Raw genomic sequence first — 72,089 nt, forward strand, 5'->3', positions numbered from 1 at the left:
ACATTGAAAAATCTCCTGATAAAAGATACATGACGCCAACGGGACTTGAACCCGTGTCCTTTCGATTTACGGACGACAGCTCTGACCACTGAGCTATGACGGCTTATCTCTTATCCGCGAAATAATACAATATATACTAGTGTTTCATTCAACAATTACTGCTTGTTACATTTTTTCACCTGAAACAACCAACTTTATTTTATATGAGAAAGGCATTGTAAGTGCTAACTCTCTCACTAGATGGCGTCGAGACAAATTGTCTACAGTTTTTGGTGAAGATACTAGAACTTGTCAAATATCGTAACAAAATACATATAAATATATATATTTTTAACGTATTACACAATATGTAGGCAATCACGGAACTGAAAAGTTCTTTCCAACGGCATATGTAGGTGTACCAATCCTTGAATTATAACCTCAATAAATACTTGACCTCCAAATGAATTAATGTACCCTAATATCTTGCGTGTGCTAGAATGGAAATCTATTTACTAAGCTGTATGCGTCAAAGTTAAAGGTCATATTGCTTTAGGCAATATAGATCATTATATTTATATCCAGGGAAATGAATAGATATCGAAATACCATTGTCTTTATTTCTAAAGTGATTAGAATCGAAATAACCTTTGACATTTTGAATAGTTCTGCAGTGGGGTATTATGCATATATTGCAGGTAATGCGTATTATACTGCCTGTTGAATAACTTATTATTATACGCCTAGGGATTACTGTCCGGATGAAGTGATGTAGGTAATATTATAATGTACTGATTAAATTATATTTTACAAAGTGTTGTGGTAGGTCGTCTGTATTATGCACATCTAATTACTGCATTGTATATTTTAATCATAATGTTGTAAATCAAAAGTCAGGAATGGATATTGTTATACTATCTGGCGATTATACTATGTCTAGAGATCATAGTATATTATACAGTCTAGAAATTATATTATGTCTATAGATCATAGTATGGTATAGTGTATAGCCATTGTATTTTATTTTCTAGAGATTATCGTACCGTATACTTTATAGAAATTGTATTATATTGTCTAGATATTACATTATACTGTCAAAGGATATTATATTATACTATCTAGAGATTATATTATGTCCATAGATCACAGTACGGTATAGGGGGTAAAGATCATCGTACAGTATACTTTATAGATATTGTATTATATTGTTTAGAGATTATTTTATCCTCTCAAGATATTATATTATACTATCTAGAGATTATATTACTCGTATGTCTATAGATCATAGTACGGTATAGTGTATAGCCGTTATATTTTACACTCTAGAGATTATATTATTGTGTCTAGAGATCATCATTCAGTATACTTTATAGAAATTGTATTATATTGTCTAGAGATTATTTTATACTATCTAGATATTATATTATACTATCTAGAGATGATATTGTGTCTAGAGATCACATTAAATTCTACTGTATAGAGATTATACCACACGGTCCAGGATAGAAATCAGAAATAGCGAGCAACAAATTTATATTATATTTTATCTTTTTTATGTTTAGTAATATTATTATTCAATTAAGCAACAAGTTATGCTTTATACTAATTATTATTATGCGTGATGGCTTTTTCGCCTTCTGAATGCATCACTGAAATTTTTATTATTAAAAAACCTTCGGAAGGCAAAAAAAGGTGGCACTTGCTGAATTGAAAATAATATTATTGAAGAAATAAAAGAAAAACTTCAAATTAAAATGGACTTGTACAACCTAAACTGGAGTTGTACAACCTAAACTGTCACTATTTTCGATTAATCTTTATAACGAATTGGTTAAAATTTTGAATACCAAAAAATATTCTCCAGATAAATTGCTTTTCCTATCGTTTCCCTTGGGTAGAATTCCAATATTTTGTTTATTTACTCAATATAAAATACAAATATAAACTACTAAAAAATTTATTTATTCAATAGAAATACATAAACACATAAACGAAGCAACTTTAAAAAATACAATATATAGGCTAAGTTTATTTGTGACAGTTTCCCTTGATTAACTTTTTTGCTTTCTTTTAAAATTGCTTACAAAAGAAATAAAATAACACTTTCGTTTGAAATCGAGCGTTTCTTGACTCCGTTTGCCAAACGATTTTAATGCCTATTACCTTTATTGAAGATATAAGGCATACTAAGAATATACACATTTTTGGCTTGAAGCTTCCTTTTAAGTAAGTGGAAGGAGAAACCGATTATAATTAAATTCAGTTGTTCCCAGGTACGTAAGTTGGTACCTTGTTCAGTGTTGCAAGCGATTAAAAAATATGTGTTAAATGGCGAAATTTAAACAAGAAATTGATAGATAATTTTGAAAACGAATTGAGGTGGAATTGAAAAAACGGAAACACAAACCAGTTTAGGAAGAATAATTGAAATATTATACAAAATAATTTAATACATTTTTGTTCTTGCGTGTACCGCCTTATTGTTTGCAATGATTCCAATTTACAACCCAATCGTTTTTATTTTAAAATTGTGCAAATATTTAGACAGTAACCACACAAATTTTATTAGAATTTATTTCACATCACCGTAAAACTTTTTTATGTTTTATTGGCGCGTGCTAAAATTCTTACCTGAGCGATAGACACACGATTCATTCTAAATTTAAAAAAAGTTTAAAACTGCAATAAACATAGTTAGATTGCCGGCCAAATGAGAGTTAGTGACAAAAGACAAGATGGTTTTTTCATAAATTAAATCGAATTGGTTAAAAATTCTTTCCAACCTTATGCGATGGCCAATTCGTTGAAAAATGTATTTCAAGTAGAAGAAATAAATATAAACGAAATATAAAACAGAACAAGATACAGAGAAAATAAAAAGCAACTGTTTAATTTTACTTAATTTTTATCGATTATTATTATTATTAGTTATTAAATATGGAAATAAATAATATAAATAAAAAACTATAAAAAAAAAGAAAAAAAAAAAAAAATTAAAACTAATAAAAAATAAAAACTTTCTTCTACAACACATAGATACTTGTCACACCTATACATAACCATGTAAACACCTCAGCACAGGTTCTCCTAGTGAGGTGTTCACGAAACATACAATATTACTCACATACAGTTTCACCTTCTCAAACCTACCATACACACAACATATCGCACACCTAGATGAAGAGTAGTACAACTCAAAATACCTCTTTTTTCAGGAACAGCAAAAAACATTTTATGATTTAAGATTTTCACGGCCAAAAGTATTTTTGTTATTTGTTTTTGGGGTATTATGCCGTGTTGCGCTAACTCCTTCTTTAGCCAACGTTTCGGACAGCATTGCAGTGTCCATCATCAGGGCAGATGTGTTATATAATAATTATATAATAACACATCTGCCCTGATGATGGACACTGCAATGCTGTCCGAAACGTTGGCTAAAGAAGGAGTTAGCGCAACACGGCATAATACCCCAAAAACAAATAACAAAAAAAAAAAAACATTTTACTCGATTTTTATGTGACCGATTAAAAATATTTTTATTTAATGTTGTATGTTATTTTACTAGGATATTTATTTGCTCAATTACTTATCATCAAATACACGTATCACTTGTTTATTAATTAATTTCGTGTTATTTTAGTATTCGTGACTAAATCATTGTTTAATAATTTGATCAACTCAAATTAATCAACTATTATGAATTAGTAAAATTAAAATTACTTACTTTTGTAAACAAAACCGGAGTATGTGGAGTTGATATGTAAAACGCCCGAGAAACAAGACAGGTTCAATCACGAATACCAAATCAACTAAAATAATTCACGCTTTATGACTGCAGTTAATCACGAATACAAAACTAAGTCGAAATAATCCAGTCTTTGTGCGTATTGACAGCACCTTCCCCTATAGCTGGTATGTCGTAATTGGTGATGTGTTACTGTTGTTGGTGGTGGGTGTACGTGGAGCAACTCAGAAAGACTAACTTACATCGCCATCACATTATTATTGATGGAGATTTTAAAACAGGTGTCTTTGTAGTTTGTGTAGTTTTCGACGCAGATTCCGAAAATCGCAATAACTCAATTTTGAATTATTTCGAGTTGTGCTACCCTTTATCTAGGTGTGCGATATTATAGTTATAAGTGTGAAATATATCATGTACAAATATAAATAATTATGTGAACACTGTAAATATTATATATAAATAAATAAAAAAAAATGTATATAAATAAATTTATTTAAGTTATTCCAATAAAATTGAATATTCATTTAGACTTTTAGAAAAAGTCGAAATGTGCCCCATATAAATAAAAATTGGATGCGTTTATCCAAGACACTCTCTAGATAAAAAATTAATTTTTTAGAATTTTTTAATCATTTTAAAAGATAGAAGCCAAAAATATGGGAATGATTATTGAAGAAAAGTATTGTTAATTCTGAATTTGACAAAAATGACGTAAAATAATTACGTCGCAATGGCCAAATGGTTAGTGGCATTGCCTCGGTAATACAAATATCCTGGATACGATTCCCAGTTGAGACTGTTACCTTTTTATTTTTCTGTATATTGTTCTGTTTGATGTTTTGTTTAGATTTATTAGGTTTATTTACTCTGGTTTAAAATTGTTCACATTGCTTCCTGTATTTAAAAGCTTCATAAGTGCACTAGGCAATTAAATACGGAACAATCAACTTTAGTAGCGCATTCAATTTAATTGTAATAAATATAAATATATTGACTTTAAGTTGTCCGGGGCGTTTCTTGTCTATAAACATTGGCATGCCATTCATAACTTGAATAAGAAAGTCGAAAGGTTCTATTTCGAGACAATAACATGTTTGCGGTACATGGCTGTACAATCAATGATAATAAAACTGTGCAGAACGCGTTGCGCTCGCCGAGCTCTAACTGTTTTGTATGGAACGGAATACATATATTCCTTACAATATTCTTTTTGGTTCAATTTTATTCTGTTATTATTACAATTAAACGGAGATCTTACGATTATATTATATTTTGGTAGAAAGCAGTCACTTTGTGGTTTGACATATTATTATTATTGTTTATTATTATAATAAACAGACTGGCTGAAGTTTACCCGGGGTTGTTCGTGGCGTTGCTTGCATTGTTCTTATGAATGGTTTGGGGTAAAGTTTTGAGGTTGTTTCATTTGATCGTGCAATGGTTTTCAACCATTCACTTATTAAATACTGTTGAAATGAGATCCCTGAGGCGTATGTGTGGTAATACCATGTTTGATCGTGTGAGGAATGTGGAGATCCGCAAAGAGTGCAAGGCTGGTGTAAGCGTAATGAGTAAGATTATGAGTAAGGTTTGGGCATGTAGAGCGAATGAGCGAAGAAAGGAGTGTAAGAAGGATATATGATAAATAAAAAAAATAAATAACAAATGTAGATCCTAGGAAATAAATTGTACAGCGTCCTTGAGGTGATTTTTCACAAAAACGGCGCTCTACAAATTATCCTTTTTTTTTTTTTTTTTTTTTTTTTTTTTTTTTTTTTTTTTTTTTTTTTTTTTTTTTTTTTTTTTTTTTTTTTTTTTTTTTTAAACTTCCGATTTAGTTGTCCGGGTTAAGTCTTCCCCAAAGGAAAAACTTAACCCTTCCACTCACTTTTCCACAAATGATCAGCTAGTCAATCAACACTATGTAAGTGCATTATATAAGTAAAATAAATACAAAACAATACAAGAACAACAACACGTCAAATCACCAGATATCAAATGGGAAAAAAAATTCACCGTCTCCAGATATTTTCATATCAGAGGGTTCGGCTCGGTAGAACTTCTAACAGGGCCTATAAATCCTACTGATCCCTCAACATAAATATTTAAAAAATCTTTTGTTATCCTACATGTATTCAAAATGACCGACTTTTGCATCTTTATACAGGGTGTCCGGAAACTCGTAGTACAAGCGGGAAACTGGTGAATCTACATCACATTTGGAGTCGATTTTGTAGTATATTTTTTTTTTATTTGAGCTTTCGTTCTCGAGTAAATCGAGTTTGAAGTTGATTTTTTTTATTTTTATTATTATTTTTTTTTAATCAAATTCTTATAAATTATTACTGAAGATCAAAGTACCCAACTAACTAAAACTATTTGAAAGTAAAACAAATGAAGAAACTCGGATTTGAAGCATTATTTTGAAATCACCCTTCATTTAACCCGGTGTAATCATAAAATATTTTTGCTCTGCAGGGTAAAACATCTGTTATTCAACCCTAAACACCAGAAAAAACTTTAACCCTAAAATAGCCGAAAAATATTTTTTTTTGGGTTTTTTTTTTTTTTTGAAAATGCTCAAATCAAAAAATTTTATGTTTTTTTGGGTTCCCCATGTGGTGTAGATTCTCCAGTTTCCCGCTTGTACTACGAGTTTCCGGACACCGTGTATATAAATTTTTTGATAGATCTAATACGCCTAAATTTTTAATTAGAGAGCTAGGTATAATGCCAGTAGCCGAAATAACGAATGGTAATATTTTTATAGTCTGAGAATGCCAAATTCTTTTTATTTCATTTCCTAAATCTGTGTATTTTCTTATTTTTTCACTAACAGATTTTTGAATATTACAGGAATTTGGAATAGCAACATCAATGATATAAGTTATTTTTTTAATTTTGTCATGTAAAACTATATCGGGTCTATTATGACTAATCGCTCGGTCTGTTAGTATAGTTTTATCATAATATATTTTATAAAATTCGTTTTCTAAAAATGAATTTGGTTCGTATTCATAATATGGTACTACATTACGGCAGTCAATCAAGTTATGTTTAATTACCAAATTTTGGTGAATTATTTTTAAAACTTGATTGTGCCTAAATGTATACTCGGACGGTGCTAATATAGAACATCCCGATATAATATGTTCTATAGTTTCCGGAAAAGCCAAACATTTTCTACACAAATCATCAATTTGATTTGTATCTTTGATTATATGCTTTCTATAATTTTTAGTATTAATGACTCTATCCTGAATTGCAAGCATAAATCCTTCTATTTCTGCGCTCAACTCTCCAATACTCAACCATTTGTTTGACTTAATTTTGTCAACATACGTTTGGTTGAGATAATTGAAGTGTTTTGCGTGTAAAATTTTATTTGACCAGGAATCTAATAATTCCTGGTTGGGATTTATAAAAATGTTGGCATTCTCATCGTATAAATTTAAAGGTGTAATATTTCTATCTGCCTTGCAAATTATTTTGTGCATTTCTGAGCTATGAGCTTTCCTATGGAAAAAAGTTCTTAGCATTTCTACCTGATTATGTTTCAAAGAAGTTATTTTGACTATACCTCTACCTCCTAAATTTCTAGGTATTTCATACGCTGTCTAGGAATACCTGCTTTTGTTTTTTGGGGTCTTAGACTATCCATGTTCATCTGTACAGATGACATAATAATCCCCTGTTCATCTACGTTGGTTGCAAATGACATTGTTGTCATTTTGCAAAACAACTTGGAGATGATTGTATCTTTACTACTACATTCCAGTAACCAAATCAAATTATTATTATTATTATTATTATTACTATGCAAATGCGAATGGTAGCAGAAGTCGGGGACGCCCGAGGAAGACATGGCACGATCAAGTGAATCAGATTCTCGAGTCGGGCCATGTCAAGAGTCAGAATAATAGAAGAGTATGTATGAGACGATGTATGAATGTGTATGAGGCAAAAAGTGTGTGCCAAGACCGAGTTGTTTGGCGGTCCGTCCTCTCTGCCTACCCCTGCGGGAAAACGGCGTGATGGTTAGTTAGTTAGTTAGTTAGTGGTTACTAACAAAGTCATTGTTTTATTTCGATTATATTATATTCGAATCGAGATTTTTAGTGCCAAATCACGATTATTATCGTGATTAATTTTTCGGTTATTATACCGTGTTACGCTTATGTCTTCTTTAGCCAACGTTTAGCACAACATTAGAGTATCCATCATCAAGGCAGGTGTATGATTATGGTGGGGTAGCTAGAAGAAATAGGATGTAACCTATAAGCTATACCCTTAGTACTCTGTATTTTATTGAATTTTGAATTTAAATTTGAATCTAAATATGGTCCTGTATTAGTAAGTTCCTGGTAAGTTTATTCTTGTATATTACCTGCCTGGACAGAATATAATTAAATAAAAAATTATATGTATATTATAACGCAGCATTACGTTCATTGGTCAAATGTATTGAACATATAGTTTTGTGTTAGTGATGGACGAACCGGTGGATGCAATCTGTTAGACATAAGGTGATAATATTTTGTCTAGTCTGTAGTTAGTAATAAAATATGTATTATATATTTGTAAAGCGCCTTTTAGGTGATTAATCACAAAAACGGCGCTGTAAAAATCAACCCAATAAAATTATTATTTATTCTTATTTATAAGATTTTATATAATCAAATTAAAAATAACTCAAAATTTTCAGTATGTTCATTTGACGTAAGATAATGTTTTGTCTATTAAATTACATAATATGTACCTACGTCTTATCACAAAGGGCCATTATTTTTTAACAATTACAATAATCAATATTTTACACGTGCATGCTTTTGGTACTGAATTCCACGTTTATATGATCCAAGGCCTTTCAGCCAATATTTGCTTTATCTGTTTGAATATTAAGTGGCTATTTGGGTCGACATTGGCCAACGAAAGGCCTTAGCTATCGTAGAACATAGAACAGAATGCAACAATAGTTGGAGAAACTTCGTTAGAATGTGGGCTGTAGCAACTTCTACAAGACCCTTATGTAAATGGCGTAAGGAGATATATAACAACGAAAATGATTAATGACTACCTGTTATTGAAGGAATTTATGTTTCCATCACATTCCATATTATCTTTATATTATGTAATGGAAAATGGGAGATAAAGTAGAAGTAACTTTTAGCATCGCAGTTAAAACATATAAATGATCTAATTTGGGAGGCAGGTTTGAAGACAGCCGCCCTGGAAATCATTAATTAGATAACCATACCTCTGAAATAGTGGCATCACTCCAAGTGGCAAGCTATATAAGATGTGTCAGGTTCCATGGCGGTGGATGAGTCTGCTCACCAACTGCATATGAGGAAGACCCTTTCATTTCTCCAGCTGGACTTTCTCCACCAAACCTTGCACCGCAGTAGGAGGGATGGATTATAATGTCCGTCGCTCCGGGACACACATATTCCCAGATACCTAACCACCCCTCAAACCTTTTTCGTTTTAAGAAACTCCTCTCCTTTATTTATTAAAAAGACTCGCCACACAGGTGATCCAGGTGGTGACTTAGGCCATGGGAGGAAATTAGTCTTCTCAGGGTCTTCTGTGTTGGGCTAATGTAAAAGAAACCTTTTTTTGACTCGTGCCGATTCCCTACTGGGTAGGTAGAAAACTATGTCCTTGCACACACACACTCCTTGCTACATTTATAATTATATAACGTCTCATATTATAAACTATTTTTTAATCATTTTTGAGTTTACGCTTGACATGGTCCATTACAAGTATTTGATACACTAGAACGTGTCATGTCTGAGAGTGGGGTAAGGTTTTTCTAGGTTTTCTCGTGAGATATTGGTTAAGGGAGACCATGCGACCTCTCTAGAAGGACTCTATCGACCCGGCGTTTTTGCACGGCAGTAAAAGGGATGGATTCATACGTCCTTCACTCCTGGACACACTGACCCTAGATGCCTACCTTTCCCTCATACACTTTTCTTTCCCCGAATTTCCTGTCCTCCGTTTCCTCGAAAAAGTAAAAAATGTCTCCGAATTCATATTTTATGTACTTCCGCGATTTGATTAATTTGTGTTATTTTATTTATTTAGAATACATAACGTATTCAAGTTTAGAATAACATATTAAAGACCAACATTCAGCGTCAAAACTTTGCTTGAAATGGCTTTATCCGTATTCGGTGATCAAATCTGAATTGCCAGGTACTTCCCCACCTTTTGCTTGCCCATCTCCTTCATCTCCTCACTACTTTTAGACCTTAAGACTCACAAACTACGCCAATTGGCGATGCCATTGTCACACCGGCTTTAGAGGGTTGGGAGCAGTTGGAACTCTTGTTGGAACCAGGCGATTCGTTTAAGAATTGACATTCAGATCCTGCACAGAAAAGTCCCACAGTGGACAGCGCTGCAAACCCTTGCCTTACTTTAGCCAAATTTACTTTTCTGCACATGGTCTGGTTATTTCAATGTGCAATCTTCGGCGGTCAATGTACAACTAATGTCATAGTTTTTTCAAAGTATTCTCGAATTCTACTACTGCTTAAAATATTGTAACGTGGTTTGCCTCTAGTTCGCCGAAATGATACCCAAAATTCATGTTAGGGCTAGTCTATCAATTTGAGTGTATGATATTACCCTATAAAGTGTCAAACAAAATAAGATCATCTCCTAACTTAATCTCGGGCGAAGCCGGGTAGTAAGGCTGATAATACACAAAGAATTTATTATTTTTAATTTATTTTCTTAATTTTTGTATAATTGCGGCTGCAAATCGTAAAACGCGATTTATTTAATTCACGTGTTTTTTACAATTTGTGCCATTGCAGTACTGTTTTCCGGCCCATTGTGCATTAACAATGCGAAAAATACTTTGTAAATAAGACTCTTTTACAATATTATCATTTCCGAATTGGTCTAAAAAGCCAAACACAACCATTGCATTAAAGATCCGAAAAAAATGTCGGCCGAGTAGGAATAAGTTTCATTCGATCGAAAACAAACATTGGGAAATTATGAACTGTGAGGAGAAACGTTTTATTTTATATTGGGTTTTCGTACTGAAATAACTTTGAACAAAGTAAATGCTAATAGAATTTTTAAAACAATTTCCAAGTAAAATTGGTGCAGATGGCCCCTTTAGCCATATTACTACCGTTACGTTTGGTGCTCAAACAATTATTATTTCCTTTTTTAGTCTGTGAAGATTTTCAGGCAACTGGCGCGGCACTGAAAATTACTGAAAGTTTGACAATTTTTTTTAATATTCTGTCGGCTTTAATAAATTGGTAATAATGTTGTAGGTAGAGGGTGTAATTTTCTTAATACCAAATGTTGAGAATGCAGTTTTGGAGACGGGTTTGGGTACCGCAACCCCGGGAACCATTTATTAGATAACCAACACCTCCGCCATAGGTCGCCCCAGTATTTCACTAGGTTTGGAAATTTAGCAGGGGTGCCCGGGTTCGTCGAGTGAGGTGTATTCCCATCAGCTGCATAGCGTGCCGGATCAGGATTGGTTTAGGGAGACTATTTGACCTCTCCAACTAGTCTCTCTTGACCTATCGCCTTACACTGCAGCAGGAAGGATAGATTCATACGTCACACGACAGCATCCCCAAAGATGAAATAGTGACACATTGACCTCATGTATGAAGTAACTGTAAAAAAAACCTATAAACTAGCGAGAATTATTTTAATTACTGGCTGTCCCGTCGTTTTGCGGGCTTTTCACATAGTTTTAGAAATTAGATGTAAACAGTTATTTAAAACTTGTTTTGAACGTCAAGTGTACAAACTTTCTTCAAGAAAATTTTGTTTTAAGAGTTAGGAAAAAATGATGGGGTGGTTTTTCGAAATCTCATATAGACAGCGACCTTCATTTTGTTTTGAAGGTAAAAAGGGGAAATATTCGGCAAATGTAATTTTGTATAAAAATAAAGTCACAGACACACTTCTTTATATATATAATAGTTCTACGTCAATTGAATATACATTTCTTATAAGCCAATTTTGACAATATTTTTTAAACCGGTTCACTTTATGTCCATCACTTCTGGACACGTTGATTCCTAGATTCCCACCCAACCCTCACACCTTTCACCTTTTCAAAACTTCTTCTCCTTCCTTTTCTCAAAAAAATTCTCCACACAGCTTCTCAAAAAATGATATAGGCCCCGGGGGAAATTATTTTCCTCAGGGCCCCATGTGTGGGGTTAATGTGAAAAAACTAATTGGGTAATCGGTAATCTAGAAATAAACTCGACTCATCAACTTGTTGTCAAAAATAGTCTTGTAATTGTAATTACAATTGTAACTGTAATTGTAATTGACTTGTTGTCAAAAATATATTAAGATGCATTATTAAGATGTAGCTTTTTTATTCCCGAACTAAGTTGTAATGCAGTAAGACAATAATACGAGTTAATTAAATTATCTATGTAGTACCCATGTACCGGATAATTAACTATTAATCCATTTGCGAATAGATTATCGCGGCTGTGAAACAAATGGCCTTGATGGCATTAAACCAACGCTTCCACTGTAAAACATCAACTAAAGACGAATCGAGAAGTGACGTTTTTGTTTTCACGCTTTTTAAAATTGTCAACACCCAGAGATTCTCAAATGGTAATTCAGGTTTATTTTATTTTATTTAAGGCAGTATGCGGATTTTATCAAGATGATTAATTTTGTTTTAATTTATAAATAACTAGCTGACGTCTACCCAGTGTTGACCGGGGACTTGGACGTGGTTTGGGGCAGTGGCGGCTCGTGAATTTTAGGTGTACTAGAGTGGAAATATTACAAAAAATGGCATTATTGATGATGTTGTAAACGAAATTTTTTTTTTTCGAAAATTCGGTTTTTTGTATTAAGATTTTCAGGAAATCCGTGAGGCAAACTGAAATTTCCTGAAAATCTTCATAAAAAAATCGAATTCTCGAAAAATTATAAAAAAAATATTTTGTACTAAACATCACCAATAATGTCGAATTTGTCAAATTGGGTACCTGATAACTGGGTGCATTTTTATTGTATTGTAGTAAGCATTTGTTTCACTCGATCGCGCCATGTCTTCCTCGGGTGTCCTCAACATCCTCAACCATTCACTTCCAAATCATACATTCTCCTAACACCTCTTCCTTTGTTCATCACTTAGGTACGTCTCATCTTACCACAAACAATTATTTGATTCATGTCTTCTTCAAGGACCCCCGACTTTTCTAACATTCACATCACGTAGTATCATGAAATTCACATGGTTACTCTTAATAAATACAATTCAACTTTGTATCTCTTTTTTTTGCTTTGTTTGATATTATATTCGTATTTTCACGAACCCGTGTGCCAACATCATGATAATATATTCGTGATTTACTAAAGGTTCATCAGGAAGCCTGTTAATTCATTCGCGCCCTTGAGGTGATTTTTCACAAAAACGGCGCTGTACAAATTATCCAATTATTATTATTATTATTATTAGTAAGGTCTGCAATCCCGTTTTTTACCGGAAAATATAATTTTAAGATATTTTTCTCCGTGTACAAACAAATTTAGACGATATGCAAAACTGTCGACTTAAGGCGATGCACTACGTCGTGTAATATTTTAAAATGAGCCGCTATCAAAAACAACCCTTACGTAGATGGCGATAAGGTTTAAATTCCCGCTTAACACCATCCGCCTGTTTTGATTTATGCAAGAAAAAAACATGGCCAAAAAGTGCCTTTTATTTTATTTTGTGGATGTTCAGGCATAAATATTTAATTTTTTTCTAATCATTTTAAAAATAACTTAATTTGCCACACTATACAATAAAATCATAACCGAAAATGGGTTCGTAAGTAGGAGATTTTGAACTTTAAAGCAGTTTTTATAGGCCTTATACATTATTTTTTTCTGGGCTTATAAAAAGACTTTTGTAAAAAATACTCAATTATTTCAAAGGCCAAGATGTATTCTACTCGCAGTATTTAATGAAAGCATCTGAAACATTTCTGGGTGTCCAAATTTTCAAACCAAAAACGCATGATTTTGCATTACTACGTATGGCATCGCCTTAAAACAGGACTTCGCTACGCCTAGTCAATGATACGCACACTAAAAAAACGTAGTACTACTTATTGGGGTGTGTTTAGTTTCATAGCAACTAATAGTGAAGCCCCGCATACCCAATTTCTACCGATTTATAACAAGTTTCAATTTTTAAGTTTAAAAAAAATTCCATTTTGAAGATAATATCTATACATTTGTTATGCCAAAACGTTATTTATATGAAATTCCCTCGATAGAAAAAAATCGTAAAGCAAAATCCGAAAATTGCTAAAAACTTTGTTTTTTTTTCTGTTATTTAATATGTCTAAAAGACATGGAAAAATTCACAGTGTATCTTTAAATGCATCTAAAGCATCTGTAGAGAGGTTTTTGTTCTATTTCAAACGAGTCATGTTTTTTAAAATATTTTCAAAATTTTAACATTCGTATTTACATATCTCCCTTTCAAAACATCTTTGAACGCTTTCTGCGGTGTTGTAAGATCCACGTTAACGTCGATAACAACACCTGCTTTAGAAGAAAGTTTGACCATCTTTAGCTAAATGCACGGTAAGCGATCGGAACTCGATATTGGCGGTAAAAATAACGGAACCAAGTGGGGCTTTCCCCTCCAGGGCACACAGAGACAGTGGAAGTGATGCAGACTCGTGCTGCGGTGGTCAAGAAAGGTGGGGAAATTTGTATATATCACCTGTTGTACCCCAAAACGGTATAGAAGCAGTTTTCACCTGTGAATAGGCTCAGTGTATTCAACGAGTTCTGGAAAATAACCAGTAGCGTTCTCTCATTATAACGACAAGTATTTTAATACGAACTTATCAACGGAAATGATGGTGAGTTTACAATTCTATAATCTACAGAGTCCACTTCCGAACAAAACTAAATCTTAGAAATAGAACATGTACAAATAGGTAAATAATAACCTATACATGAGAAACTATACGTACCATTCATTCCTGTATCAATCCTTATTCTCAAGCACAAATTATTTTTAAACTAAAAATCTGGAAATAAACTTAATTCACTTATATTGAAAGAGATTACCTTGTTTGTATCTTACAAGTATACTCGTGGGAGATCCCATGAATTTTTTTTACTCAGAGAGCGAAGACTTCTGCCTATCAGAACTCGCCAATCAACAGAGCGACTCGATTGCTTAACGATTCTGCATTGACCATCGACATTTGACACATCAGTTAGAGACAGTTCAGTAACTATCTTTTGACGCATGTCACAAAGTAGTAAAACTGCCCCCCATGACCCTTTATACTTACATGTACCTCAAATTTGTAATATTCTCCCTAATATACAGGGTGCATAACCATTTTATGGAGAAAATTAATAAATATCTTCTGAAAGTTTTGCTTATATATGTATTTTCCGTTTTAAGTATATTGAGTTTCATTTTACTGTTAGAATTCGTAAATAGCTATAGGAATGACTGGAGCCTTTACGAAGCAATAGGAATGTTGTTAATCTGAAGGTTGACCCATCTGTTAAAGGATCTTTTTCCTTGCCCTGTTTGCATGGATTGCTTTCAGTGGTATAATTACATAATTGTAATAGTACAGTAATGCGCACATAACTTTTGCCTTAATTTCGCTGCAGTAGGTATAAATGTATATTCCCAGATGCGACTAAATCTTTTTTGTCTTTTTTTCTAACGTTTTTCGTCTGAGAATCGTTCATTATTTTTAGAAACTCTTCTACAATGATAAAAAAATATATCACTATAAATTATATAGGTGCTCTCACTTTGGATGTTGTCATAATTATGATTGCTAAGTTTATTATATATTTATCATAATTTATTCAAAGTACAATTGCAAATTATTGATAAGCGCGCCGCTCTGATAAATTAATGTATTTGGTTTTACTCACTAACAAACCATCACGCTGTCTCTCCGTAGGGGTAGGCAGAGAGGATGGACCACCAAACAACTCGTACACACTTTTGGTACACACTTCTCGCCTCATTCACATTCATACATCGTTTCATTCTGGTGTTATTTCGACTTTTGACATGGCCCGACTCAAGTATCTGGCCATAATGGTATCGTGCCATGTGTTCCTCGGGCGGGCCCAACTTCTTCCACCATTTAAATTCGTCATATATTCTTCTTAAACTCTTTTCTTCGTTCATTCGTCTACATGCCCAAATCATTCATCTAAGCGTTGCTTTCTTAATCCCTCTCATTTCTCGCATGATCATATATGGTTTTACCACTCATACACCTCAGGGATCTCATTTCTAGAGCATTCAGTCTGCTTTCGTCCTTCTTCTGCTAGATCCATTTCTCACTGCCATACATTGGGGCAGGTATCAGCACGCCATCGTGGACTGCTAGCTTCGCTCCTTTGGACATTTTTTGTTAGTGCCAACCGCCTTCAGTTACCCGTCTTTCAAAATCTCTGGTAAACGTATAATGATACTGATGACATAAATGTAAAACTCCTGAGAGAAATACAAAATGCTTGTCATTACATTTAAACGCCAATAAGAACCCGAGAAGACCACCGTAACTAATATGCCACAAAATTCAGTTGTAAGTTGCTTTCTAATCGGTTTGTTTCGGAATTCCACTTGATTCACCGCCATTGTGCCCTACGTTCTGTTTTCAGAATTTATTGTGGATTCTGAAAACTGTTAAAGTGCGCATTGTGCAGTACGCAGTGAAGCAAGTTCAAGGACGCGACGTCTGCTGGTTCCTCGGTATCCGAGAATGCTAATAAAGCTGCGACACATTGCATCAATTCTGTTTATAATGTGTAGGTAGGTACTCTTAGAACGGGTTATTTCACAGAGTTTGAAAAATTCCTCAGATTTCAAATTGAATTTTAAAATTCTGTTAAAGTTCTATTCAAGTTCTGTTATTATATAATTATGAGCCTGTTGGTTCGAATAACTGACATAATACCAGAACTTGACTAGTACTTTTACAGAACTTTTAAATTAACTTTGAAATTAAATTTGATGAATTTTTCAAATTCTGCGAAACAATCGAGGTATAGTATCCATCTTTCAGAATCGAAACGTTGTTGCCCAATATTTCTCTTCCCACACCCTTTTTCTAACATTTCTCTTCCCACACCCTTTTCCTCACATTTCTCTTCCAATATGCTCATCATCAAATTTCTTTTACAACACCATTCTCCTAACATTTCTCTTCCAACACCCTCTTCATCATATTTATCTTCCCACACCCTTCTCCTCAAATTTCTGTTTCCACACCATTCTCCCCACATTTCTCATCCCATACCCTTTTCCTCATACTTTTCTTCCAACACCCTCCTCATCACATTTTTCTTCCCACACCCTTCTCCTCAAATTTCTCTTCTCACGCCATTCTACCCACATTTCTTTTTCTACACCCTTTTCTTCACATTTCTCTGTCAACACCCTCCTAGTCATATTATTCTTCCCACACCCTGTCCCTCACATTTGTCTTCAGACACCCTTCTCCTTGAATTTTTTCGGAGATGCCCATGCAATAAATAAAAAAAAGTTAGTGTTGTCGGTAATCGAACCCACAAATTGCTAATCCAAAGTCAAATGCGTAGACCTCAACGCTGCGGAAGTCGTCAATCAGATTACTTACAGCCACGTTTTCCGGTATTATAATTTATTTTCATTTATCACGTGTTCTCACAAACAAGGTCAATAAAAATCCATCCTCATTATTTATATAAGCAAGTAAAAATATTAATTTAAGCACACAAATATCTTAACAACACAATTCAAACTCTCGTAAATAAGAAATACATTGATACTTATAATTTTGACAGAAATATATGATAATAGATAAATTTACTTCCGGCAATGAATTCTATAGTTTTCTCAACCTGGAAATCAATCCACTTTCGGCTGAAGAAAAATAAAGTTTTTTCTGTGAATACAAATTAGTTATTGAGAAAATTTCAAATAATAATTTGTTACGACGTCAAATTCAATTCAATTTGATAGTTTCTAATATTATTTGGTTTAGAATAAAACCACACAAGAAAAATAAATCAACTCGTAAAAACAAAGACTGTTACTTACAATAACAGTTTTTATTAAGGCGATGCCATACGTAGTAATGCAAAATCATGTGTTTTTGGTTTGAAAATTTGGTCGCCTAGAAATGTTTCAGATGCTTTAATTAAATACTGCGAGTAGAATACATATTGGTCTTTGAAATAATAGTATTGAGTATTTTTTAGTTAAATCTTTTTATAAGCCCAGAAAAAATATTTATAAGACCTATAAAAACTGCTTTAAAGTTCAAAATCTCCTACTTACGAATCCATTTTCGGTTATGATATTATTGTATAATGTGGCAAATTAAGTTATTTATAAAATGATCGGAAAACATTTAAATATTTATGCCTGAACATCCACAAAATAAAATAAAAGGCACTTTTTGGCCATGTTTTTTTCTTGCCATAATCAAAACAGCGGGATGGTGTTAAGCGGGAATTTAAGCCTTATCGCAATCTACGGAAGGAGTGTTATTGATGGTGGTTTGATTCAAAATATTACACGACGTATGGCATCGCCTTATGAGATTTTTTTTAAATCCGCTCTTTGAATTCAGTGTTTTCATATGCATTTCCACAGAGCAACATCCTATTCCTGAGAGCTGCGTCGTTACATCTCTAACATTTAGAATCCACAGTATACGTAGATGGCAATAAGGTTGAAATTCCCGCTTAACACTGGCCGTCTGTTTTGATTTATGCAAATAAAACATCAAAAATATTCTGATTATATTAACTAAAGAACTTAATTTGTCAAATTATTAAAGAAAAAACAAATTTGAAAAAGGGCTTGTAAGTAAGAGATTTTACTTTTCAAAGTATTTTTTATATGCCTGACACTTTATTTTTGATCCAGGTTTATAATTTTTTCTAAGAAATCGCGATTTATGCAAAGGGGTGGTCTACTTGCAGTATTTAATTAAAACATCTTTAATATTTCTAGGCGATCAAATATTTAAACTAAAAGTACGACCTCCGTGGTTGATCCTCTCGGGGTGCGCAAGTAAATTTTATTTGATTAATTTGTGATATTTCATTATTTACTCATAAAATATAATATGTAGTATATAAGCGGCACGTTCCAGAATGGATGATTTTCTCAGTATCGTCCATGTGTAAGACCACCATTTAAAGTTAAAGGTTGCTTGAGATGGCTTTGTCCGTGTTTGGTAACCATATCTGACTAGCCAGGTTCTTCCCCTCGTCTCCTTCCCTTTTCCACTACCTTTAGCTTCACAACATCTTGTGCGGTTTCACATAACCATGATTTTGCATCACTTCGCATTACATTGCGGGATGATAAAGAGGGTGAGTTACAACAGAGCAGGATGCAATGCCTTCCGTTTAGTTTTTCTTATATCGATCGGCAATCTGTTTGTTTATATTTAATATACAACTCACTGCAATACGTTCATACCTATTGGCGTACGATCATTCTATTTTAATATCATCCTATTTAAGGAAGGGTAGTCTCACAGAATTTGAACAATTCATCAAATTTTAAGTGCTGTTATTATTTCATTTATGAGAAGCAACTGGCCAATAATGATATAATAACAGAAATTGAATAGGACCTTCACAGAACTTGAAAATCAACATTGAGATTTGATGAAATGTTCAAATTCTTTGAAACAACCCGCTCTAACTGTTTTCTCTTTTCGAATAACGTGATTTCTTAACTCATTAATTACGGAAGCTTTTGTGCAAACGGTCGATCTTTGCAAATTTTTTTTTTTAAATTCTATTGTATTGCCATTCCAATATTTACAAAAAATGCATAGTAAAAAGTTGTTTTTGCTGTAGACATTTAAAATGTTTTCTTACAAACAAAATGCTTTTGTAAAAAGTTCAATGAACTTTGTTCAACAGTGTTCAAGATTAGAAATAATAAGGCAAGCAAAAAAACACACTTTCGTCGTAATTATTTTACATTCGATTTGTGACGGCTGGACAATTGCTTGATTTTCATTTCTATTCAGCATGCCGTCATGTAATAATGATTTCCAAAATAACGCACAAAACAAGAAAATCATTTAGTTTGATTATAAAAACAAAATACTTTCAAACGCTCGTAAACTATAAAGACATCATTTAGCTACTCGTCGTTTTGACAATACTTACTTGTCGGTGTTATTTTTTTTCTTCTTCTTAAATCGGTTCCTTATTGTTGGAGATCGTGACACCCACTCCGATTTCCATGATAGACAATGGTCTTCCACTCCTTGCGGTTCTGCGCTGAATGGAGAGCCAAGCCATGTACCAGACGCCAGTGATACTGGGTCATTCCTCTGCTTCTCCTGACAACAGTGACAACTGGCATTTTGCCAGTGGATTGTAAGTTACTTTAAGTTGTAGTCCTCAATTTGACGAGGAACGTAACCACATTATCTTAAAATAATTTGTAGGCAGATAGATGGAATCCTATTATGGATGCCTAGTTCTAACAGAATGGACACATTTGAGCGTCTTGCTGTCTGTGGAATTCGATGTGGTGCTCAAGTGGTTCATTTTAGATGGCTCTAAGTGTATAGTGTCTATGTTTCCGCACTGTACAGAAATGTGGGGAAAATCAGTGCCCGGACGAGTCTCATTTTGGTGGTCTTCGTTATGCCTCTGTCACTCCACGTCTTTTGCGTTTTGTTCATGGCGTCTTTTGTCACACACATTTTTGTTTTTACACTTCTGTTTTACAGTCTCCTTCATCACTTATAGAAGAGTCTAGGTATATGAAGTTGTTCATCTGTCATTTCATTGCACGTCCTTTTATGAATTGAGATGTGAGATCGACACAAATGACGGAAAATAATCAGGTTTCAATAGCGTAGTGGTTAGAGCATCGTCCAGGTAATACAGAGGCCATAGGTTCGATCCCCAGTTGCTACCTTTATCATAATTTTATTTGTGTCTTTTTTATTTCATTTCTCTTTAGATTTATTAAAATATGTTATTTTCGCAATTCCCGAAAAAAACCATTGAACTTCGCCAGGTTTCGACGTTTTCACATCTCAACCCAGAGCCATTAATCTTACCACTCCGCCACTGAGGTCATTACTATTTAATTAACATCACATTATGATAAAATCACAGGGTTCATGTTTTATTAACATCCACATTAAAATACATGACAGCGTGAGAATTTTAATGCTAAACGTTTTCCCATCGCATTTATTTGCATCAAATATAAGTACTAGAATATGCATCATGCATTCATTAAGTCACATCTACCAGATTACCATAGACAATATATCTAGTAGAATAATTAATCATCTATTTTGAATCGTTTGTTAAACAAGTAACTACTGTTTTTATTTATGATAATGTAGTTATGTTGCTTTGACCGTTATGGTATTTATTGTAATCGTGTACTGCATAACTTTATCATTACTATTCTGCGTTAATAGTAAGTGTTACGTAATCAGAGTTATTCAATAGTAATACATTGTTATTCTACATAAATCAACTTGTTATACAACTATTTAGTTTTTTGCCAATCGCGTAACCAATAGATTAAAATAAATTGAGGATTGACAACCTGCTGCTGTGAAAAATATGACTTTGTTGTCATTAATGTGGTGTTCTTTTGGTCTAACTATAAAAAACCAGAAAAGAGAGTTTTAACAGAGTTGGTTGTGTTCAAAAGAGAAAGATATTTCTGGTGCATAATTAAGCTTTGTTCTCTGTTATTCCATGTCGAAACTTCGACTTTTATATTGTGAATACGACGTCTTGTAACTGTCTGAAGTTAATGCTACTTAAGCATACGTCTCAATGTATATTGTGAATATAAAAAACGTCAAGCAGTTACTATTTCTTTTTTATATCGTTCGAGTGTAGGTACTTCTGGATACAAGAGTTATTTGGGATCTATTGTACTTTTTATTTGGATGCCAAAAAATACAAAGCAAGCCTACATTTTTGCATACATAGAACACGTTTTCAATATTGACAGATTCAAAAGTGATTACAGCAAAACAATGCTTATTTATGTCATGTCTTAAAAATATTAACAAAAGGCTTAAAGAAAACAACAAAAAGTCCTTCTCATTGTTTGATAATTCTAAAAGGATGACTTAGCTAAATAAGATATTATATTATTGTATTAAATGAATCAGCTTAAATATACCACAATAAAAATATTTTTTTAATTTACCAAAAGAATGGCACGCAAGCTGCCTTGGGTAAAATTAATGTAACAGATTGAATAAACAATGCAAGTTACATTATAAATTTTTGCCTTAAATTGAACACGAGAGCTTTGGGTTTTGTTATGAGTTAGATTGTGTATTTTGGCCTTATCGATATCAACGACATTGCAAGGTCGTGAATTATGAGGTGCAAGCGAATAACACATTTTTTTCTTCACACAAATTACATTAGTGAAATAGTAGAAAAGAAAATTAGGTTGTTGACTTTTCATTTTTGCAAGGAAAACTATTAGGAAAACAGCAGAGTTGGAGAAAGTCATGTTTGGGTGGAGCATTTTTGTTGTGAGAACCGCACAAAAGTCTCAACTGTTCTTAGCTCTCAAGAGCCAGTGAGACTATGGCATCCTCAACTGAGGTATGTTGTGAGGCTTAAAGTTATGAAGAGGAGAAAGAGTTGGGGAAGACGAAGGCAGTGTAGTACCTGGCTATTCGGATATGGTCACCGAAAACGGTTAAAGCCATTTCAAGCAACGTTTCTATTCAGAATAGTGGTCGGCTAATATATGTTGAGATGTAATCCAGTTTTATACCTAACTAAAACGTGTTCACACTCGCATATTGCCTACTAATAATAAATATATTTATTATTTATTTTGGTACAATATTTTACATTTCATAGTACAATGAAGCAATGTTGGCCTCAATGGATGGCTTATCATTTTAAAATACAAAAAATATAAATAATATATTTAAAGAATATAAATATGTATAATGTTGGTGAAGAAAAAAAATTAAAACGTAAGATAAGGATAAATTTAAACAAAAAATATAGATTTAAAATTAAATTCAAATTATGTTAAGATCGGTATATTTATATTATATGTTGTGTGTTTGTGAGTGATGTGTGTTTTATATTGGTTTTGTGTGTTACGTGTAATTTTATTATTTTATGTTACGAAATTTTGGTAATATTGTCTTTTTTGTTATTTAATCCATTTTGTTAATTTGTGTCTGAACCTATTTTTATTTTCCTCAATTTTATTTTCAAGTTTTCGACTGTTAAATGCTTTTATAGCATGGTATTTATAGTGTTTTTGTCCAAAGCTTGTATTTACTGTCGGAGTTTTTATGTTTTCTTTGTACGCTTGTCTAACTGGTCTAGTATGCCTGGATATTGGGGATCTAGAGTCATTTTTATAAAAAAAGTAGCTTCCTTATAAATACAACATTATAGTCTTGACGTGTATGGTGAAGAAAATGAAAAGGGATTATTTAACATTTGAATAAGGCATTTTTTTTATAAATCGTCAGCCCATATCATTCCCTTCTCCTACGATTGACTAAACTTAGGTTGATTAAACGTCACCACTTTCAGGCTAATAATATCCAGTCACTTTACAGTACTAAAGCAATTTAAAACAAGTTACATTTCAATCAGTGTTGTAACGCGAAAAATCCGCCCCCCTCCCCCCCCCGGGGCAAGCTTATCAACTGGCGCCTTCATATTAAATTGGTCATAAGTGCTAAATTAGTTACATATGTACGTATTTATTATAAGGTCATTTTAATAGGGTTCAATAAAACCGCAGTCCGTAATGCGACAATTTGTTAATCTAACGCGTAGTTAACGCCGATAGCTTGAATACTTTTTCCTTTCAAAACGGTTCCAACTGGCTTCACGTCGAATGTCATTATGATATAGTAAACACCAATGTCTTGTAAAACGGCTGTCAATAACATTACCCGTTGCAATGCCCTCATTATCGTAAGTTAATTTTTTGAGAATATTGTGAAAATATCATTTTGAATTTTAACTTTTAACTATAAATACAACAAAAACCCAACTCGGTACTAAAATTTTATATGCATCTCCAATTTTTACGATGCATTGTAATTTTAAAAGTATTTCCATTTCATTGATACTGCAACATGAGCCCATTGACTATTGAGAAGTTTTTGTTCACTAAAGGATATGCGTCGTATTGCAATTTAGTCCAAAACAACATAAGTCCAACTCATTTTTTTTCTTCTATTTATGAATATTTTTCAAGAATCTTTAGTATTCATGGTCAATTATTTTTATTAAAATTTGCACTTAACATTGTTACCAATTCTTCTTCAACAACAAAAAGCATTGTCACATTTTCAATCCAATAATAAGTTCGAAGTTTTTGGAGTTAGGCTTTTGTTGCACTTCAGAAACCGAGAAAATCCGAAGGCGAAATTTCATTAGCACTAACAAAAACATTTAGCAATATAATATGTGAGTACTTTTCAGTACAAGTACCGATGTCATGCAGACTATGGTGTCTCCTGGGATGATCACTCCGTTTCCCCGCAGGGATAGACAGTGAGGAAGGACCGCCAAACAACTCGGTCTTGGCACACACTTCTTGCCTCATTCACATTCATGCATCGTCTCATACATGCTCTTCTATTATTTGCGTTTCAAACTCAAAAAGATGAAACTGAAAAAATATCACACATAACCAAATCGTGTTTCTAATTGATTCTACCGCATTACCTGAAGATATTGTGCGTTCCTAAGCAACGGGTAATTATTTATTAAGTGAAGTATTTGTAATATTTTCTAAACTCAGATAAAAAATATTTTGTTTGCTTGAAGATTTTTGCTTCCGCTCAATATCACGGTGTATAAATCTGCATTAAGTGATCAAGATAATTTATTATTTTGGTTATTTTAAAGCATAGATCCGGCTCCAAAAAATTTTAAATCCAATAAAAAAGAAAAGGCAACAAATTTAAATAAACCGATCCGTTATATCCGTTTACGTGAGAATAGAGTAGATATTGTTTTCCAGAAACATTGATAAGATTTGAACCCGTGACCTTCGGATTGCTAGTCGAGAGCCTTACCCCTCGACCACAGAGGCCGTCAAAGTTGCTGTATTTGTGACGATGTCATAAGATTATCGATCATTAAATAAAATAATTAATTATTGAAGAAGTAGATAATACTAATAAATCTAAACGAAGAATGAAACAGAACAAAACAAATTGGGAATCGAACACATGATCCCTGTATTATCGGGACAACGCCTCTAACCACTCGACCATTGGGACCTTATTATCGACGATCTCGTATTTCAAATTCAGAAATAATAATGTATTTTTGAATGATTACAAAGTTTTATAGAATTTATTTGTAACTTAGATAGTGTCTCAATTTGTGTAAAAATTTAGATATATTTATCCGAGACACTATCTAAGTTACAAAGATTTTATTTGTAACTTAGATAGTGTCTCATATGAATATATCTAAATTTTATCCGTCAGTTGTTATTATGTTTCGTTTAGATGTATTAGTAACTAGCTATAACCCGCCGTGGCTCAGTTCGTCTCTGCATATAGAGAAGCAATAGCGCGTGTTGATTTTACAACCAACAGATGGCGCTGTTTTAAAATAGGCACGTTTTTAACTGTCACAGGTGACATCTATACATGTCAAATTTCAAAAATCGGTGAAAAAGTTGAGTTGACTTAATATTTTGAACAAACGAATATAAATTTTTTTATTTATATAGATATCGTCTTATTAATAATGTTAACCTTACACTTTAATATTATGTAAGTAGCATTATTACATTTAAGATGATTTTGTAGGTTGCGCTTAAGTAACTAAGTTACATAAATACTCCAATCGTATTTAACTGAAATAATTTTATAACAACCTTGCAAGGTTAAATTCCGTAATTATTTTACCATTAAACAGTCGATATCCGTTTAGATTCAATATGAAATAGTAATTAATAATGATTTGACTCAGTTTTAAAGAACTGTTGGAACTTTATTATTGTCGTTCAGTGTATTTAGTATGTAAATTAGGCCTACTTTTACTCTAAGCGATGTAAAACACCTTTTATTAATTCCGCCACGCCTAGAATACTCTGGTTACAAGAATTTTAAGTGTAAAGGGTGCTTAGTGATCGATGACTAAAAGTTTTAATTTCTTGAAAATTAAGAAAGAGCGATACCTCGAAAAAAATTAATGTTTCAAGGAAAGATGAAACTTGTGTCAGGCAAAAAAGCTTTTCAATAATTCTGACAATTTTATTTTAAGGGGATGCACTGTAAAGTAATATAAAATCATTGTTTTTGGTTTCCAAAATTTTTAATAATTTATTGCAGAGGTTTTAATTAAAAAAAGAGATTTTTTTATTAGTCTCTTTATGAGCCTGTAATATTTATAAATAAATTATGTAACGTTAGCAACGCGGAATCGAACCCAGGATCTATCTTACTGGCACAATACCACTAACCACTCGGTCATTTTGTCTATCTCATATTTCAATTTCACAATTAAAAACATTATCCTCAACTAATATTATTAGTTTTTTATCTTCATCTTCAATGATGGGTATTGCCTCCACCAGATGTTCCAATAAAATTAGAAAAATGTATGTATTCACTTTATAATACATTATAACTTCACTCGCCTAAACACAAGAACATCCCTAGCTTGGCGGGTGAAATAATAGTGAAAAATGAATTTACTGTACAAATCTTTTCTGTATGAAAAAAAAAATCATTCAACACATTTTATACTTCGCTTTGAATTCGGCTGCTCGTTCGATACTATTCGACGCTTGAGTTCTCAAACAATTATTTTAAATATGCAAAGAGTTTTTGTTCGATTACCGAACACCATGTGCCAACTATTTGAAATAATATTTTGTGTTACATTACACGAATTATAACAGACTTAACTGACTATACTTACTGGTCACTAGTCACGACCAGGTGATGAATTGCTCCAATAGTCATACAAAATCAATAATTAACGATTATCTGGCGATTGACCTTACAATTTGTACTTACTACTTAATTCAAGTACTTGTGTAGTTAGTTATGTGGATTAATCAACAATAATTATCAGTTGCACTGATTCAATAAATATTTGTATTTATTATTGTTTGTGAGTTCTAATGCTTATCACTGTCGACTAATTCGTGATAGAATTTCTGGTGACCAAATTTAATTAATTGATATGCAAATTTTAAGTCCTTATCTACCCGTTAAAGATAACAAAATAAAAGCTTTCATAAACAAAATATATTTTCAAGTTCAAAATTTTTTTTAAATAAATATAAATATTAATAAAAAGTCCCCGACTCATATTACCATTCACTTTCGCATTATATATTATTCATGACTCCATTCTTCCGCTCTCCATGTCAAAACCATATAAGCGTCCTTTTCTTAATATTACTTATGACGTTTAATACCGTCAAGTACAATATATTAATAAGGAAACAATAATATTAATGAGGACGAGGGGGCTAAGCTTAAGACGAAATAAGATCCTAAAAAAATATCAGTTATGGGCGTGAACGCGATTTAAGTGGGCGGAGCAAATTAGTTTCACACGCGCTCCGCTCGAATTAAATATTATAATATTTCGGGGTTCAGAGGAATGAAGTACGTTGCAATGGGGAACACCCGACACCACGAACTGTTCGAAGTCAGAGCAGCGATGAAATCCACTAGATGGTACCCATGAGTAAGGTTTGAACATGAAATGCTTAATAATGGGCGTCTTTCAAACTATGTGAATAGTAATATTAAGTTGAATGTGCATGTTTTAGGCAAATTTCGATAGAAACGTTACCTATTGCAGAAGGAGCTCATGATTTTATGATTCTTATCAGATTTCTGTAACCATACTGCTAGACGGTAGGCAGTAACTTATGACTCGTAACCGACGTGTTCTTCATTGACAGATGTCAAAGCAATACGGTATTCAATCACGAATCATTTTCATAATATCTGATCATAATTATATCTGAATATATTGACAAGATAAATAAAATATCAGTCATTTTCAATATTTATTATTATCGTTTACAAAAAGTTACATAAAACAAATAATTATGTAATGTAAAAAGCATAAGATGCAACTTTTTTTGTATAAAGGCCATCATTTATTATAATATAAGTTAGAAATAGTAAAAATAATTTTATATAAAAAACTAAAATAATTATTCAATAAATAGCATTTCGTCGAAATCTAAACGACGATTTCCAAATTGACGTTCTTTACATACAATATCTAAGATATGTGGAGGATCACGAACATTCATAGACCTTGTGACTCCAGGATCGATAAGCTCGACAAGAATGCAATCCATTTAAAAATTAGTTAATTTAATAAGCATTTTTTCTTCCCAGAACTTGTCATCTCGAAGTATACGCTCAACTATCTCTAAGTTAGATAATTACAATCATAAAAAGAGTCGTGCTGCGAAATTCTATTTAATACAGTTAAAGAAAAAATATGTCTTCTATTTTCCTTCCTTCCAGAATAACGGGTTTCTTCTCTTCCTGTGTAAACAAAACTTTTACTTTATTTACGTCAATTTTTTTTGTTTTTTTTAAATTTTTTTTATTAAAAGTATACAATACAGAATATAGTATATTATATAAAGCATTGTACTCCCAGGAGTTAATAAACTCATTGCGGGAATGATACGCATTACATGAAACATATAGCTGTATGAATTAAATGGACATATGATGGGACATACACAACATTATTATTTCAGATAGTCATTAATAAGATGAAGTTTGAGCATGTTAGTTTGGGTCTTTTTACATTGACTTGCACATTTGATCTCGTTGGGTAGTTGATTATATTTTGTGTGAGCTATGTATTCCAGGGATCTTAGTCCATATTTTGTTGATTTGATTTTTGGTATATGTCGTTTGTTGTGATTTCTTGTGTTGTGTTGGTGTACGTCGTAATTGTAATAGAGTGTAGTGTTGGAATGTGCCGAGTGTTGAATTACTTTTAATATAGTTTTCGTTATTTCAAAAGTGGGAATGGTATTAAAATGAAGTATTTGGGTGTTTCTGTAGATGTCTTTGACATGTGTGTCCCAAGGTAAACTGAAAATATTTCGCAGGGCTCTATTTTGGACGACTTGGACTTCTGAAATCATTTTTTTTGTAGCAAATCCCCAGATTCCGGCGAGATATATTAGATGTGAGTGAATCATAGCATGGTAAATCGATTTTAATAGAGAGGGAGGAAGTAACCCGCGAAGTCTATATAAAACACCAGTTATATGAGTAATTTTGGATAGAACATGTTTAAATTGGTGATTCCATGTGAGTTGTGAATCAATGAAAAGGCCAAGATATTTTGTAACATCAGCCCTTTCAAGGCGGTTATTATCAAGACTTATATTAAGACATACATTTTTTTATTTGCAAACAGTATGTAATGTGTTTTTTTTATCTTTAGGCTAAGTTTGTTTAATCGCAGCCAGTTTGCCAGGCAAGCTACATCACTTTCCATTTCCTTTTCAAGTTCGTTTAAATCATTATTGTGATAAAGAATCACTGTATCATCTGCATAGAGTTGTATTGTACCCTTAAGTCCCCATTTAGCAATATCATTTATATATATATTAAAAATAGTAATGGTCCAAGTACGGAGCCCTGAGGCACGCCACATTTTATCGTTCCCATGCTGCTTGTCCCCTTTCCAACAAAGGTCTGACAGTGTCGGTTAAAGAGGTAGCTACACAGTAACTTCAGGGGAGTGCCTACTATGCCTAGGTGTTCTAGCTTCTTTAGTAGTATCCCATGGTCAACCGTATCGAAAGCCTTTTTTAAATCTATAAATAAGCCTGCAGCATGCTTACCCTGGTCTATATGCTTTTGGAGGGCGTATACAAAATCGAAGGCAGCACATTTTGTGTTAGATTGGTTTCTGAATCCATACTGTTGGGATGCGAGTAAATTGTTTGATAGGAGATATTTAGTGAGCCTAAGCTTAATAACCTTTTCAAAAACTTTAGAGACGACAAAGAGGATGGATATAGGACGGTAATTAGAAGGATTTTTTTTGCAATCATCTTTGTAAATCGGAATTATTTTTGCTATCTTTAGTTGATCTGGGAAGATTCCACTATTCAGGGATTGATTAATAAGAAAAACAAGGTGGTCAGCTAATATATCTTTGCAAAAGTTCAGGTACACTGGTGTAATTCCATCTAAACCTGGAGATGCATTAGACTTTAGTTGAGAGATGATACTGAGAACTTCTGTTTTATTTGTTTTGGCCATGTATAAGGACTGGATTGCTTTTTGATCCGTGTTTATAGTGATAGAATCATCTGGATATGATGCAATTGTAGCTGCTAAGTTTTCCCCAACTGATATAAAGAAGTTGTTAAAAGTTGAAGCTATCTGTGTTGGGCATGTTATTTCTTCATTCTTAATGAGAAGACATTCAATTTCATCTTTCTGGGGTGTCGAGCTATTTGTTAGAATTGCATTTATTATTTTCCATGTCTGTCGCGGATTACGCAGGTTTTCTTTAAATATAGTCGTGTAGTATTTGGTTTTAGCATATCTTCTATAGTTGGTAACTTGATTTCTTGTTTTATTTCTCAGTGCTGTGAATATATCACTTTACTGATTTTTTTTCCAGATTTTAAACGCATTGTTGCGCTGTTTGATAAGTGCATTTAATTTTGCATCAAACCATGGAGTATTACCCCTCCGTTGGTCTCCTATGCGTAACTCAGATTTATGTTGGGATGATTTTATTGCTGTTTTGATGTATTCATTAAAATTATTACAGATTTCATTGGCATTACTGGTGGTTTCGTGTGGAAAGTTGTGGGATTCTACATATGTTTTTAACATGTTTTTATCGGTTTTGGTGTTGTTTGAAAAAGAATGTATTCTATTATTAGTGTGATGTTTCAAGCTGTTTTGGTAATCTAATATCAAAATGTTATGATCACTTAGGTAGGCATCTATATTTGCAGTAGTTGAGGAAATATTTTGTCTGTTTGAGATGATATGGTCTATTAGAGAAGTAGAGGTATCTGTTACTCGTGTAGGATAGGATGTGTTACATATGAAACAGTTGTATGAGTCTAGCGTGTTGATGTATTTAAGAGATGTATTATTTTTTTGAAGAATGTCAATGTTGAAATCACCAAAGATAAGGGTATCATCTGTACAGTTATTTAAAATAGATTCATGATACATTAAGAATTCGTTAATGTTTGAGGTAGGCTTTCTGTTTATAACATAAATATTTAACGGTTTAAAATTTCTATTACGGATATATAATTGAAAACAATATGTATGGGAAATATGTATTTGAAAATTTTTTACGACTTCAATACGTTCATAATAAAATTATATGTTTAAATCAGTTATTACTTGCTCAGAATTTTTCTCCGGTGAAATCGGTCCTTTCGGCATCGGATTATTGATATATTAAGTATTTTCGTGATTAAATAAAAACAATATTAGAAACATTATGTTAATTCACTTTTCAATCAAATTTTGGAATTATACACACGAGCGTATAAGTACGTATAGACGGGTATATACAAGTGTATAAATTACCTGCTGTAATATAGATAGAGGTGGTATATTGCTGAGTCTAGAAGCAAGCATTAATTGCACATTTTTTCTGTGTTCTTTATTCTGCCTTTGATTTTTTTCACCCTGCTTACTAGCGGATACCTGTTCTTTTTTTCTTTGTTGCCATATGCCTTTGCCTTTGTTGTTATATGATATTGGTCGGTTTTTGTATTGATTTGTTGATGATAAACGTACCTACATGTTATCTGGGTTATAAATGTGAGAATGTTGTCGATATATTTGGGGATTCCGTATTATAGGCCAGTACACATAGCGCCAAAAAGGGGGTTGCGATCGTAATTATTCCGGTAGTCCCAATTTTTTTATATGTTTTATAAACTGATCCCATGATGTATAATCTGAATTTCCGACCATGGCGCACCTGTGCTCGCGCCACCATTTAAAAAAAACCGGCTGTAATCGCGCCAAAATCTAGTTTTTCCAAAATATCTCATTCTCAATGCAAATTTTGGCTAAATTAGCTAGATAATTAAAGTAAAACATAAAATTACCTACAACTTTTGTGAAAACAATTTTCTTCAATCTCTAATAGGTACCGAGGTAGAAAGTCGTAAAGGTGCGTATATTTTTGAAAAAAACAAGTTTTTTGCGCGACTAGCTTTGATTTTTTGTAAATATCTCGTTTCCAGTACAATTTTGTGTAAAAATTATTGATACTAATTTTGTAGAAAATAAAATTTTATAAAATAAATAGGTATATAATTTATGTGTTTTAATTCTAATACGTATCCAAGCTCTAATCCACCAAAACCAGGCCAAAAATTGAAACAGAGGTAAAGTGTTTTAAATTTCATTCCTTAATTTTATTTTTCTTCAACAATTATTGTTGTGAGAACATATCAGTTGACAACAATCGTCATGCCTGCGTCAGACCTAGCTATAAGGGGCTGGAAACGGCATGCACGTTAGTGTCATAAGAACTAGAGCCAGCAAATAGTGAAAACTTTTCAGGTTCATTCATCTCTGGTCCGTACTGAAAAATAATGTCAGTTTTTGTTAATTTTTTTAGAGCGCTTATTTAATCATATAAAATTAATATTATTTACTTTATATTTACAGAAATTGTGAAAAAATTACCATGTTGAGTGTCGGTATAGTGTTTAACACAATACTCGTATTTTCTTTATTATTTGCAATATTATCTGGATGAAGTCTTGCGGAATTTTTCCTAAAATGAGAAATATTGTTAATTATTTATACTGTCTCTATTCCCTAATTATTTAGAGATGTATTAAGACATGCCCGACAAACTTTCACTAACAATTCCTGAGCTTATTTGGTGTAAAAAATGCATTTCGGTAAAAATAAAAATATGTCACCGGAAATCAAAATTAATTTACTTCTTATATTCCAAATTCAATATGCTCAGAAGTTTATCGACTGCGTATATATGTATATATCTACATATATAAAATTATTTAAGCTGACATTGTACAATTATGTTCTGTAAAAAACGTATCCCAAAGATCTATTTTTATGTGTGTATTTAAGTAGTACCTTCTCCATTCCGTTAAACATTTTCCTTGGTGCCGTAATTTTGTTCGGGATAAAACTTCTTTTGTCTTCTGTTTTCCCATATTTAACTGAAACGTAAGTATATATTAGCCAAGAGATTTATTATAAATTGGTTCAATTTTACCTTAACTTTGAAAATCATTTCAACGTAAGTAAGTGCAGTAACTTGGGGAGATAATTGCACAATTCTATCTACAACAAATGATCTAACAATCTAAACTTAAAAGATTAATGACTCTTTTTAATATTCAAATGACTTTAGGTACTTTATAGGTGACATATGTCTAATTGTCTGTATGGAGAAAAACTTTCGATGTAGAGTTTTTGTTTTATGGAAAAAAAACTTTCGAATTTCAAAAATTTGTTGTTGGGTAATTTAACTGGTTTTGGTGGATAAGAGCTTGGATACATATTAGAGTTAAAACACATAAATTAAATACCTATTTATTTTATGAAATTTTATTTTCTACAAAATTAGTATCAATAATTTTTTCACAAAATTGTACTGGAAACGAGATATTTACAAAAAACAAAAGCTAGTCGCGCAAAAAAATTGTTTTTTTCAAAAATATACGCACCTTTACGACTTTCTACCTCGGTACCTATTAGAGATTGAAGAAAATTGTTTACACAAAAGTAGTAAGTAATTTTATGTTCTACTTTAATTGTTTAGCTAATTTAGCCGAAATTTGCATTGGGAATGAGATATTTTGGAAAAACTAGATTTTGGAGCGATTTCGGCCGGTTTTTTTCAAAATGGCGGCGCGAGCACAGGTGTGCCAAGGTCGGAAACTCAGATTTTACATCAGGGGACCAGTTTATAAAACATATAAAAAAATTGGGACTACCGGAATAATTACGATCGCGAATCGGTAATTGCCCTGGAGTATTAGTAATGAAACGAACTCTTCACAAACACTTTATTGAAATATAAGAGAATACCACTCCTTAGTAAAAAAACTCCTTTTATTTTACCATAATTTATTAGATATTCCATTGTTACAACTAACATGACTGTATAATTAGAAATTAATGTAAAAGCCCAGTAGGGCGTAAATAAATAAAACTAGGAAAACGATTCTAGTGAAGGGGCACTCTATAACATTCTGTGCCGCTGGTTGTGACAACCGGACAGACAGCCGCGTCGCGTGAAAAAAAAGATTAATAGTAAAAAAGTCTACTTGGGCTAGAAATGATACATAATAACATAACGTCAATACTTTAGTGTCATCTTTTTTCTCAAGTGCCTACACATTTACGCATTTAACAATGTATTCTTTTGTATTGGTTATTATTTATATTTATATTTATTATTTATATAAAAAACCTTTACTCACTTGAGGAAGAAGTTAAATTATAAAAAACAGAAAATTTCACTAATAGATTGCAAAGTAATTGTTTGATTAAATAAAAAAATACGTAAAAGAAATGACCAGAGCGACGGGCCGGGAGACACACAACCTTACAGGCCGGAACTTTCGCGGCGTCTGAATCAATACGTAGTAACTCCTTGTCAACCCGCACACAAATATACTACGCACAATAGAGAGTTTTGAAGTACTGGCGGTCGTTTTTCGTGTATCTGGCCAGAAATTGGATTTTCGCGAGTGTTTTTATTTTAATTAATTCTTATGAATACATTAATAAAATCTCTAATCTTTTGTGAGGGAGTCGTCGGGAAGTTACTAATTCATCGTCTAGAAAAATAAAATCTGGTACTTGCCGCTTATCTTACAACATTTTACATTTAATAAAATGTACTTATCGTTTTACATAATATATTTAATTGTAAGGTCCTGTTTTTATTAATCTTAAATATAAATAACTTGCATCCCTTCGAATCCCTCTAGAAACATTTAAGAATTTAGTAATAAGCTCATCAGAAATAATTAAAATGTGAGCGTCGGGGCAAATCCCCGTTATCAGGGTATTGTGTCGCCTTAATGGTTATTGATTTCTGGAAGATGATTACTACACCAAAATTAAAGGCCTAAAATCTAAGAAATTATTATACTGAATACGATATTGACGCACGTAAAAACTGCAATCGGATAATTTCAAATTATATCTCTTGATACGTGGTTTGTGATATCCGTGATCCCTGAGGCGTGCGCCTCAGTGATCTCATCTAAGGTATCTTAAGCAGGGTACTCACCAAGAGTGTAGCATGTAACATAACTGATACTGTATCAATCTGCAAGTGGGTACGGCTCGTCCACGGTAACCGCGTATCCAGCTACGACCTCCCGGCCGCCTTTAGAGCTCGCAGTGTGCTCAGCACACTGCGCTCCACCCGCGAGCGGATCGCAGTAGGCTCGCGCCTACGTACTCACTTGATACAGTATCAGATACGTTACATGTTACACGGTTAAGTGAGTACCCTGCTTAAGGATCTCATCTAAGGTATTCAGTCTGCTTGTATATTTCCTCTACCAGTTTCGTGTCTAACTGCTAAACATGAACTGTGAGTCTCGCTCCTTTGACAACTTTTATTAGCGGCTACCTTACTCCGTAATCATTAGGCTGTCAGTAATCCATTATTGGACTTTCCTGCACTCATTTTCCCTTTTCATATATTTTTTTTCAATAAAAATACATTATTTTTATTCATCGTTACAGTTCCTCGTGGTTCTATGCAGTGTGGTAGCAGCAGCTTCAGCTGACTGGGAATCCTATTCCTACGGGGGCATCCACGAATATGGCCCCGCGCCCCTGGCCCATGACGGCACTGTCGTCGACACAGCTGACGTGGCCCATGCCAAGGCGGAGCACTACGCCGCCCACGCCAAGGCAGCTGGGGCCTCCGCCCACAACGCCTGGGCTCCAGCAGCCGCCCACGCTTGGGCCCCCGCCCCAGTAGCCTGGGCACCCGAAGCACCCTCCCATGATGCGTACGTTCCCAAATGGAACGGTCCCCTCGCTCACATTGAACTCACCCACGACGGTAAATACGTCAGAGATACCCCTGAAGTCGCACACGCAAGAGCCGAACACCTTTCCGCCCATGCCCATGCTCATCACGGATACGGACCTGACTATACCCCAGAGCACTACAATGAGGCTTCCTACAATCATCACATTTGGTAGATCATACACCAAATCCACGGCTATCTTCTTGATGGTCTGAAACCCTATCCACCGAGCAAAGAAACGCAACTTAAACTATAAGATTATCCCAATGTAATTATAATATGACACGATTTTATGACCGGTGCACTTCTGAATAAAAAGCCTTATAACAGGTGCCATAAAAATGATTGAAAAAATAGTTAAAAGTGTTTGGCCAAATATCCAAAGAAACCATTGCATTGACCCATGATTGTTTTGGGTGTATCTTGGGGTATAACCCCAAAAACAAAACGCCAATAAGAGCTTTGGAAGCTAGTATCAAAATATATGTCACGAAACTCCATAATCTAAATAAACAATAATCTACAGAAAGATTTTCAAGCCCCAAAGAATGCAATGTGTTGGCAATACGGAATGCTAGAATGGTACTAGATGACAGGATACTGAAAAACGTGACCGAGTGGGTTCCTTAGTGGCATATTGAGGATGAGGTCAACTGACTACATTAAAGAAGACAGAAAAACTTGTTGATATGGTCAATTTACATCCAAGAATGCTGCAATTACATGCGTTTTGCTGATGATCAACAAATCACTTCAGCATCTTTGAATTTTGGGAGTTCGCAATTAAAGCATCTTTGATTGCGTCATTCCTTGCTTTTGTAGTGTTAGTGCAACAAAATGTTTTATGTGGATTCACATTAGAAATTCGAACAAAAGCATAACTTTAATTTGTAGACAGGCTATTTTTTCAATTTATTCTCACTATTCTTTCAATTTTGTGTTATTTTTATTACCAATATATTATTATATCTGACAATATTATATTTCTCATAATGTGACATACGACTGATTTTATTTTTTTAGTTTTTTTCATGCCTTCCATTGCGCAAATCTATTTCAGTTTAATATATATTCTCATTATTACATTTTTTTATATTGATTTAATTCTCATTACATTTTATAAATCATGTTATTTTTTCTTTATATATTTTATTATCTTCCATATAGTTTTTGTTATTCTTATTATTTAGAATTTTTTTTTAAAATAACCATCGTTTATTTTTTCTTTCCAAAATATTTTTTATATATTATGTCAATGTGTGATGAACGCAATAAATAATTAAAATGAATAGTTTTTGGGTTTTATTTAGAATGTTTAAAGCTTACCAAAACGCATTATGTTAAATAAAGTTTTATTACAGTTTCATGTTTGCACCGCTAGAGGCCTCAAAAGTTCTCCTGTACAGGAAAACACAGAAGATAATATCAAACACTTTCAAATATGATTTAAGATTTTCACGACTAAAAGTATTTTTGTTGTTTGTTTTTGGGGTGCTATGCCGTGTTGTCCTAACTCCTTCTTTAGCCCACGTTTCGGACAACGTTACAGTGTCCATCATCAGGGCAGATGTGTATCTCACACCCCAAAAACAAATAACAAAAAAAACTTTCGAATAATTAAATGCTGCGTCGGGCATATTTATACTACACGGCCGACGGCAACAGTAGGTATATGGATGGCAACTAAATCCTAGGCGCTCGCACAGTCTGTGTGTTTCACGAAGTTTCGACTGCGCAGCAATTATGCCTAGGCGCTAGACTCGAACCTTCTGGTGAGTTCTCGTAATGTGAAAGACGGACTTGCGATATTATTGTCGTCAATAGACAAGTACGAGTGCGAGTACGTACCTAAGTAGCAAGTAGCAAGTGCGTAGCGTCGAGCTGCTTATTATTAATGAATTAATCTGGATTCTTCTGCTACAGATATACACGACAAAATAAAAAAGGTAAGGGTCGCAATTGGGACCTGAACCCAGATCCTCTAGTAATCTAACCGAAACTGGCATATCTACCAATTGAGCTACCGTCACATTCTCATAGAAATCGTTGTGTATCCCTTACCATCATAGTTTGAAATATGAACTAAAAGGTGTTGGAAAGAAAAAAATCTTTATATTAAAATATAGAAAACAAACACAGAATAATTAATCTGTTCACCTAAAAAACAAAAGGTTCCGACCGCAATTTGAAAAATACTTATGAAACTTTGTGATTTTTAATAATTATTTTTATATAAAACGACAAAAAGTGAGGTAGCAAATGTATGTTCATATTACATTTGTTTAATTAAAACTGTTTTTTTTTGTCATTATTTTTTTTAATTCCGTAAAAAAACTTTTTGATCTTTGAATAAAATTTTTTCAGTAAATCGGTTTAACCGGTAATAAATCATTTTAAATTGGGAGGGGGTAAAATAGAATCATATAAATAAGTCGTCTAAATGTGGCTTAAACTACATTTTGAAAATGGCCTTGAAAGCTGAAACAGCTGTAACAATAACAAAAACCAAAAAATACTTGCAGAACTAAATTATATTATTAAATTTGATTTTAATTAATTTAAAAAAAAAAAAAAACATAAAAAAATAAACTTTCATTTCTAATAGTATAATTCGAAAGTGTATTTTATCAAATTACAATTTTTTTTTTTTGGTACGTTATGAAATATCTCACTTACTGGGAGTTTATTGAGAAGCGGAAATACATACAAATTCTTTAATTTTCTGAAGCATTTTTAGTAAATATAACAATATGACTGACTCCTGAATGGTTAAGCTTCAATATGTTAATACTTAATTATTGAAAAACTTTAGTTTTTTAAATAAAGATAGATTGAAATATTGATTTTATTATAATGCTCTCTGCATTATAAATCTTGTGTCATAAACATTTAAAAGCGTTCATTTGAATAATATCATTTTAAAGTCTAGAAGGTTCCTGAATATACTTCTTGAACCACCTAATTTGGCATGGTTCCGACGTTGATTTTATCTTGGTGAATGGCCAAGGTTTGGCAAACAGTCAGACAGACAGACAGTAGTCAAAAATACCGCCATGGGATATTTATTATAAAATCAAAAACAATTCCTTGACACGAAGGCAAATAATAAACTGAAAACGGTTTTGTTGCACTAAGTCGTTCATGGTTAGTATTGCTAATTTATATGCATTATTTGCATACTATGTACGATATTTTTTGTAATCTTTAAATATTATCATAGATATGTGTTGTATTATGTTTAGGTTTATTAACTACCATAATATGGACATGTGTCTAGTGTGGTAGTATAAAAGCATGTAAAAAACTGTATTCAAATATATTTTATGAATAAATAAAAAAAATAAAAAATTATATTACGTTTTTTTATGTTTATGTTATATAATCATCTATATATTTATATTCTGTAATTTTCTGTATTTGTTTATAAGAAAAAAATGTTAATTGTATATGGCTAAGATCACCCTTAATGGGTGAATGCCAAAATAAATAACAATAAAAATTATTTCTAAGGACTACCAATTCGAATCGAAGCCTTACTTTTAAAGTCATTCGCCGTGTTTGGTGACTAGATCTGAATTGTCAGGCACTTTCCAATCTTTCTCTTATTCATCTCATTTCTTCCTCACTACATTCAACTTTATAAAATTCCTCAAATAGAAATGCCATATTCCCCAAATAGAAATGCCATATTCCCCAAATAGAAATGCCATATTCCCCAAATAGAAATTCCATATTCCTCAAATAGAAATGCCATATTCCCCAAATAGAAATGCCATATTCCCCAAATAGAAATTCCATATTCCTCAAATAGAAATGCCATATTCCCCAAATAGAAATGCCATATTCCCCAAATAGAAATCAGTTGGTACACTTGTGCAGTGTTAGAAAATAATCAAAAAAAATACCCATAGTTGATTTTTGAACTGCTGCCCAACCGTTTATAGCCTCTGAGATTTTGGCATCTCCAATTGATGTATGTTATGAGGCGGAAGGTAGAGGGGAGAGGAAGGAGATGTGGAAGAGGAAGGTGGAGAAGTACTTGGCTATTCAGATCTGGTCACTAAACACGGCCAAAGCCATTTTAAGCAACGTTTCAATTCGGAATGGTGGTCTTACACCAGGCGATACTAAGTATCGTCTACTCTAAAACGTGCCGCAAATGGTTCCATGATAACTCAACACAGTGACAATTCAACACACTTTTAAAAAGTGATATAAAGTCATAAGAAACGTTGAAAAAAATTAAACCTAACCTAACCTAACCTACTTAACCTAGTTAACAAAGTTTTTGTTTCATCACTTTCCATGACTTTATAAAACTTTTTAAATATGTGATGAATTAGCCGCCGCTGCCGCAAATACACTATATATTATTTTAAATGAGTAATTTGTGAAATAACACAAATTAAACAAATAAAATTTACTTGCTAGTCGAGAGATCCTCCAACTTCCTCAAGGCCTCCCGTGTGAAGTTAATATAAAAAAATACATTATAGATAGTATAACATATGATGATGTATTATTAATTGATCTTTTATACAAAGTATTGCATTAATTTAATTGTAAAATAAATATTAATTATTTTATATATTTTTTTATATTATTTATTGCAGAAACAAACAGAACATAATTACATAGAGGACAATAGTTACAAAGACATGTCGCTGACATATATACATATGATGTATATTATACATTTTACGGTTAAGTTACATTATTAAGTTAAGTTTTAGTGTGCTGGGGAAGGAGAGAGGTGTGTGTGTGAGTGTTTGTGTGTGTACGTGTGCATGTGTGTCTGTGTGTGGTTGAATGTGTTATGTGGGCGAATTCAGTGTGCTAAAAAAGTTTTTCTTAATAAAAAAATTTGTCGGTATTTGTGCTTGTTTGAATTGAGTTGAATGTTTGAAGGATGCGAGAAATAGGGGAATTAGCTGCAGCGTTTGTATTATTACTGGTTGTGTAAAAAAGGTTGGTAATTATAATACAAAAGTACAAGTATATATGTAAATTATCATTTTATTAATAATACCTAATTATTTTTTCATCACGTGATTCATTTGATAAGTGTAGTGAAATCTATAAAAGCAATATAAACTTTAGAGTGAATTGCACTAGTTAATCTTGTCCCAAATAAAGCAAAAGCTTTTTAACTACTGTCGAAATAAATGCATTTTTTTAAATCAAACAACACCGCCAACTTCATCCATGCACTATATTATTTTTTATTACAGTGCAAAACATTCAAGTTCAGGCGGTCTGTTTGTTGAATGACTTGCAAAAAAATATTAATCGTGTTCATATCTGTTCTGGTTGTGTTGTTATTGTTTTGGTTAATGTTAAAATTGAAGGTTATTATCGGTACTCACTTTACATATGGACAAGAAGGCAGTGAAGGTGTGCTTCATACAAAAAAATTGTAGCACAAAGCAAGGAAGAAATATTAACGATGAAGGAAAGAAATGAGAATTTTATTGTTTTAACAATAGCAATATTTATCATTTACTCCGACAATATTTATCATTAAAGTCTAGGGCTAAGACTAAATTATATGATGTCTTTGAATATTCCCGCTTGATATTCAATTTAAAATGGATTCGCTGTTTTTGAACGCATTGCTGTTTTTGAACGCATTCCAAAATGAAATACTGTTTTTGGTTTTATAAACAGACGTATGCAATTCAAAATACCTACTTAAATTTTGAATGCAAATATAGTTTAATTTTTGAAATCGTTTATCGACGGTGTTATAAAATGTAAACTGTATTTGGAACTTTATATGAAACATACAAAAATACTAATTATTAATTTAGAAGAACTCGTATCTCTTCACATAATAAGTGACAGGGGTACCTACCTAAAAGGTTTTTTAAGGATGACTCTTAGGAACTCGTATCTCTTCGAATAATACGTCACAAGGGTACCTAACTAAAAGGTTTTTCAAGGATGATTCTGAGGAACTATTATTTCTTCGAATAATAAATACTTCACAGGGGTGCCTACCTAAAAGGTTTTTTAAGGATGACTCCTAGGAACTTGTATCTCTTCGAAAAATACGTCACAAGGGTACCTACCTAAAAGGTTTTTTAAGGATGACTCTTAGGAACTCGTATCTCTTCGAATAATACGTCACAAGGGTACCCAACTAAAAGGTTTTTCAAGGATGATTCTGAGGAACTATTATTTCTTCGAATAATAAATACTTCACAGGGGTGCCTACCTAAAAGGTTTTTTAAGGATGACTCCTAGGAACTTGTATCTCTTCGAAAAATACGTCACAAGGGTACCTACCTAAAAGGTTTTTTAAGGATGACTCTTAGGAACTCGTATCTCTTCGAATAATACGTCACAAGGGTACCTAACTAAAAGGTTTTTCAAGGATGATTCTGAGGAACTATTATTTCTTCGAATAATAAATACTTCACAGGGGTGCCTACCTAAAAGGTTTTTTAAGGATGACTCCTAGGAACTTGTATCTCTTCGAAAAATACGTCACAAGGGTACCTACCTAAAAGGTTTTTTAAGGATGACTCTTAGGAACTCGTATCTCTTCGAATAATACGTCACAAGGGTACCTAACTAAAAGGTTTTTCAAGGATGATTCTGAGGAACTATTATTTCTTCGAATAATAAATACTTCACAGGGGTGCCTACCTAAAAGGTTTTTTAAGGATGACTCCTAGGAACTTGTATCTCTTCGAAAAATACGTCACAAGGGTACCTACCTAAAAGGTTTTTTAAGGATGACTCTTAGGAACTCGTATCTCTTCGAATAATACGTCACAAGGGTACCTAACTAAAAGGTTTTTTAAGGATGACTCTTAGGAACTCGTATCTCTTCGAATAATACGTCACAAGGGTACCTAACTAAAAGGTTTTTCAAGGATGATTCTGAGGAACTATTATTTCTTCGAATAATAAATACTTCACAGGGGTGCCTACCTAAAAGGTTTTTCAGGATTACTCTTAGAACGGGTTGTTTCAAAGAATTTGAACAATTTATCAAATTTCAAAGTTAATTTTCAAATTCTGAGAAAGTTCTTTTCAAGTTCTGTTATTATTTTATTATAACAACATTGCTTCACAGCACTGAATTTAAATCAGAACTTAAATATATGTTTCAAAAAAATTTAAAATTGGCTTTGAAAATTAAGGAATTAATAATGATTTTTATGAATTAACTTGTCATGTTTACCACCAGAGATATACAAGCATTCTGTAACCCTGAAATATACATCTAATTGGATCCTAGCTTGGTGCATTTGTTAGAGGAATTGAATGGCACATTGGAATGTTGTCGTGCAAAAAAACACATCACCAAAAACCAAACCACTAGATATTATAATTATCGTCATTTTTGATAAACGATAAAATAATTTCGATCTTATTCCTGGCGTTTAAACAAAGGAATTGACTTCGCTAATACTGTACAATGAGTATTCATGATTATTCTGATTGGATTTGACTTTACAATCCTTGATTATGTTAATTTTTAAATTGACATCTAAATAAATGATCAAATAATTCAATGGGGTTTTCGTTTTGAAGGTTTACGATTAAACTGAGTACATTTTTATGTAAATTATTTAATTCGTATAAGTAGAGAAATCATAAATCAAATCACGGCAGATAACTATCTACTTGAATATTCGGTATAATTTTAATACGATACTTTTTTTAACAAGTTTTAAAGACGGGCCCCTTTTAAAAACTTGTTTTTTAATTGAGGACTATTTTGAACTTGACCGAATCTTAACACAATTATTTGAATAAGTAATCAAGATATCAACTTTATTTGTTCTGATAAAAAGTATTGTCTCGTAATAAAATGATTAATTTTATTTATTTAGGGTTTGTCCTTAAAATACAGAAAAAAATATTTATTTATTTTTTTAAAATAACTATTTATGTTAAACATATAAATATGATTTTAATTAAATAAAAATTACAATCAGGTAATTTGAAACGAAATGTGAACAATTAACTGTTTTTTATCTGTTTATATCATATTTGGGGATGCTGCGTATTATAAGGTAATTTAATGAAATTAAGGAGATGGAAAGGAAAAAGTATGAGGGGTGGGTAGGAGTATGAGTGTCAGTATGTTCAAGAGTGACAGACGAATGAATCCATCCCTTCCACTACGGTGCAATGCGATGGGTCGAGAGAGTCCAGCTGAAGACATCAAAGACATCAACTGGCCTTTCCCAATTCGGCCCGCCAAGCAGCTGATGGGCAGTCGCATCTACTGCCAAGCCGGGACAAATCTCATTGAATGATCTATGGTGGATGTGCTGATTAGGAATCTAATTAATGATTCCTAGGGCGGCGGTACACACACCCTCCTCCCATATGGCTCAAATTAGACTGGCAATACCAAAAGAGTTTGCATGACACTGTCTGAAGCTTTAATAATAAAATTGGAAAAATCAACCCATAGAAGAAAAAGTTTAAAAAAAAATATAATACTTCTATTTTTATTAATAGATGTTTTAAAAAAATACAAAAAAGATTTTTTTTTGTTTGACTGAGGATTGAAATTTCTTCCCCAGGAACTGGCTCGTAACTGATAAAATGTCTTTTAAAAATAGAAATTAATAAATGGTTTGATTGAGGATTGAACCTTCCTCCCCGGGGACTTACTAAAATGATTGAACCGCTCTATCACTTAAGCCAAATTCTTATTAGACGGTATCGGTATATTAAATACTGTAAATTAATTGAGATGTCTTCGAATTTCAGAGGAATGTATTACCATCATTGTTATAGCATGCATTATCATGGACAACGAGTCCATCACAACTATCAGCTCGATCGGCTGTTAGGAAGTGAGGTAATTTCTTTTTCCAAGATTCCACTTCTTTCATTAATTTATTCATTCAATCAGATGTATTTAAAATTGATGGTTTTTCTATAAAAATCTTTAATAAATATCTCTCAAATACTCGGAATTACAACCCAGAATAAAGTCAGCAACGTTCGACCAGCAGGTGGCCGCAGGGACCAAAGCACCTTTAATGAATACTGCTGGCAGAATAGTGTCAAACCTAATATAGTGCATTTTCAGTCTTGAACTCTGACACTTATTGAATATTCCAATAGACTAACCAGGTCCAGTCTTTATCCTTGTCCTGTCTTGTCTTGTATCGGTTATCAAGATAACCCGGCCCTGCAGTTGATTCGCCTAGCCCAGTTAAAATGACTAGATCAACGCACATTCTGCAGACCAGAGCAATAAATTTTAATTCTACAAGTTACAATTATTCTCTGCGGAGGTATTTCGCACAGTGGCACAGTTTTATAATGAGCATTTTATTAAATAATTAAGGAATTAAGATTTGCGTGGAAAACAAGGCATAAGAAATTTTATTTTAAGGAATGCAGTACCGAAATGAGCTGATTCGATAGATTTGGCGAAAAGGTTGGAAAGAAAACGGTTTTTAATAACAGAGAGAGGGATTCAATTTGGTAGGCGGGCTTGAGTACCACCGGCCCTAACCATAACCAACATCTCTTCTATAGGTCCCTCCAAGTAGCTCGCATGAGGATTGTCTAGCTCTTGGCTGCGGTCCGTCTGCTCACCCACTGTCTGGCGGGCTGGATTTGGAAGAGACTGGTTGAGGGAGAACTCTCCAGCAGGACTCTTTCCACCTATTGGAAGGATGAATTCAAACATCCATTTCTCCTGGACACACTGAACCTCGGACCTTTTTCCTTCCCAGATCTTTTCATCCAAAATATGACGTAGGTCTTGAGGGTATTATTTTTCCTCAGAGCCTCCAGTGTTGAGCTAATGTAAAAAAAGATGGTGTACATACAAAAAGTACAAGCAATAAATACCAAGCATCAAATAATGGTGTACACAAATATATAAACATAAAACCAGAATTACATGAAATACGTTCAAAACTTGTTAAATCTAGATCTATACACTGCACATTGCAGTGCACCTGAAGGTAGTCATGATTTCACTGAACTGCTATTGTAGTTAGTCGTATCCTAATGGTTAAGTGGATCATTGAAAAGGAATATGGACAGGTTAAAGGTTTCTTGGTAGACGGTGATTGATATTAATTTTGATTGTGGCCAGGAGGAAAGATTTTAAATGAGTATTTATAATTTTTATTAGAACAATTTTTCTTAAACTTTTGAAGGTTTTACTCATTAATATAGAATATCACTGAAGAAGAAGATATACTAGCAAATCTAAAAGAAACAATAAAAAAACTGTTCACTTAGACTTTAAGAAAAGTTCAATAGATATCCCATATAAATAAAAATCGGATATGTTTATCCGAGACACTATCTAGGTTACAAACCAATTACTTAGAACTTTGTGATCATTCAAAAAGTTAGCTGTCAAAAATGTGGGAATAATTCTTATTTTTTGGCTTCTTGTTCTGTTTCGTGTTTCGTTTAGCTTTATTAGTATTTTCTTCTTCTTCAATGATTATTTATGAATTTTAAATAAATGTAGTGTCATTTTTAAATATTGTTTTTGATTTTAAATAATCTAGACGTCTCCTATAGCCATGATTATAATCAAAAATGATTAAAATTATGTAGCTAATTTAGAATTTGCAAACCTTTTCGACTCCTAGGACCCAGAAGTCTCTGAAGACAGAGTTTCTATATATGAAAATATTTTATCAAAGAAAATAAGGAAAACGGCACACGAGCACGCTCAAAACACACTTCTATCCGTGTATCAATTCGGTGGTAATATCTGTACGAACTTTTGGACATATGTTTTATCGTCCTCAGCCAATTTTTCAAATGGAAGAAAAGAAGGCGAAATATTCAATTAATATACCCTAGAAAGAACAGAAATGTTGTGAAATTGTAGGTGCTGCTCGTATTACTCGTGACTCTTTCGCGTCTGTGCACGTGATTGCCACCAAAATTTTTAAAAATGGATTGTCATTGACAACGAGTATATCTGCCTATTTTCAGCTCGATATGATGTCGAGAAGTGAGTTAATTTCCGCTACCAAGATTAGCATTCATTCATCAAAAAGATGTTTTTAAAAATAGCTCGTATCCGTACTTGATTTATGGCATATTTTTTTAAATTCAGTTTGGTTGGGTATTTTGGATTCAAATCCAAAAATAAGTTTTGTATGAAATAAACCGCCCAGCCGTTCATCATAAAAACTTTAAAATGACTCAGAGCTTCTATGTTATTAAGATGAGTATATTGAATGAATAAATCTAGGTACCAATTAAAATGTTTCGTAATTCCTGCTGAGACGATCGTGTATGAATGAAATTTATTGTAGGGAGGTCCTATTGAGTCAAGGTCATTCAAGGACGTTAAAATATAATGACCTGTTTTAAATTACTGTAAAGATGATCCATAACGATGCTTACATCTTTTGATGGGTTCATCAGGGTTCACTACTCATATAAATATTTAAATTCTTCAATGACCGGTTCTTTTCATGTGATTTTTTTTTACATTAGTTCCAAATAGAAGGAACCGAAGAAAATAATTTCCTTCGAGGCCTACGTCATTTTTTATTATGCTGTATGAAGGCTTTTTTTAAGGAAAGGTAGGAGAGGGAGATCTGGGAAGGAAAAAGGTGTTAGGAGTGGGTAGGAATCTGGATGTCAGTATATACAGGAGTTGAATTCATTTCTCTCACTGTTGTGCAAAAAGCGATAGGGCGAGAGAGTCCTGCTAGAGAGGTAAAACGATCTCCCTCAATCAATCTCTCCAAAGCTGGCTCTGCACATCGTAGGCGGGCAGATGCATCCGCCGCATGAATCCAGGCACCCCTGCTAAGTCACCAAATATAACCTGGAGTGACCTATGGCAGGTATGTTGATTATAAAATCGCCTATAATACTAATAAAATTTAGGCGTATTAGATCTATCAAAAAATTTATGTATAAATTTGCAAAAGTCGGTCATTTTGAATACATGCAGGATAATGAAAGATTTTTTGAATATTTATGTTGAGGGATCAGTAGGATTTATAGGCCCTGTTAGAAGTTCTACCGAGCCGAACCCTCTGATATGAAAATATCTGGAGTCGGTGAATTATTTTCCCATTTGATCTCTGGTGAGTTGACGTGTTGTTCTTGTATTGTTTTGTATTTATTTTGCTTATATAATGCACTTGCATAATGTTGATTGACTAGATGATCATTTGTGGAAAAGTGTGTCCTATGGGGAAGATTTAACCCGGACATAAAATCGAATGTTAGGCCTAACATTATTATGTTCGACTAATTCTATTTTTCGCAGTTCCACCAAATGATGATAGGGTAGTAAAATTTTTGAACTTTGAGCCAACATAACGTAATGACCGGTCAGCGGCTGAGTAGGCATCGCGTATCGGTCCCACCCAGGCGTCGTGAGTTCAATTCCTCGGCTATTTAAGTCATCCATCATGACTTACTGCGGTGGTAGTAGAAGATTTTCTATTTATTTAAACAAATAAATCACAATTATATTACATTAAGTCACAATTATGATACAAAATTTTGTATTTTGGGTGACAGTTACCTAAATCAAGTTATATCGAATTGCCAAATACACTCTCAAAGGCATAATTTCTTTATTTGGCAAATGTGAATACAGTTTGACTTTATGTTTTACATTGTCTTGTTCCAACTTTCCAATTATCATAAAGAATTTTCGTTTTAGATATAAAATCTATACGTGTCCCAGTACACCTTTTTTCCTTCCAACGACCATGTTATTCCTTACGGCGATGCCATACGTAGTAATTCAAAATCATGTGTTTTTGGTTTGAAAATTTGGTCGCCTACAAATGATTCAGATGCTTTAATTAAATACTGCGAGTAGAATACATCTTGGCATTTGAAATAATCGAGTATTTTTTAGATAAGTATTTTTATAAGCCCAGAAAAAAATAATGTAAAGGCCTATTAAAACTGCTTAAAAGTTCAAAATCTCCTACTTACGAACCCATTTTCGGTTATGATTTTATTGTATAATGTGGAAAATTAAGTTATTTATAAAGTGATCGGAAATAAATGAAATATTTATGCCTGAACATCCAAAAAATAAAATAAAAGGCACTTTTTGGCCATGTTTTTTTCTTGCATAAATCAAAACAGGCGGATGGTGTTAAGCGGGAATTTAAACCTTATCGCCATCTATGTAAGGGTTGTTATTGATAGCGGCTCAATTTAAAATATTTTACGACTTAGTGCATCGCCTTAATGAACTACCTCCTTGATTCTTTCGTCAATAATTCTTCTGCCGATTTGGGTTCGCCCCTCCCCCTATCTTCTAACTCCTCTTCCAATATTAATCTACATTTAACATCAGTATATCAATACTGCCAATGCCAACTTTGCCAACATAGTAATATTATCATTATTTCGTTAATTATACTAATTAACAGAGCCACCAAGAGATGGCACTGATTGCTGCATTTGGCAGTGGCGGTATATCATTATTTGTTCCCAAAAGGCACGACCTTTTTTGACACTAACACAAACAAATCATTCCTTGAATGCGCTTTGAACACATACATAGAATACTGTGAACACTTGAATATGACGTGTGCGTCATTTTGCAAACTTAGTTCATGCCTTTAACACCCTGCGTTGGTACTTCGCTCGTATTTATGAAAATAGATATAGATTGATTTTTTGTGATAACCTAACCTAAGTATTATAATCTCATTAATATGTTATTGTGAGTAAAGTAGAATAGGCATTGCTTATGGGCATATATGGAACATACGCCTGTGGTCATCACATAGCTAAAACTTATGTTTAGAAGAACAATTCACATGGTGATAGTAAAGACTCTCAGTTGCAGTTAACGGAGAAACGCAAAAGCTCATCATATTGCTTAGTACGAACGTCGTATCTTATTGTCTGTTTTTCAGTATGCGATAAGACACATCAATAAGAAATAATAATATTATGATCAATGCACACTATTGAAAACACCGGAAATAAAGTTTATTTACATTTTCGTCACCTTGAAATATAATTACATTTGCATTCGAGTTTACAAACTGTCCATCGCGCGGACTCACGTCACCATAAGACGTGTAACAATTCCCATTCTCTTTGTGGGCGACAAATTTGAATAGGTTCTGTAAGTAACTTTGATAATGGTGTTATTATATTATGTCCAAGTTGTTTTTATCAGGTTATCTGACCGGCTTGCCCCTCCCTCGGGTAAACAAGTCGGTCCTTGGGACAAAGTATAAAACAGTTTGCTCGGCCTATTGGAAGTACAGAAGCAGTTTTCCGCAGAAAAGGCTTTGTTCAGTAGTTTCACTCAGTTTCAGTTAAGCAACTATTCTAACAAAATGAACTCCATGGTTTGTAAATTTTTACATATTTATTTCTAACAAACAAAATAATCTACCTAACCTAACCTAAGAAATCCACAAAAATAACATCACAGACCACCAATCAAAGTAACAATACAGTTCTTTTGGATGTTTTTACTTTATAACCATCCAAATTTCATCCATTTTTCCAATATAACAATTAACTCTTATTTTTACACCCCTCCCCACAGTTTTAATCTTACATACCTTAAATTATTCTAAGAAAAAAAAACGTTTTATAATCTTATTTCTTAAAACAGCTTTAAAAATCTGTTAGTAATTTTTATCTTAATGTCTGTACAGCTCAGATTGGTGTAAACGGAAGTTGCGCCATCTATTATTTTCAAAAAGAACCGTTGAAATTTTCGAACATTTCTAGCGGGTTTTATCTGCTAGTAATTCAATATAGTCACTACATCTATCTCAAATTCAAGTGTCAGCTGGTATATTCAAGGCATTTTAGCATGTCTCAGCTTATATATTCATTTCATTTGCTTATATATACATTTCATGGCATGTGTCAGCTTATATATTCAAGGCATTTTAAACTTAGATACGAACTTTGCATACTGAATCTCGAACAAGGTGTCATATATAATATAATATTTATAGAAAGAACTTAATTTGTTCCAGTTATTAATTTGCCTAGAATCAGAAAGAAGAGCACAATAATTCGTGCATCTCACAAAGATTTTTATATTCCCTTCTCAACCAAAATCGAAACATTGTCGTTCTAAAATAATTAATAAAAATGAGATTCGCGCAATCTAAATTAATGTTATATTGTTTGATTTATGAAGTATTAATCCATCTCGTTGACCATTATTAAAGCAAAAGTTACATTACACTAATAGATACTGTAAAGCTATCTAAAACGTTGGTTCAGGATGGAGGTGTAGCATAATACGGACGAAAAGTCATCACCCTTAAAAGTTTAACAACAAAACACATCGATATCATTTTAGCGTACACGCATTAGACTGGTCACCTATTCCATTATACTTGTCACCTATTCCATTAGACATGTCAACTAATACATTATACTTGTCACCTATTCCATTAGACTTGTCACCTATTCCATTAGACTTGTCACCTAATCCATTGTATTTGTCACATATTCCATTAGACTTGTCACATATTTCAACAAAACCAACGTAAATGGAACTTTGAAAATAGATCCTTAATCGTCAAACATACTAATTTCGGTGCGTTAGTTCTGCTTGAAATCTGATTGAATTAACTCAAATTTGCTTTGAATTTTAGTGCAATTTTCAAAATATCAACTAATTGTATGAAGAATTCAGGCAAGTACCATCTAATAATACAGTTTTTTTCACAAGAAAATTATTTTCATTTTATATTTGAAATGTGTATTTCTATTTTTTATTTTTTTATTTCTAAGGTTTATTTTTGACAAGACAAGATTTCATGATATATTCATATATTATATATTAATATTATATATATTATATTAATAATAAAACTGACAATATTTGTTTTGAAAGGCACAGATCGTGATGCAAATATTTTATAAATACTTTCAACTTCACAAATCCTATAATAGTTTTAATATTGCGTGATTTTTCACGGCTCCGATCTAGTTACATTATAACTTCTGTAATCTAATCCGTATATCGAAATAGACCAACCCACATTACCCCATTTGTGAATCGAGATAAGAAAACGCTAAATTACAAAGAAACTGAACAGATTTACACATTTTGACGGCAAAATAATTGAGCATTCAGCGAGATTTTGCAATACAGATTAAATTTATCGTCATTTTCGCATTTATCTGAAACAATTATTTATAGCCGGATAACTATAATAGATAATAACCCTTTAGAAAAGCTGTTTTCATTGAAGTTGACTAGTGAAGTTTGCAATACTGGTGGAAAAATACATAGTTATTTAACTTGTCACATTTTCTCATGGAAACAGGAAAAATAATTGTGCCGTAATTCACTCTTATTAAAGAAACATAATAATTTATAATGGTCTTTATTCACAATTTGCTATTTGAATGACTTTCATTTCTCCAAGTCTGATTCAACTCGCCAAGTATACGACTTTTTTCAATTCATAGAACTTCGTTAGTTCAACACCGTTAATTAAAAAGCCAGTAATTTTGCATAACGGACGACATTATCAAAAAAAGATGTTCATATTCACAGTTGACCGAAGCTTAAAACTCTGGAATCCATGCTAAAATTTGTCTATCAGCGGTCGGAACATTTGTTTTCAATCGTTGACGATGCTGTCAAATATCGCTAGCTGACCATAGATGACGAATTTAGTCAATAAAGTATTGACATAGGTTTTTATCGATCGTTCTTCTAGTTACTATCCAATTCTTGATAATAATGATCAATGATCACCCTCAAGGGTGCTTAACAACTTAATTTATGCATTGATCACTTACACTTATAACTAATTACTTTTGGCTTATAACTAAGTTTCATAGATTTAGACTTATAACTCAGATTAATGCCGAGTGATTTATAACTAAGATGTTTAACTAATGATTAATATAGTATATTATTGAAAAAACGATGTATATTTATATATATGCATTTTTTTTCTGCGCCAGTTCATAAAATAATCTTGTTTATGAAATTTCTTGTGAATTTTCACGCTCTATGTTAAAAATTAATTCTATAATGTGCGTTACCTACATTTACATCGTGACTCATTACTGTACATTCGTGTTAAACTTAATCCACTTCGATATGAAATTATGTGATATTGTTGTTAACAAACCTGTTTATGTTTAACCTGTATCTTGTTATTATGTCGCCACATTACAGCGACAATAATAACAACAAAGCAGAGAAAGCAGTCAGCCATGAAAACGTGGATTTAACGCAGAGTTAATGACCTGTCGACTTAAATAATAACACGTGGATTGAGTATGATAGATATATGATAATAGAGTCAACTTTGAGTGTGAACTGTCAATCACTTGATTAAAAAAGAGTTACAATATTAACTTGCAAGACAACAATATTAAAGTCGTTGATTGTTGAATACACAAGGTATTTTTATTAGAGTTTTAAAGTGTAATTGAATAAAATGATAATAATTGTTTCTTAGTAAAGTTAAAAAGTGTTTTTCAATAACAATTCGAATACTAATAGTTATGTAATGTAAAATTTAATTCTAGCCGCGCTTTTAGTTCAAGCCTTTTGTTTGTAACAACTCAATTTGAGACTACATTTATGAGGATTTGATTCCTCTCCTGGTCTTGCATTTTACACTATTACAAATCGCTTTTAAATTGAAGTGGATGAAAATTAAAAGGATTTCTTTTGATTCTCATGAGACTTCAATGGACCTAACCAGACCCTTGCTGATGTAGAATAAACAATTGCACAAGAAATGCCGTTTGCGTATGTTTCGTGATCCAAAAGTCTGACCATTATTTGCTTAAATTTCATATTCAAAGTCAAATGCAATGTCGGGCAAGTGTAAGAAAGAAAAAAACGCGTGCTAAATGGACTAGAACCAAACGGTACTAAGTTAGTGCCGATATTGGTTCCAATCAAATCTATAATGAATGAATTTATATGTATTAATTTTTTTAAAGGTAAATTTACGGTAATTAAAATCAGTAATAAATACGCAATAAACAAGTGGCATTACTAATAGTAAATTAGTTCTTCTGCATCCTGGAACAACAGAAGTCCTGTGCCTGCGCGATCTTGTTAAAACTCAAATTTCTGTATTAAATCAGGAATACAAATACGGGCATTCAGAGGGTTTGTGCTATTTCTAGTGCTCGTCTTTATTCTATGGCGGCAGTGTGTTGATTTTTCATAACCTAATTTATTTTGGTTCTAGAGTAGCTCCAATCCTCCATCATACCATTATACCTCTGTTTCTCATAGTTTCGATCTATTGGAACGTGATGACAACAAATGACTTTATTTTGCCTTTTTTTGTTTATAGTTTGTCGCAACTTTCTTGTGCATGGCCGCCCTGGTCTCCGCCAACGGCTGGGCTGGACATGAAGATGGACAATGGAAGGGAGAAGGTCTGGCTGAGAGCCAGGATCATGGACAGTGGGACCATGGAGCGTGGGCTGGCGATCATGGAGCGTGGGCTGGAGATCATGGAGCGTGGAATGGAGATCATGGAGCATGGGCTGGCGACCATGGAGCATGGGCCGGCGATCACGGAGCATGGGGAGGTCATTACGCCGGAGCATGGGCTCATGGAGCTGCTCCTCTTGGTCATGATGGACGTGTTGTAGACACCCCCGAGGTAGCTCACGCCAAGGCTGCTCACTTCGCCGCTGTCGCCGCTGCCGGTCATGGTGGTCATGGAGCTTACGGAGCTCACGGAGCTCACGGACTCTGGGCTGGAGCCCCCCTCGCCCATGGAGGACACTACTTGGCTGACACCCCCGAGGTTGCCCACGCTAAGGCCGCCCACCTCGCCGCTGTTGCTGCTGCCGCCCATGGAGGCCATCATTATGGCGCCGGTCATGGTCACTGGTAATCCCTACGCCCCCATTGTAACCGTCCAAACCCACCCTATACCACCTGACCCGCGTTGACTGATCTTACAACATAGTTTTAGAGAGTAGAAATGCTCTGATTGTAAATATTCTGTAGAATATTGTATATTATTATTTTTTCTCCACTTTTCACTTCTTTTTTTTTGATAATTTTTATTTTATCTTCCTCTTCTTTATGTATTTTCTTTTTATACATAATATGTATTTTTTACCACTTACTATCTATACCTATATCTTTTGATGAAAGCAAAGCGAAATAAATCGATGAAAAATATTGCCATGTTTTTATTCCTGTTTAATGATAAAACCATGCATACTAATTACGTACGAAATTTTAAAATTTTAATCGGGTAGTAAATTATTACTAAAATAAAAATGCTTACCGTACGAACTGGGAATGGAAATACGGATCTCGTGTACAACTGCGAATGCAAAAATGAAAATTAGAAGTAGTCTTTGATTAAAAATCCAAAATAAGTAGTGGAATTTAACGGTGTAAAACATTTTGTAAGAATACAACAGTCACAAGAGTCTGTAAAGTTTGTGTCAAATTAAGTGAAAACGAGAGATTCTAGATATTTAGAAAAGTTCTGGGGGCTATCGATAAATATGTCCAGTATCTTGTCACTATAGTAAATGTTGTATATTCATTATTTTTTAATGATAAACTAATGTTTTTAAGACAACGTTATGCATATCACAAAGGATAATAAATTATTATAAGCAATAATTAGTCGCCTTTAATATCAAAACAAATTGAAAATATCTCCAGAGTAAAAATAAATGCCGCCAACGAGAATTGAACCCACGCCTTCTGATTTCCAGTCAGACGCTTTGGACCACTGAGCCACGTCGGCTTATTTCAAACCCGTCAAATAATTCAATATGTACTAGTACTTCAATCAACAATTATTGCATTTATTTTTACTCGGGAGATATTTTAAACTTGTATTTATATTACAGGCGACTGATTATTGCTTAAAATAATGAATTATCAGTTGTATATTCACACAAGAGGTTGAGAGTTCAACATGAAAAAAACAGCACTGTTGGTCATCAGAGAAGAGCAGCTTCCTTGAACGGAGAGCTTAAGAAAGTAGTAGGATAAACAAAGTATCTAAGGCACAACATCAACGATAAATTCATGGATGATGATGACATCAGAAAGCGATCATCATAAAGTCGAAATGCTCAGTATAAGGTTTCTGCTTTGCAGATTACTTGCAAAAATGATGCTATTCCTGACGTTCTGTACATCATTTTGTACGTGTCGGCTTTGGGACAACTTTAAGAAGAGTAGCATGGATAGTCTTCTCGTGCAGTATAACAACGTATATCCCATGATGTTCGGCCTTCTTAGATACTGCAGCGCTTGCAACAAGCTTACGGAGTGGCAAGTTCTTGGTTTTGCAGCCCTCGAAAGAACCCGGGTGGCAGGTTTTTTTTTTAATATTAACCCCACACAAAAGGCCATGAGGAAAATTATTTCCCTCAGGGGCAATGTCATTTTGGGGATGCTGTGCGGAGGGGTCTTATTTAAGGAAAGGAAGTAGAAGAAGTTCTGGAAATAAAAAAGTGGGTAGGAATCTAGGGATTAGTGTGTCCAGGAGTGAAGGACCTATGAATACATCATACGCGCTGCGACACAAGGCGATGGGTCGAGATACCAGTAGGAGAGGTCAAAGGGTCGCTCCAAACCAGCCTCTCCCGATCTGGCATACCACGCAGTTGGTGGGTAGACGCATCCTGAACACACCTCATTCGATAAAAGTTTTATTAAATATTTTCACCATTCATTAGTTTTTTTTAATATTCGTATTTACATGTCTTACCATCGATGACCGGATAAATCATCAAAATGATAATTCTTCACATTTTTAAAAAGTTATATAAAGTCGTGGAAAGTGATGAAACAAAATCTTTATTAACTGGGTTAAGTAGGTTAGGTTAGGTTAGGTTAGGTTTAAATTTTGTTTTTTTCATCGTTTCTAATGACTTTATATCACTTGTGTTCACTGCGTTGAGTTATCATGGAACCCCTACCATCATATAACGCTTACTACGGGGCCTCAAGGGAAAGTATAAACAACCTCTATTGACCCCATCAATCTCAATCTCTTTTTTGTTGAACAAGAAATAAAATCAATGGATATAACGATAATTAAATAATAAAAATAATTATTACATTATTAGTACATGATGATTGATATTGATAACAGTTTCTAAATAGTTTCCAAACCTCTTCTTCCATCTCCTTCCTATCCCAACTTCACCCAGCATCAACCAATCCTAAATTATTGGAACTGCTATAGTTCCTCGGAACAGATATTAGACAACATTTATTAGTTCCGGGCAGTTAGAACTGTGACGGAAAAATACGTAATTACAATTTTTCTGCTTTATGATTATTACATAGGTATATTTTTTGTGGGTACATGGTCATAAAAAATGGTACTCAACCTTCTGAGACACACGGTTGTTTTTTTATGCTGACTTCTCTATCAATATTTATTTACTCAGTAACTATAGGTACCTGACAAAAGTATATTTTATTCATTTACGTGAGTACCGCCCAAGAGTCGCTACTGCTCCCAACCGCATGGAGCAAGTGAGGTTATGGCATTTCCACTTGGAGTATCGTGAATACGGATCTGGTCACCAAACACGGTTAGAAAGCTATTTAAAGCAACTTTTCGATCCTGAATGGTGGTTTTTCATTAGGACGATATTGAAAGCATCTACTACTCTGGGTTATATAAATGAATATATCGTGAAATATAACAAATTAATCAAATAACATTTACTTGCTCTGGCCGGGATTTTAACCCGTGAAATCCGGATTCGTAGCCAAGGATCGTAATCACCCAAACACGGAGGCCGTCAATCGTGGTCAAATATGATTTTTACCATAATATAATGTTATTTTCTTAAATGTGAATGCCGCAAAAGAGTCCCAAATATCCGGAGCCGTGTATGTTGTGATGGAATATTGAATGAAGGAAGTGAAAAAGAGAAAGATATGAGTAATAGGAAGATAATAATGTTCATAACTATTCAGATTTTGTCACCAAACCTGTGGGGCGCCAGTTTTCAAAGCTGGATACCAGAGTATCCAATTAAAATATTGTAACTTGATACACGTGCAACTATTTCTGAAGCTTAGATTTTTTCACAGCTTTGGGAAGTTTTAAAAAGTTCACCATTGGCCCATTTTAAAGGATAAAATTACTGATTATGCATTCATGACGAAAAAGGGCTTGAATATTCAAATTCCCTTAATCCGACATTTAATAATAATGCTAATTTGTATTTATTATGCTTATATAATGCACTTACATAATGTGGATTGACTAGATGATCATTTGTAGAAAAGTGTGTGGAAGGGCTTTTTTTTTCGTGTGGGGAAGATTTAACCCGAACATAGTAGCTAAAAAAAATATTAACTTGTACATCGCCGTTTTTGTGAAAAATCACCCCAAGGGCGCTGTACGATTTATTACGAATTATTAGTCTCTCTCTAATTATATCACTTACTAACTTTCAGAAAAACGTACATATTATTTACAAGCAGATATAGAAAAAACAGGCTTACCTGGCTGGTCACTTCAGATAAACACACTTTTATTAAAAAAAGTTTACCCCTTTGCATGCAGAGGACACTATAGTAAAAACACTGGACGTTGATTTTTAATTTGCTATTTTACTATCCATTACTAATGATATTACATCCATTAGAAAATTAGTGACAAGAGTGGAGTTGATATTTCTTTTAAAAGACTGGAGAATTTTGGACTCTTTAGGACTGGAGAATTTTAATTAAATAACCTTAAAAAGCATACAAAGCTGACTAAAACTATTTACATATTGTACACATTACGTACTGTCTAAAAATGTGAGTTTTGAGTATAGCTCTGAACTCAGTCGAGTCTGTAATCATTTAAGTAGATTGGTACCTAACTATCAGCAAAGGAATTAGTTTCGAATCAGAGGGTTAAATGTTTGTATGACCCACGTTTCAAGGCATAACGTGATATAGTGCAAATAATTATGGTATTGAAAAAAAAAAGGTATGAATAAATAACACGCGATTTTTTGCCAAGGCTTAAATGGTTTAAAATATAAACACACGCAGGTGTCCTGTCATGAGTAATTAATGCCGAATATATTAAACTATGAAAAATAATAGCTGAAATAAAATGTACCTCAATTTAAGAGGCGGGTTTGGGACCACCATCCCGGGAACCATTTATTGGATAACCAACACCTCTGCCATTGGTCACCATTGATTCGCTACGTTTGTTGATATAGCAGGGGTGCCCAGGTTCACCTGGTGAGGTGTATTCCGGATGCGCCTGCCCGCCAGCTGCGTGGCATGCCAGATCGAGAGATGCTTGTTTGGGGAGACCCTTTGACCTCTCCAACAGGTCTCTCAACCCATCGCCTTGTGCTACAGTGGGAGGTCACCCCTGGATAAACTGATCCCTAGATAACACTACCCTCATACCTTTTACCTTCCCAGAACTTTCTCTCATTATTTTCCTTAAAAAACCCTTCACACAGCAAAAGTTAACTGTGGAGTTAACAATAAACAATATTAAAAAAATCCTATCACAGTTCACGGTTAAAAAAAAACTCTTCACAAATCAGTTTCAATTTTGAAAACATTGGACTAACGAATACATAGCATAGACAACTGATTTTAGTATGTTTGATGAAAAGCGTACATCCTTGAAAAATCGCGGGATGATCTGAATTTTTAAAAATCAGTTAAATTTTTTAAACACAAATTAAAATAATTTTCTGCCAAAACATTAATTTAAAAAGGCAATTAACCACTTTATCGCCTGATTCCAATTTTGAAAAAGATATTCATATTCAACTTTAATTTGAGTTTATTTGATCAGATTTCATGCGGAACTAACGAACACACAGCATAGACAAATGACATTAGTGTGTGAACAATCACGCGATTGTCTGAATTTTTGGCAAATCAGTTCCAATTTTGAAAACTCAAATTGAATAAATTTTATGCTGAATTATTAATTTATACAGGTAGGTAATCGCGTGTCTGAATTATTTATACAACTGATTTAAATTTTGAAAATGATACTTAAATTCAAAGCCGATTTCAGGAAGATTTCACGCAAGATTAACATGTCTTGCACACATAACCGAAATTAGTATTGTTAATTTAATTAAATTTAAATTAAAAATCAAAATTACTAAATTTTACTAAGAAATGAAAGATATTGTACCTAAATAAAAAAAAAACTTTTTCACTTTCAAATTATCATAATTTTATCATTTTTGCGTTTTGTCAGCCTTAAAATATTAGAGATTGCGGCTGCCAAAGTTCCACTAGCTCCGAGCGGTAGGATTCTTGTGTGGTATTTACTGTGTACAACAAAATCGATTTTTTTTACAGTGGCTATTAATGATTATCGGCTAAAGATATGATATTGTTTAGTGTTATATCATCTTTATCAAAATATTGACTAACTTAATTTTTTTAAGATATCTATAATTACAAAAATAATTTTATTTTAAAATATAAATTTAAAGTACTAAAAATATATTTTTTTCAATAGAAATGTATGAACACGTAAAGGAAACAACTTTTAAAAAATACAGTATTATAGCAAAGATTATCTGTGACAGTTTCACTTGTTTAACTGTTGTGCTTTCTTATAAAATTATTTACAAAATAAATAAAATCCAGTTTTGTGCTTGAAATCGAACGTTTCTAGACTCCGTTTGTCAAGCGATTTTAATGCCTATTACCTACAATATAAGGCATACCGAGAATATACACATTTTTGGCTTGTAGCTTCCTATTAACACGCGAGGGCTCAGCTCACTTCAGAAATATATTTCTTTTTTTCATTATACGTTTATTATGAAGAAGTATCGATCGGTTTTGAAACACGTCGTTATTTTTTGATTAAATAGAGCTGTATACAAAGTATTTAATTTTTATTTAGTGAAGTAATTTCGTTTAAATCGCGACAATGTCAATCGCAGCGCCCAGACTGGAATGCAATCAATTCTCACATAAAAACAGCGTCTGACGGAAACAACCAGCAACCTTCACGTTACGTTTCGTTGACGTTAGATTACCTAATCGGGCACAAATTTGTACGTGGTACCTTTATGGACACGGATAAGGTAATATTTGTGAGAAAATTAGTATTCGTATGGAAAAAGATGCAGAGGTTGCTGACAAATAAGATGGGCTCACGGTTTAAAGAGAGCTGCAGAGTCAGAACAAAAAAAAACTTTTTTTGAAACTGGACGCCAGAATGCTCATTAATGAAATGGTGAGTAAAGGTAGGTAACTTTAGTCTGTAAATACTTAGTTAATTATTGAAGACAGTATCAGCGATTTCTAAACGAAAATCTGAAACAGAAAAATCAGAAAAGGATACGATATCGTCTTCAATGGTTAAATATTACAATTTGAGGTTTTACTCAATAAAGTTATTCCAAAAAATAAATATTCATCCTAGACTTGCAGAAAAGTCAATAGATGTCGCACATTAAAAATATTAAAAAAATTAGATAGGTTTATCTAAAAGACGCTGTCTAGATTGCATTTAGTTCGGGTTGAATCTTGCGATCATACATAAAGATAGTTGCCAATAAAAAATGTGCGGTGAAAAAATGAAGACAATGTTGGTAGTTCTTATTCGAAATATGATACAGTTAAATGTGACCGAAGGGGATAGGGTCCTATTAGCTCAGTGGTAGAGCGGTGCCCCGGCAAGGCAAGGGTCATGGGTTTGTGTCCTAGATGTGACCGTATTTTTTCTGTTTCAGATTTTCGTTTAGAAATCGCTGATATTGTCTTCAATAATTAAATATTACAATTTGAGGTTTTACTCAATAAAGTTATTCCAAAAAATAAATATTTAATTATTTTATTTGTTACAAAATATTACCACATTTCAAATTTTATTCAAAATAAATTATTATACTACCTTATAAGGTCAGCTCCTGCAGCTCGTGTTTATGGGAGGAGTAAGTATTTACGAAAATAAAATAATGCTTTAAAGGCGATGTGTAAACAACATTCAAAGTTTTATTAAATAACTACAAACACAATTCAACACATAAATTGACATAATTAAATCATCAAATTCACTACAAACATACTTCAATATTTATTTATTATTCATTAACGCCCTATCGGGCTTTTGCAGAGGAAATTGACAATTTATGTATGTAATTGTAACATAATACATGGATAATAGCAACTATATACAAAAAAATAATAATCAAATGCTAATACTAAGATTAACATCAAATCCAAATAATAACACCTGATATTGTAAATAAAGAAACGTTTCAAATATAAAGTAAGTATGTACATTGTACATACGTAAATGCATACAATTATTCATGTTAGTTGCAAACCAGTAAGACTGAAAACAGGAAAATGATTTACTCCCAAGGTATATAAAAAACAAGTAAATATAATGTACTGATATGTATTATAAAACAGAAGTTTAAAATAAAGAAGAAAAATAATGTCTGTTGTATCTATAGAAAAAAAAAACTAACAAGTAATGGCAAAATACCAACGCTGTAATTAATATTGAATTCAAATAATAGTACTTGAAATGGTTAATAAATCAAAGTATAATATAATCAATTTTAGAGAACTAGTACTATAACAATAGCCAAAGTAAAAAAAAAATTAAACGTTAGATAGTATAAATTAAGTTTAGTTTGGAATAGTGTACAATATATCACTATCCAATTTTAGGGAGTTAATTTGCATTATGAATTGGATTATATTTCAAAATTTCGGTTACCTTAATTTTGTTTTTGGACAATAATATATTGTATCATTTGACACCCAAATACAAGTAGTTGTGCTGTGCCAAAATTATATTCCAATCGAATTGTACAATAACATTACAGTACATATATACGAGCTAGATGTAGAAATCTTTAAGTGGTAAGCAAAAAGTACGTCAATTGTAGTGCTTTCGATTTCGAGTACTGAACTTGAGTACTGAACTTGTCACTTGTTGCGTAAGGTCGACTGCTACCTATAAGTAAATTACCTTTAAATATGCCAAAATGCCCTCATCTCTAATGAGAATGTATTTTCATTATTAGCAAACACTAGTAAAAGGCACCAGTTAATATTTGAAATAAATCTCGGTACTATCTAATTAGAATTTGTCTAAAGTGTTAGCGTAGATGATTCCTGTCCGTGAGGAAAAAGGTTCAATCCCCAGTCAAACCAAATTATTATAACGATTTTTTTAAGATTTAAAAGCCCTTTAAAAATTAACAGCAGTTAAGGGCCAATCTCTCTAAAGAAAGGTTCAATCCTCAATCATATTATTTACGGATTGATTTTGTGATGATGACATTTACTCCTTTAAATTAAAACGTGTTTTAAATTTAACGTAACCGATAAACAACCATTTCCCCTTGTTCAACGGTTTTTTATCCGTAGTGAAAAATTTAAATACGTTTATCAGTATGTCAGATTATTTTCAGTAAAATATTTATTACCTTTCTGACTCTTGACATGACAAATTAAAAAAAATAATAATTCATGAAACCTATTTTTTAAAGCATGAGTTGATAAAAGTCTCCACTCTTAAACAAAAGTACCTGCTGGGGAGCAAGGAACTATTACAAGTTTTAACAATCTGAAAGTCTAACATTATTTCATTGGCAAGGTCAGTCCATAAAGCTGTGAAGCGAGCCTCACAAAGTTGGCATCACTAACAGAAACGGTCCGATTGATGATTCATTGTTACGAGATGAAATGATTTAGCAGGTGGGTTCTAGGTGATTTCGGCGCTTGGTGGACAAGTGCTGGTTTAATGATGTGGAGGTCATGTTAATCGTTTGAAGAAATCAGTTCCAAAATAACAACACATGAGAATAAGATGATTTTTCGATTACAAAAATCAATTAAAGATTTATAAAATATTTAAACATAAAAAAATTATTATAAGCATTAATTACTCGCCCGAAATATAGAATTGAACCCGCAACTTTTGATGTCCAGTCAGGTGCTCTGGACCACTGAGCTATGTGGGCTTATTCCCAACCCGCCAAATAATTCAATAGGTATGTACAAAAAATGTTTATATGAGATAGTCCTTGTATATTGTACTGAGGCATAGCGCGTTCTTGGATTGACTAGCAACGGCACATTCTGATGCTTTTTGTTTTGTCAAGGAACCGCAATGTCGTTACCCATGATTTCAAATGTCCAGGAATCTAAATCAGAGATACGTTGTTTCCAGAGCTTTGAATGGAGACTATCATCTCTCGAATAAGGGATACAAAATGATCATTAAGATGAAGAAGAGGACTGGTTCTAGTTTTTGGAGGGAACTGAGTGAGTCACAGAGAATAATGGAATGTTTAAAATTATTTTTGGTTTCGTATTTGAGAGATGCAATGCACTCGGCTGAAAATAATGAAAATTGGTTTTGTAATTGAATGAAATATCAGTAAATACCTATATCACAATTAGGAGAGTCGGGAGATTTAGAGCCATCAGTAAATACCCATATCACAATTAGGAGAGTCGGAAGATTTGGAGCCATCAGTAAATACCTATATCACAATTAGGAGAGTCGGGAGATTTGGAGCCATCAGTAAATACCTATATCACAATTAGGAGAGTCGGCGGGGGATTTGGAGCCATCAGTAAATACCTATATCACAATTAGGAGAGTTGGGAGATTTGGAGCCATCAGTAAATACCTATATTACAATTCGGAGAGTCGGGAGATTTGGAGCCATCAGTAAATAGTGAAGAAGAGTTGGGAAATTTAAATGAATTATCAAAAAAATAGAGTCATAATGTTATAATTTTGATACAAATGACAGTGGTTAAAGGCTTGGCTTTTGGCTATGCGTTAAGGAAATGGGCTCGCGAGGCCTCTTTACCGGAATAATCTATTCAAATCACTGGTGGCGTTATTTATGAGGTGATAATAAATCAAGCATTAATTCTGTGAAAGAGATAATTTCAATATTGCAAGGTTGAATATTAAATTAATCATTAAGCTACAATTTAAGCAAGAGTATTAAAAATAGAACCTACTTGGTTGAGCTGTCAATTGAGACCTTGTTATAATTTACACATATAAGATGATTTGAAAGACTTAAGAAGTACTTTCTTAGTAATAAGGTGTACCTACGTAATATGGGAGCATCCTTAAATTACGCTGAACTGTAGAACAGATCAGGAGAATATTAGTATAAAGAAAAATCAAATTCCGGCATACACAAGTAAATTTTATTTGATTATTTTTTGTTATTGCCCAAATTACTAATAAAAAAATATATAGTATATTTGCGGCATGTTCCGGAGTGTAAAATACTCTCAGCATTGCCCTGGTGTAAGACCACCATTCAGAATTGAAACGTGTCTTGAAATGGCTTTGGACGTGTTTGGTGACCAGTTCTGAATAGCCAGGTACTTCTTCACCATTTTCTTTCCCACCTCTTTCCCTTTCCCATTAACTTCAGCTTCACTACATACTCCAATAGGGTATGACATAGTCTCACTGGTTCCAGACGGTTGGGATCAGGTTGGGACTCTTTTGCGTTTTCAAACAAAAAAGCTGCTTAAGCATATGCAATATATGCATACATTATGAAAACTCGTTATTTACATTAACTAAACAGTGCTGAACTAATTTGGCTTTGAATGTGACAAAATAAAACGAAAATAACAGCGACCTCTATTAATTCACTGACAAGTCTATGTATTCTCTCCGTAACAGAATTAAACACGATGTTATTGATTTGAAATAATATATCATATTTGTGAAATTCCTTAATTTATTAATTTTAAATATCCCAAACTAAGAAAATGCCCGTATCATAGACGTTGGAAGACATTTTAAATACCCCGAACTAGGCAAATGCCCGTATCATAGAAGTTGTAAGACATTTTAAAGACCCTGAACTAGGCAAATGCCCGAATCATAGAAGTTGGAAGACATTTTAAAGACCCCGAACTAGGCAAATGCCCGAATCATAGAAGTTGGAAGACATTTTAAATATCTCAAACTAGGCAAATGCCCGTATCATAGAAGTTGGAAGGCATTTTAAAGACCCCGAACTAGGCAAATGCCCGAATCATAGAAGTTGTAAGACATTTTAAAGACCCCGAACTAGGCAAATGACGGAATCATAGAAGTTGTAAGACATTTTAAAGACCCAGAACTAGGCAAATGCCCGTACCATAGAAGTTGGAAGACATTTCTAGCGTGCATCATCTATTTAGTGATGAATACGAGGAGAAGAGTTTCACGAAGTGAGAACCAAACGGTTCTGCGGAGGGGTGGTGATGGTTTTGCGACCGTTTCTGAGACCAGCAAAATGTCGATTTGCATCACGGACTAGGGGTGTATTTGATGTAGAGCAATGAGAAAATATACTTTTATTTTCTAATTGCCGCCTTTAATAATGTATTTTATTTTGTTTCGTCTCATTTCTCATTAAATTAATTAAATTTTAAAATGGGAGTTCAGCACGGGCAAAGCAACCAGAGAGGATCATATTATCATGTTTACAAATACATAGGATAGTTGATATTCGAAGTGCCGGTTTCCGCAGCAAATATTTTGAAATTTTCGAAGATTTTCTTGTTATTAGATTAGTTTTGTTATTAATCTACAAAATCCTAATCCTAAACGAATTCCAAAGCGCCATACACATCTCAAGGACGCCCAACAATTGAATTTGGGAGCCACCCTTGGGCTGGAACCCCAAAATACTTGATAAACCTACGTCTTATTGACAATCCATTTTTAACAACCCGATTGCCACTTTAATGCACAGGCGCAATGCGGGCATGTGTCTGTTCTACAGGCATTTTAATGGGGCTTGCTCTAGAGAGCTAGCAGCATTGATCCCCGGTGCACTGGCTCACATGCGTGAAACTCGACGATCATGAGCGGAACATCCGTTCATAACTGTCGTTGGTTTCATAAGAACGGGTCGTTTTTTCGACTCGTTTTGTGTAAATCGGCTCGTATGTGGATCGTTTTTCCTCCTTCATATAATTCAGACCTCTTCAAGACCACATTTATAAATCCCTCTATACAGCCCCTACCTTAACCCGCCTCACAATGCTGCCAATAAAAAATAAATAAAAAAGCAGTTTCATTCAACCAAACTATTTTAAATGTCCCCAGATCTTACTAAAACGGTTTCAGTATCTCTCAATTACATGTTTATCAACCAAACTATTTTAAAACGTGCTTTTCATGAACACAAATCTTGTGCATTTTTTTTGCAAAATTCTATCATTTACGAACACTTAACATAATAATTCAATTATGTTTGAAGCAAAAGAAATTTGTATGCATAAATAAATCACACATAAACGACTATTATATTTACTAACCACAGATTTATTAACTAATAATAAATTACAATGCTATTATTGTAATAGATTAACATTTGAACTGGAATAATACATTTTAAATAAAAAGTTTAGTATACATACCACGAGTTTTAATAAAAAAGAAGTGCCTTTGTTTTTTAGTTTTTTTTATACACATTGTTGACTTTTTAGTAATTTGTTTGTTAATGCACAAAATAAAATCTGTATCTATTTTTTGTCGTCCGTGATTATAAAACAATGAAATGAAAAATGAATGAAAAACATTAAACATCGCTTTGACACTGTGCACTCAGGAACGTGCCGTAAATATATGATTTATTTATTTGTTTATTATTCATTAACGCCCTATCTAGCTTTTACAGAGGAGATTGACAATTTATGTATGTTAGTATAACATAATACATGGATAATAGCATAACTGTATACAAAAAAAACAATACTAATAGTAAGATTAACATCAAACCCAAATAATAACAACTAATATTGTAAATAAAGCAAATTTTCAAATATGAAGTAAGTATGTACTAATTATATGCATATAATTATTCATGTTTGTTGCAAACCAGTAAGACTGAAAACAGGAAAATAATTTACTCGTAAGGTAAATAAAAAATAAATAAATACAATATACTGATATGTATTATAAAACAAATGTTTAAAAAAAGAAGAAAAATAATGTCTGTTATATCTATAGAAAAAAAAACTAATAAGTAATGGCAAAATAATTAATGTAAAATAACATTATAGTTACGCGCGCCAGGGTTTGAACCCGCGTCCTCCGAATTCGTAACCAAGTAGTATCCGAGAATCCTAACCACTCATGAGATGATTAAAAACGTTAGTGTATTAAAACTAAAACTTCTAGTAACAAACAAGAAAACGTTGGCAAAAGCTCTTAAGCGATATTTCCTCAGCAGTTTTATTAACCAGCTACACAATATTTCTTTTGGAACTCTCTAACTTCAAAATGTATTTTTCAATCCATGTTAGGTCAGTCTAGCCTGTTTTAAAATCTATGTACACTCTTCATTGCACTCCCTGTAAATCTGTATTCTTATGTAAAAGTAATTTCCTTTAGTTGTATAATCTTGTCTTTCCTGAAAGGAGTTTAATAAAGTTTGGCAAAACTCATTTCGGGAAAAAATATTTACTTTCCTATTGTGTCTAGCCTTGCCAGCTGGCCAGAAGGTATTGAATAGTATCAAATTCATATCCTTGTCAAATGGTGGATTTCGTAAATCCACTATAGCGTACACTTTTAACGAAATTCTAACCGGTTTGCTTCCACCCCGAGGTAAAACGTTAATACAATCTATAATAATCCTTGCTGTGTTTAGTATATATGATTATAATAAATTTCTCTGTTTCTTTCTAGAATACAGTAGTGCTACGAAGTCTGGAAACATGAAAGGAACAAAACATACAACGATGACATAAATTTAAAAAAGAAAAAAAAAACTAGGAAGGCATCCACTCAATCTTACTAAATATAACTAACTAGTCGCAAAATAGTAGTTTTCTAATTATACAACCGTATTTTTGTTAAAGTTGCATTTATCATCTGCAAAAATTGCAGCAAAATCTATTCCCGAATCGATGAAGACATATAATAATTTATTAAAAATAAAATACCATTTTAAGATAAGTTTAAAAAGATTTTCCATTTTTATATGTCAATTTGAACACAAATACATATTGTTAAAATAAATACCGAAAAGTCCCATTACGGCCATTTTTTATAATTATTTCCTGTGCGTTCGAACCACATCAAGATTTCTCTAACGAACAGTAAACATTGTTAATCTCAAGTGACCTACCAGGTAAGTATGGAACTGTATATTATCTGCCTACATAAAATGTAAATAAATAATAATAATAACATATGTACATTCTTGCATCACGTTCATCAATCAAATGTATTGTACATATGTGATGCCAGGATGCAATCTGTTAGCCATAAATTGATAATAGTTTGACTTGTCTATAGTTAGTAATAAGATAGATAATTGTAGAAATGTTTTATATATTTGTAAAACGGCGCTATACAAATCATCTAAATATTATTATTGTATAAACTTTTGTTTTCGGTAATGAATTAATGCAAAACTTTGAAACGGAAATGAACCCCTTCCCCAACATCCGATCGAGCTGGAATTCAGCAAATAGACTCGTTGTCCATGACAATGCATTCTATCAACTTTTGGTGTCACACACGCGGACACATACGCATTTCTCTGAGATTCGATAAAATTACAGCTGTAGTTATTATAAAAAAAATAAATGTCAGTCCTACCCAATGGGGATTTGGCACAGTAACAATTGCGATTGATTCCAGTCCCTGGGGAGCAAGGTTTTTTAAATACATCTTTTTATTAAAGACGGTTATATTTCCCAACATCCGATCGAGCTGTAACTCGGCAGATATACTCGTTGTCAATGATAATGCATTCTGTCAATGATTATGAAATCACGTACACACACGCGGTCAAATACGTTACATTTAAATAAAAATAAATGATATATAAATTACAGCAGTTAATGTACTAAATAAACGTCAGTCCTATATGATCGGCATCCGGCAAGGTCGGTAACGCGGTTGTCTCTGGTCCCTGAGAAGGAAGGGTCAATCCAAAGCAAAAAAAAAAAAAGTTTGAATGAGTTTGTTTTATTGAATTACACAATTTACGCAATGAAAGTTAAAATATTAATATAAAAATGAAGACATTAAAATGCTATGTAAACTTCCTTGAACGATTTGGGCAGCTGTATTATGAAAGAAGAAAAACATTACAAACTCTGCGTATTGAGATAATTCTAACTTATTGACATGTTTGTATAATGTATGCGTTATTCAGCACGGTGTAGTGTTTGCCGCGTCCACCCCACCCCTGCCGCCGGGCGGGCACACGTGCGGAGGCTTTTGCTACTATAAAGGCCCTGCGTCCACTTACAATCATCACAAGCAGTTTTCTTCTCGAAAAGGCTCACACAAGACAATTATCATGAACGCTCTGGTTAGTTCATTTCAATATTACCATCATATTTTTCAATACAAGTAAATAACTTATTTGCAAAATTCTTTAAATATTTTAAAACCCTTTTGACACATATTAAATATAAATCATTTGGAAGCAACATTGCTTTAAGCTCTAAGAAACTAGAGTTAAGATTCCTTATCTTTATAACAATTTATAAATTTGTGGTTTTTAAATTATTATTTCTAAAAAAATTCATAGTTATTAAGCTCTTTAAAAGTGTTTTTTTAAACTCAAACTTCAACCTAACCTAATCAGCAAATTTAAAAGTGGTGCATTTATCTTTTTTTCTATCTATCAAATCCTTTACAAAGAGTGTTTTTTTAATATCTTGTCCTCATAAAATTAAAAGTTTTATATGTAGATTTTTTGTGTTTCGGGCTTGTTAAATATTTTATTAAATCATTTTATAAATACACGCTTAATCACTGTTTAAAGTTGACAAGTGAAACGTAAGGCTGTAAAATTTATAAGTTTTTCATCGATTATCAAGTGCTTAAACCTCGATAAATGTCATTATAGAGCCTTTCATTTGATCTCAATTCTAAATATAATTTTAAGCATTAAATGTTTATTGTAATTGGATTCTCGTCACCGTCGCAAATGTGCAAATGCTTAGACCAATAGTTACTTTTGTAAAGTTATCAACAATGCTAGAATAACATTAGTATTGTTGAAATCCAATTCAACATTAATGCTTGTTCACGGAAAACAACTGTAGGTTGAGTTACATTTTAAAGTTGTGCGGTATTACTTGGTTTTCTTAGAATTATTGTTGATAGATAAATGTGGGTAGTTATTGTTGAAATAGGATATCAAGGAAATGTTTTGCAACGGTTCAAAGCTCGGCTACTTTTAGATTTAATGAAAATCATGTTATTTGTCTATCTAAACCACTACTAAGCCTTTTGCTTATTGTTTTTGTAATACCTATATATTATATTATCTTAGGACTATACTCTTAGGAGTGTCTGATTGTGTAAACGAGTACTTCTTACGTTGTTTTCTTCGTATGAATTCAAAATTACTCCAGAATTAATGTTGTTTGTTTTCTTTTAGTTTTTCGCAACTTTCCTGTGCATGGGAGCGCTGGCTTCAGCCTCCTGGGGACATGGAGTCGCCCTGTGGAGCCCCCACCATGGAGCAGCCCCCATCGGTCACAATGGACAGGTCGTAGACACCCCCGAGGTTGCTCACGCTAAAGCCGCTCACTTCTCCGCCGTAGCCGCCGCTTCCCATGGAGCTCATGGGGTCTATGGAGGACTCGCTCATGGTTATGGAGTTCCCTCCGTCTATGGTGCCCATGGTGTGTACGCTCATGGACTCGCTCCTCTGTCCCACGATGGTGTTGTCGTAGATACCCCCGAGGTTGCCCACGCTAAGATCGCCCACGCTTCCGCTGTTGCCCGCCTTTCTCACGGAATCGCCCATGGAGGTCCCGTCTATGGAGGACTCGCTCATGGAGTCTATGGTGCTGGTTATGGAGTTCCCGCCGTCTACGGTGCTCATGGTGCCTGGGCTCATGGAGGTGCCCCCATCGGTCACAACGGACAGGTCGTAGATACCCCCGAGGTTGCCCACGCTAAGGCCGCCCACTTCTCCGCTGTGGCCGCCGCTACCCATGGAGCTCATGGAGTGTATGGTGCTCACGGTTATGGAGTCCCTTCCGTCTATGGACATGGTGCCTGGGCTCATGGTGGAGCCCCCATCGGTCATAATGGACAGGTCGTAGACACCCCCGAGGTAGCCCACGCTAAGGCCGCCCACTTCGCCGCCAAGGCTGCAGCCACTCATGGCGCCCATCATTATGGTTCCCATGGACTCTGGTAAAAGGCACTTATCCATTAACCCCATGTTATAAAGACCTTGCGTGAATGAACCAAGTATTGTAGTTGTAATGATCATATTATTATTTTCAATGTATATATTCATTTTGCATAACAACTTCCCGAACTGTGTCCTATGTTTTATTAGGTACGGTTTCATTATAATGTATTATTTTTG

At 33.3% G+C, this 72,089-nt stretch overlaps 2 protein-coding genes, 1 long non-coding RNA gene and 1 other non-coding gene across 4 annotated transcripts in view; 2 read left to right on the top strand and 2 right to left on the bottom strand.

The window, feature by feature from the left end:
• Positions 1–30: 30 nt before the first annotated feature.
• Positions 31–103, bottom strand: TRNAY-GUA (transfer RNA tyrosine (anticodon GUA)). Its single transcript has one exon. It is a non-coding gene; the product is annotated as a tRNA-Tyr (tRNA).
• Positions 104–32,052: 31,949 nt separating this feature from the next.
• On the bottom strand, positions 32,053–34,351 carry LOC149412628 (uncharacterized). The gene is made up of 3 exons (XR_016304273.1): positions 34,233–34,351; positions 32,878–32,963; positions 32,053–32,548 (listed from the first exon to the last, which is right to left on the bottom strand). It is a non-coding gene; the product is annotated as an uncharacterized LOC149412628 (long non-coding RNA).
• A 15,627-nt stretch (positions 34,352–49,978) lies between these two features.
• Positions 49,979–54,924, top strand: LOC149412629 (uncharacterized). The gene is made up of 2 exons (XM_089645521.1): positions 49,979–50,119; positions 54,080–54,924. Exons 1-2 carry the CDS (start codon positions 50,108–50,110, stop codon positions 54,629–54,631), a joined length of 564 nt encoding a protein of 187 aa, XP_089501647.1. The 5' UTR covers positions 49,979–50,107; the 3' UTR covers positions 54,632–54,924.
• Positions 54,925–70,018: 15,094 nt separating this feature from the next.
• The window catches only part of LOC149412630 (uncharacterized), a 2,156-nt gene continuing 85 nt past the window's right edge, over positions 70,019–72,089 (top strand). The window contains exons 1-2 of the mRNA XM_089645520.1: positions 70,019–70,064; positions 71,145–72,089. The exon at positions 71,145–72,089 is cut by the window's right edge and continues 85 nt beyond it. Coding sequence (XP_089501646.1) covers positions 70,053–70,064; positions 71,145–71,915 — 783 coding nt within the window. The 5' untranslated portion in view covers positions 70,019–70,052 and the 3' untranslated portion in view covers positions 71,916–72,089. The remainder of the gene's footprint in view (positions 70,065–71,144) is intronic.

This window comes from Hesperophylax consimilis, chromosome 22, assembly GCF_061612785.1.
Source record: "Hesperophylax consimilis isolate HC1 chromosome 22, BYU_Hcon_1.0, whole genome shotgun sequence".
Lineage (NCBI taxonomy): Eukaryota > Metazoa > Arthropoda > Insecta > Trichoptera > Limnephilidae > Hesperophylax > Hesperophylax consimilis.